We start from the raw sequence: 72,089 nt of genomic DNA on the forward strand, positions 1-72,089 counted from the left end.
ATGAAACTTTAATGGTAAACGAGTAAAACTTTAATTCTTGCGAGTCAAAACTTTAATACGAGTCCTTTTATATATAGGCAATAACCACCACCATCCCCAACATCCTCACCTCCACCAACGACCCGCCCATGACCACCAGCCACCCCACCTCCGACCACTAGTCACCACCAATTTGAACAAAAAAACAAGGAGAAGGCCACATCACCGCCACAGTCCCCATCCCCAAAAATGACCCACCACCAACAACAAACACTAGATCTGAAAAAGAAAAAAAAAAGAATGGAGAAGGGAAAGTGGCGGCAGCCAAAAACCGCCACCAACACCTCCTTTGTCGCCGCCAACAACAAAAAAACTAGCTTAAAAAAAACCGCAACTCCTTCAACAATATATTCCACCTTTTGTTTATTTTTTATAGATCTGAAAAAGAAAAAAAAAATGGAGAAGGGAAAGAGGCGGCAGCCAAAACCGCCACCAACACCTCCTTTGTCGCTGCCACTAACAACAACAAACTAACTTCAAAAAAAAAAAAAATGAAAAAACCCGCCTAATACGAAATGGAGAAGACGAAACAACCAACACTTTTTTTCAGATCTTGGACTCGTGATGTAGTGACGGCGTGGTGGTTGTGTAGCAGTGGTGGGTGTGGGGTTCAGGCGACTCGATGGTGGTGGAGGCGTGGGAGGCTGCAAAAGGAGGCGTGGTGAGTGGTGGCGGTCGTGTTTGGTGCGGGCTGTTGTAGTTGTCGGTTGTGGCAGTGAAGTTGTAGAGAGAAGGTGGGGAGGAAGAGAGAGAAGTGAGAAGTGTGTTTGTGAGGCAGAGAAATGAAAAAAATTTAGGGTTTGGTTGTTTTTATATGGAGCCTTTATTTTGAGATTTAATCTTAGCCCTTAATTTTATTATAATCTAATGGCCAGAATTAGGACTTATGGACTCACCTAAGGAAGGTGGACTCATTTGATCCTAATTCTATATATATATATATATATATATATATATATATATATATATATATATATATATATATATATATATATATATATATATATATATATATATATATAGTGTCAAGTTCTTCTAAGTCCCTTTTTTTTTTGAGTCCATAAGTCCCTCCCACAACCCTTGGATCATGCATGGTGGAAGGTTGAGATTGAAAGCAAAAAACACACTTAACACTAATTAATTCACTTCTCTCTCTAGTTTTAATAATACATTCACTAATTCATTATCATATACAATTAACACCATATTTTGTCTTATACTTCAAAGTTTATGAAAATTTTGTTAACATTTTTCCTGTTTCGGTTTTTTTCGTTTTTTTTTTCGAGACAAGTTTTCGACTATTTCGTTTTTTTTTTTTTTTTTTTTTTTTCGAGACAAGTTTTCGACATTTTAGGATTTTACGAGTGTAATTCTAACAGCAAAAAGTGTAATTTTAAGGAATATTTTCGAGAATTTAGCGTTTTACAAGTTTAACTTCAATCTTTTTCGAGTGATTTTAACGAATAATATTTTGAATTTTTGTAATTTTATCACAAGTTATTGTAATTTAGCATTTTACGAGTGTTATTTTAATGACAAAAAGTGTTATTTTAGTCCAGGTAAGTGTAATTTCAGTCCAATGAGATTGTTATTTTTAGTCAAGGAGAATGTAATTTTAGTCCAAAAAAGTGTAATTTAAGTCCAGAAAAGTGTAATTTCAGTCCACTGAGAATGTAATTTTAGTCCATTGAGAATGTAACATTAGTCCAATGAGAATATAACCAAGTCCATTGAGAGTGTAACATTAGTCCAATAGAGGTAAGTGTAATTCTAACAACAAAAACTGTAATTCTAACAACAAAAAGTGTAATTCTAACAACAAAAAGTGTAATTTTAGCCAAAAAAAAGTGTTATTCTAGCAAAAGAAAGTGTAATTTTAACAGAAAAAGTGTAATTCTAATAACAAAAAGTGTAATTTTAGCCGAAAAAAGTGTTATTCTAGCAAAAAAAAGTATAATTTTAACAGAAAAAAGTGTAATTTTAATGGAGAAAAGTGTGATTTTAACAGAAAAAGGTGTAATTCTAACAACAAAAAAAGTAATTTTAGCAGAAAAAGTGTAATTTTAGTCGAAAAAAGTGTTATTCTAGCAAAAAAAAGTATAATTTTAACAGAAAAAAGTGTAATTTTAATGGAGAAAAGTGTGATTTTAACAGAAAAAGGTGTAATTCTAACAAAAAAAAAAATGTAATTTTAGCAGAAAAAGTGTAATTTTAGTCGAAAAAAGTGTTATTCTAGCAGAAAAAAGTGTTATTTTAGCCGAAAAAAGTGTTATTCTAGCAAAAAAAAGTGTAATTTTAATAAAAAAAAGTGTAATACCTTAAAAATAAGACTATATTTTAAATATATCTAAGATTAAAATCAAAAAATAATCTTAGATCTATTTAGTACATCTAAAACTAAAATAAAAATATCTCACAAAATAAAAATAAGAACTAAGAAAAAAATATAAAGAAAATATTTCATATTTAGTAGATTTAATATTAAAATCAAAATATTATAGATCTAACATTAAAATAAAAGTAACATTGAAACTAGCGCGCACACACCATCGACATCCAACAATAACACCGTCACAATTTTAAAAAAAAAAAAAAAAAACGTCAGATCTGCCAGTTTTGAAAAAAAAAAAAAAAAAAAAAAAAAAAAAAAAAAAAAAAGGTTAGATCTGCCGGTTTTTGAGAGAGGAAAAAAAAGAGATGGACATAATAGGAAATCGTGAGTTTAGAAGAAGAAAAAAAAAAAGAAAAATTAGATTTGAATAACTGAAAAAAAAAAAAAAATATAGAACAAAGAACACGGTAGAGGAGGGAGAAGAGGAGTGTGGTGTTGTTCGTTGAGGGAGGCGGCAGAAAGAGGACGACGGAGGGAGGTGGTGGGCTGGTGGGCTGGTGGACTGGTGGAGGCGGTACTGGTGGTGCGGGTGGACTGGTTGAAGAGGTGACGGGGGTGGTGCGAGGTAGTGGTGGTGCGGGTTCTGGTGTGTGCAGGGTGGTTGAGGGAGGGTGGCAGATCTGGGGTGGGGAAGAGGGTGGTTTTGGTGTGCGGTGGTTCCGGTGTGGGGGTGAGGGTGTGGGTCGTGAGTGGTGGGGGTGGGTGGTGGGCGAACTGCCGTGAGGAGGTGACCGTGAGGAGGTGGCCGCAGGGTAGGAAGGGAGGAGTTTTTTGTTTTGGGGATTTTTAAGTATTAGAGAGAGGGGAGGAAAAATGAAAGTGTGGGAGATAGAGAGAGAAATGGTTGAAAGAAACTATATATATTAAATTAGTGATTGATTACGTGGGTTAGTAATTAATTAGGGTGAGTAGAGAGATAGAGGATTAATTAGGTTAATAACCACCAATTTTAGCTTCCAATCTCAGCCCTCCATCTCCCCCATCCAAGGGCCCTAAGGAGGACTTATGGACTCAAAGGTAAGAGGAGGACTCACTTGATCTTATTACTATATATATATATATATATATATATATATATATATATATATATATATATATATATATATATATATATATATATATATATTGTTCAGGTGTAATTCCGGAGCAGCATTTGTTACCACGTAAGCTTGTAGAATGATGACTTTGCTTGACTCTTCCTTTCGGCCTCTCCCGAAACAATGAACAAACTGAGGGCTCGGCTTGGTACCGAGCGAACTCACTCCGACGCTCAAGTCAGTAAACTTAAAAGGGATTAAGTTGTGTGTTACTTGGCACAAAGTATATTGTAGAGAGATAAGGGAGTTTATACCAGTTAGTGTGTTTAATTGATTATTTTCGATCCTTTCCTCAATGAGGGTTGAGGAGTATTTATAGACTTTCACCTTTTGTCACGTAGTGGCCAAGTGGCTAGCAGTGGAAAGACCGTTCGCCCTCGGCCGAGGGACCCATGGCAGGCCGGCGGGCCCCGTTGACTCCATGCCGAGGGGACTTGGATGTGAGTACGCGGTTTTGTCTCCCGGTGGCTAGCTTGCTGGCCGAGACCCAAGTGACGGGCCGACAGTCGTCGGTTAAAACTGTCTAATACGTTGACTTTTTGTGGATATCTTTGACCTTGCTCAATATGTTGACTCGGTCGGCGGGTGCGAGAATATACCCCATCAATATATATATATATATATATATATATATATATATATATATATATATATATATATATATATATATATATATATATATATTTTCCAACTACTTGACCCGTCTTAAGCTTAACACGGATATAGCCGTTGTAAATAAGAACTTGTGAAATGGGGGAGTTGATTCAATATTGTGTTCACTGATTGAAATAAACGGGAGCTTTAATTTGATTATTTAAAGTGGCCACTCTGTTATTCTTTTTAGTTTAATTGAAATAATTTGTACGTTGTTGCCTAACATGTCTTAAAAGAACACAAGCCTGATTGTCATTTATGATTGAGGTTTTGTGTACGTTTTCAAATAATAACCATGAATACTCAACTAATGTAAGCGTATCTAATAAACTAATTCAAACAAAATAGGACAATGAGAAGCGCCCAACTGCCCAAGATTTTCTAATTGTCAATATTATTCAAGAAAAATCTTGGTTACTTTCACCAGTTTACAGAACACAGGCTTTATAGAACATTGCAAATTAGCCTATAGTCAATCTAATTTCTAAAACGACTTTCTTGTGTTAATTTAAGTGAAATCATTGGTTGCTTGAATCCTTGATGTAATTGGGGTTTGGTAGGCGAAGTCGAGATTGTTATATCGTAGGTTTAATTTTTGGGGGTGTGTGGAGTGCACACTCAGACAAGTGATCCCGAGGTTACAATTTTATGTACTAAAATTCTATTAGCAGTCTCGCGTTAGTAAAACAAGAGGGGGGTTGTAATCTTATCCCGCAAAAATATTCCTATACCTGGAGCATGTGAATAGGGTCGAATATTTTTGAAAGAAAGTGAGTATGTGCAAGATTTTACTACAACACAGAACAGCGTAATTTTAATTTTTTGTTTATTGCGTTTTTTCCACATCATTTACTCTTAATCTAACATTTTGTCCTATTGGGAACTTCCGGAAAATTCGTTGTAAAAATAGAACATATATCAACATTGTGATGATGAAATATTACTTCTATTACAATTCCTTTGAAAGTGGATAATTTCTTTCTTGCTATTTTAAACAAGATATTTATTAAGGGAGTTGAGCTTTTAAGTGATAGATGAAACATTTCAACCAAAATCATATGGTAATGATTGAGGCTAACACAATTATATTTATTTCCTATTACGTCCCCTTACTCGAATGTCTATAAGTCCATTGGGTTCGAAAAGTGGTTAGTGCACAGGTTCCCCCAAATCATGTGTTGACATTCCACTTCGTGAGTTATTAAAGACTGCCAGAATTTGAACCCGTGACCTTCGGTCACACTGATTCTAATACCATGATAGATAAACCATATCAACCAAAACCATAAGGTAATGATTGAGACCCAACAATTATATTTATTTCCTAGTACTAAGTATATATCTAGTTGAAGTCAGGTAAGTCAGAAATCAAGTTAGGAAAAGAGTAAATTATTAATTATTTTATGTCGAAATATACTTTTTCAATTATCTTAAAAGAAATTTAAAATTACATTCAAATATTGCCATTTTAGAAATTGCTCTCAAACTTTTATTTTTGTGTTTTTATGACCCCTCATTTTCACGTGTTTTTGTGATTAATTGTAATCTTTGTAATAATATAGGAGCTGAGATTCAATAAACATAAACAAAACATACTTAGGCCCTATTCTTTCAGCTGACTTTTTAGAGTTGAACTTAATTAAGCTGGACTGAATGGAGCTGAGCTGAGCTGAACTAAACTGAATGGAGCTGAGCTTAACTGAAGTGAACTGAGTTGATTGGAGCTGAATTGAATTGAAATAATAACAATAAAAATATTAATATTAATACTAAATATAATAATAATAATAATAATAATAATAATAATAATATATAATATGATATTAATATTAATAACTATAATAATAATAATAATAATAATAATAATAATAATAATATTAGTATTAATATATAATTTTAATAATAATAATAATAGTAATAATAATAAGGGTAAATTGATTATTACTGTAATACTACGGATTTTATAGGGTGGTACTCGACCGAGTATGGCCTACTCGGTCGAGTAGTGTGTGTCGTGGAGTCAGTTTGGCTACTGCCGAGGAACACTCAGCCGAGTATGATGAATACTCGACCGAGTAGAGGATACTCGGCCGAGTATAGTTTATACTCGACCGAGTATTCGGTATGACGGGTGTTATTTTCCGTGCTATGGTTAAGGTGATTAGAAATTATATAAATTATGTTTATAGTTTCTAAATTATTTTTACCAAAACCTAAGACGTTCATCTCTCCCTCTCTAATCACCCTAATCACTCTCAAGGCTATTTGGTCGATCGCAAATCCACACTTCCGTCTTTTGTCTCGATTTCGTTGGTGAGTCTCTGGTGCTTTGTAATCAGTTAATAGATTGTGTTTAGGGTTTTGCCCTAATTATTGATTTTGGGTTAATTTGGGGATTATTGATTATAATTGTTGTAGGTGACGATGTGTTATTTGTTATGCATGTTGTATGATTGATTGCAGTATAGCGGATGGCAAAAAGGTAGGGTTTCCCCTACTTAGTACTGTTAATTGATTAAGGTTGTATTGTTTCATAATTGTTGTTATCTGCTGATCATCGGAGGATGGATGTTGTGGTGACGGTGTGGATGTGGTTGTGTTGTGACGGTTGTGGTGTTGTGACAGCTGTGATGGTGTGGTGTGTGTGATTGTTGATGCGTGTCTAATATATGATGTTTTGCACCTCATTTCACACGCATTTCAGAGCTCAATTGAGTAGTTTATGCTACTATTTTCCTTGTTTCGTGTATTTCTTCCTTTTCTTGTGATTTTGTAGGAATATGAAGATTTCAGTGGAAAGCAAGCCAAATCCGTCCCTAAGTACTTAGCATTGCATTTGACATGGAGTATTGACTCGAGGAATGAGCTTGGTGCGCGTTTCAAGGGCTAAAGATAGCAAAAGCAAGGGTGCGTACGAGTTTAACAAGCAAGGAAGCATTTCACGATATTGCAGCCTCGTTCAGATGGCTATTTCTCGAGTTCTAGAGCAGATAATCGAGTGATTCTAATTGGAGGTGAAATCTTATCCTCTTAGATTTCCAACGCCGCATAGAACGCCTGATTTGACCAAGTAACGAAGAAATGGCAGCTGTTTTAAGATCGGTGCGCGCTGCAGGAATCGTCAGAATGCAATTCTGTACAACACCTTTGGTCGATCGACTGGCCTCAGTGGTCGATCGGCCACCACGCGAGCTGATGCGCAAATTAAAAGATCGAGAATTAGAAAGCCCAATGTGTTCTTAGGTTTAGGAATAAGAGTGAGTGATATCCCTATATAGCTAACCCTATGTTTCAGAATAAGGGGGATTCATTAGCTTGGTATCATACAGTTCCTTTCATACATTCATATCTTTAGTTTAGAATTTTCAATAAAGTTTGCATCTTTGCTTTCGGATTCATCTTGTTCCTTTGTATCGGTAATTTTAATCTTTAAATTTCAGTACTGCTTTATTCGTTTTGTAGTTTTAATTCTTGCTAGATAGAATCCCAAAGCCAATTTCTCGTTTTATGTTAGTAATTTGTTTAGTTAATTTAATTATGAAATCAATCGCTTTAGTTGTTAATCTTGCTGTTATTATTATCATCGTTATGAGTAGCTAAACACCCTTTGCTAAGATGTAGGGGATCTATGGCGTAGATGGCAGTAGAATAGGTAACCCCGCATTAGGGCTTGGTCGATCGACTGGCTTAACTAGTCAATCGACTGAGCCGGTTTGTCGATCAACTGGGGTAGCTGGTCGATCGACTGTCTTCGTGTTTGATTAGCATTGTTTGATTCGTTAAGTGCAATATCTAGCAATGAGATCGAGAGGAGACTTGTTAGATGCTTAGTTTTGACCAACCCATAGATCGAAAGATAGGGAAGGGCATTAATTAACGAGTTGAGACGACTAAATTGCTGAGATCGAGAGATAATGTAATTTAGGCTTTAGGAATCACTTTTCAGGGCGAGAGCTAGCATTAGTGAGACTTAGGGACTGGTAGCATAGGTCGAAAGGAGCTACAAGTTAACTTGGACCGAGATGACTTGTTTTACCCATCCTACACGACTGTATTTCGGACTTACCTAGGATTATGTGCCATCGCAGCTATAGTGAACCGACCGTCTTAGCATTTCTTTTATCATTGTTTACCGTCCTTATTTACTTTTATTTGTTTATTTAGTTTATGTCATTAGATTTAGTTATAATTCTCGTCAAAACCCCCTCACTGTTACCCGATAGACTGAAATATAAAGCGACTATTATCTCCCTACCTCCCTGCGGATCGACCCTTACTACCACTTGCTAGTTGTAGTTTGGTATTATAAATATTATTTTTGATACTCACTTCGACAGGTATCAAATTTTGGCGCCGTTGCCGGGGAGGCAGCGCTAGTTTTAGTTGTTTTTCATTTTAGTCTGTTTTTCGCCTCAAGGGAAGACTGAGTACCTTGAGGCAGTTCTTATCTTCTTATTTAGTGTTGTTTATTTGCAGTACTTCAGGAGAGTCCACTCATGTTCCATTCTCAGGAGCAGCAGGTGCTATTTTGTGGGAGATGCGGCGGAGCGGGACACACATCTGAGGCATGCAGGCACCCTAATGAGAAGATGTTTGCTTTTCATCAACTTCAGCTCGACAATTCTTATAATTGTGCGCCTACTTCACCGCATCAACCATATGTGTCTCCTTATGAAGCCCCACCACCATCCACTCCGTCACAGCAAGATTTGAAAAACGAAGTTGCAGAGTTGACGAGTCTAGTGCAGCTGCTTATGGTGGAGGTACAGAAAAGCAATGCGGCGAATCGGGCCTTAATCACGGGCGATATCTCAAATTGCTACATTAGACAAGAACGCAAATTGAGATACCAAGTCAATTTCACTCTCGAATCGCGTATTGAGACCGTACATGCAATGACGCCGAGGAGCGGGTCTGCTCTTGATGGACCCGAGAAAGTCTTTGAAAAAGGGAAGAAGAAAAGGGCGAGAAAAAGACGATCGCGATAATCACGGTCGATCGACCACATCACCCGATCGATCGACCATCCGCGCAACACCTGCAGCCTTCCGGTCCTGAAGAAGCCGGTCGATCGACCGACCCCACTGGTCGATCGATTGAGGAAGCGGTGATGACGAACCATTTTGCCCTCCAATGCCAGATAATTTGAGGGACTACTTATTTCGGGGTATGACGGCTCCGAAATTATCGAGGCAAGATCCAGATGTTGATGGGTCCGTTCCGATTCCAAAGTATGACCCTACGTCGGTCAATGGTTCATTCCTGAGGCGGACTGAAGAAGGTTCGAGCTATAGCAAGGATAAAGTGGTGGATTTTCAGCCTAAGTCCACCGATGCCGGTATGAGAGACCTAGAGGAGAGGGCTAAGTTACTTTTGCAAGCCCCATATCCAGAGAGGCTGGTACCAACGAAAGATGAGGTATACTTTGAAAAATTTAAAAATGTCATTCATGGTCTTAATGTGCAAGTACCTTTTCTTGATTTGGTAAATCAAGTTCCCGCTTACATGAAATTCATGAAACAGCTTTTAAATAAGAAGCGGAAACTTGATAGGGTCGAGTCTGTTAATTTAACTGAAGAATCTAGCTCTTATTTGACTCGCACTGCTCCACACAAGTTAGCTGACCCGGGTAGCTTTTCAGTCCCTTGTAATATTGGTACCTTCTCAATTGAGAAGGCATTATGTGACCTAGGAGCCAGCATTAGCGTTATGCCTTTGAGTCTAGCTAGAAAATTGAAATTGACTAGGTTTGCAGTTACTAGCATGACGATGTCTGAGATGGCGATCGTTCTGCGGTCCAGCCTATAGGAGTCTTAGAAGGCATTCCTGTGCAAATAGAAAAGTTTTTCTTACCTGTTGACTTCGTTGTACTGGATATACCCGAGGATGCTCATATTCCTATCATTTTGGGTAGACCATTTCTGCACACTACTGGTGCAGTTATAGATGTTGGCTCAGGGACACTGACCTTTAAGGTGGGGAAGCAGTCCATTAGTTTTGCCCAGACTTATAGGAAGAAAGATGCTATGTGTCATGTGACTTGTAATGCGATTTCTACTCGTAAGTCTTATGTTGTCATTACTGACACTCCTACTTCATTACCTGTGCCTATTCCTGTTATGACACCTCCGCCCCAGAATGGGAGCAAATTGGAGGACAATTCTTCTGTTTTGGATGTTGCAGGAACCGGTTTGGGAAAGAAAGAACTGCTAATCGCTCCAGCTGTGAAGGAGCCCATTGTTCAGAGAGGCGGTCTAGGATGTCTTAGCTATGCAACTGATGAGGAGCCAGATGAAGGAGCCAGTAAAAATTTCGGAGTCGGATCTTGAGTGTGAAGAGCTAGAAGATGATGGCCATGCTTGGGAAGATGCTAGAGATGATCCATTGAGCATCCCAGTGGGAGTAGAGTGGAGTCCAGCTTCTGAGATGAGCACTGTGGAAGCTACTTCATGTAGACAGAAGCCTTGGTCGGAGATTTTCCGCAGTTTTCGTTGATCTATTCGTTTCTAAGATCTTTTTAAGACAATTTATTGCTTTTTAGACTATTTATCGTTTTTCGTGTGCGCGAGACTTCGCTTAGTTTGGTTTGCTTAGGATTTTTATAAACTTTCGACTGTGTTTTTGGGTTTGCACAATTTTTGGGCACGTTATTATATGCATTCGCAGCTTTATAGACCATATTAGCTCAATTTATTGAGCTAATTCGAAGAAATCAGAACTTACAGCAGGATTTTCAGTCGATCGACTGGCCTTCTTGGTCGATCGACTGACTGCTACAGTTACAGGAGCTTCTGTTCGTGTCAACTTGGTCGATCGACTGCCTGCTATGGTCGATCGACCGCCTTACGTTGTTGTACCTGTTATCGATCATTCCCCTGCTGTGTTTGATCGATTTGCGGAGTTAAGGGAGTTTTCCCTTCACTTTATTCTCCGCTTAATTTCTGATTTCTTCCGTTTTCTCATTTTTGCACATAATTTTGCGTTTTATAATTGTTTTCTCGTTTTACGCGTGGTATTGGTTGTCTTTTCAGGTACCTTTGGTAGCACTGCTGACTACTGAAACCTCCTAGCTCACGCTGGTTTGGGGAGGTTTCCTTTTGCTGCGCTTAAAGTCTTGTGAGTTTCCAAGTCTTTCTTTATGTCAAATTTAGTTAATTTATCGCAAAATTCCCATTTCTCCTTTTATCTCATTACATGATTTTGCACAATGGGGACATTGTGTGATTTGGTTTGGAGAAGGGTTTTGCGTTGCATTTCATTTGCTTGCATTCACGTTTACATTTTGTCTTGCATTGTTGTTTATTTCTTTATATATATACAAAATTCAAAAAAAATTGAAAATTTTCAAAAATTTCAATAAAATGCACGTTTATTTTAGCATATAGGTTGAGTCGAAACGGTAGTATTTCCATGATGACATTGCATTTGCAGCTGTTTTATGCCTAAGCCTTGCTAATTAACATGTTATTAGTAGAATCATATATGCATAGTCTACGAGTTTTCGTTAAATTTCTTGCTGAACTTGAGACTTGACTTAGATTTTTGGCAAACTACTTATATTTTCTGAGATTTAGAGCCTATAACTGGTGACATTTGTGACCAGTTTATCTAGGAATGTGAGTAGTTACTCCTTATGAGACATGTTACATCAAAATGCATAAATATGAACTTAATCTGCTTAATACCTGTATGCATTGGTTTGTGGTTTGTTGACACATGTGGAAGAGGTCCCTTTTTCTCATTTTACCCATAAGCCTCACATAGCCAAATTTGCCTTTTCGTCCCATAAGCTACATACCATTATTTAGCCTACCTTGTCCGAGCTAGTATTGGTAGTTGTGGGAATGTGTTTATTGCATCTTGGTTATATCGCTCTGTATGAGAAGGTTGGTGGAATGTTGAAAGGAGGAAAGAAAGGAAGAGAAAATAGAATTGAAAAAGAAAAAAATGAAAAGAATGAAAAGAAAAAAATGAAAAGAAGGAAGAAAAGAAAAGAAAAGAAAAAAAAAATCAAAATCGCATAATTCAAAGTCTTTATCAAATGGCGATTTTTGCTCCCATGCTTTATTATTATCATTTGGGGAGTTGACTTTTTGTGGAGATTGTGAGATTAGTGCTACTCATTAGCACCGTTTTGTATTGATTTATCTGGAGCAAGAAGTTAGATGTAGTTATAATTTGGACATGTAGTTAATAGCTTGGCTTTAACTCCTCTTATCCAAATTCATTTTTGCCTCTTCTTACCCATTACCTCACATATCCCATATTTACCTTGGCATGTGTCATGGTCATCTGTTTGGTTGGAATGCATATGTGCGGTTGTAGAGATCACCTTCATATTAGATTGCAGGCATGTTCTTATAGGTCGTAGTTAGGTGAGTGTCGTTACAAAATTACTTCTTTCTATCTTTACATATATTCACCTGTGCTTAATTGAGTGATTTGAGCGACCCGTGAGAGTCCAATTTGATAAGTCTTTATAGTTGACAGTTCAGCAGTTTTTTTTTACGACTTCATAACTCGTTTGCATGATTCATATGCTAATTGATTGTTAGTTGTGCATTAAATTGGTTTAGGCTTTACTTATTGCATTTCGCTCTGAGATTGAACTCGTTCCATTAGGTTTTAGGATCGAGTCTAGTTCTTGCTTGGGGACACGCAAGGGTTTGGTTTGGGGAAGTTTGATGCGTGTCTAATATATGATGTTTTACACCTCATTTTACACGCATTTCAGAGCTCAATTGAGTAGTTTATGCTACTATTTCCCTTGTTTCGTATATTTCTTCCTTTTCTTGTGATTTTGTAGGAATATGAAGATTTCAGTGGAAAACAAGCTGAATCCGTCCCTAAGTACTTAGCATTGCATTTGACATGGAGTATTGACTCGAGGAATGAGCTTGGTGTGCGTTTCAAGGCCTAAAGATAGCAAAAGAAGGGTGCGTACGAGTTTAACAAGCAAGGAAGCATTTCACGATATTGCAGCCTCGTTCAGATGGCTATATCTCGAGTTCTAGAGCAGATAATCGAGTGATTCCAATTGGAGGTGAAATCTTATCCTCTTAGCTTTCCAACACCGCATATAACGCCTGATTTGACCAAGTAACGAAGAAATGGCAGCTGTTTTAAGATCGGTGCGCGCTGCAGGAATCGTCAGAATGCAATTCTGTACAACACCTTTGGTCGATCGACTGGCCTCAGTGGTCGATCGGCCACCACGCGAGCTGATGCGCAAATTAAAAGATCGAGAATTAGAAAGCCCAATGTGTTCTTAGGTTTAGGAATAAGAGTGCGTGATATCCCTATATAACTAACCCTATGTTTCAGAATAAGGGGGATTCATTAGCTTGGTATCATACAGTTCCTTTCATACATTCATATCTTTAGTTTAGAATTTTCAATAAAGTTTGCATCTTTGCTTTCGGATTCATCTTGTTCCTTTGTATCGGTAATTTTAATCTTTAAATTTCAGTACTGCTTTATTCGTTTTGTAGTGTTAATTCTTGCTAGATAGAATCCCAAAGCCAATTTCTCGTTTTATGTTAGTAATTTGTTTAGTTAATTTAATTATGAAATCAATCGCTTTAGTTGTTAATCTTGCTGTTATTATTATCATCGTTATGAGTAGCTAAACACCCTTTGCTAAGATGTAGGGGATCTATGGCGTAGATGGCAGTAGAATAGGTAACCCCGCATTAGGGCTTGGTCAATCGACTGGCTTAACTAGTCGATCGACTGAGCCGGTTTGTCGATCGACTGGGGTAGCTGGTCGATCGACTGTCTTCGTGTTTGATTAGCATTGTTTGATTCGTTAAGTGCAATATCTAGCAATGAGACCGAGAGGAGACTTGTTAGATGCTTAGTTTTGACCAACCCATAGATCGAAAGATAGGGAAGGGCATTAATTAACGAGTTGAGACGACTAAATTGCTGAGATCGAGAGATAATGTAATTTAGGCTTTAGGAATCACTTTTCAGGGCGAGAGCTAGTATTAGTGAGACTTAGGGACTGGTAGCATAGGCCGAAAGGAGCTACAAGTTAACTTGGACCGAGAGGACTTGTTTTACCCATCCTACACGACTGTATTTCGGACTTACCTAGGATTATGTGCCATCGCAGCTATAGTGAACCGACCGTATTAGCATTTCTTTTATCATTGTTTACCGTCCTTATTTACTTTTATTTGTTTATGTAGTTTATGTCATTAGATTTAGTTATAATTCTCATCAAACCCCCTCACTGTTACCCGATAGACTGAAATATAAAGCGACTATTATCTCCCTACCTCCTTGCGGATCGACCCTTACTACCACTTGCTAGTTGTAGTTAGGTATTATAAATATCATTTTTGATACTCACTTCGACATGTATCAATTGTGGTGGAGTCACTTGCGGGAGTGGCTTCACACCCTAGTTCGCCCTCCGTGGAACCCGTCACGGGAGGGGATGTGCACATTAAGGGACAGGGATTGATAGTCGCTCGTTGATGAGCTGGACTTGGTGGGGATAGGCTGCGGTCCCCCACCGGCGGAGTGGATTACCTGTTGCGATGGGTAATCCGGCACGGCTACACACTTCGGTGTGTAGTCAGTTACTGTGGAGGATGATCAGCCGGTTACATTATTTGTTTGTCTTATCTTGATTAAACGGTACTGATCCCGTGTTGTTGTTTTGTAAAACCTGCGGTGATCTATTCGGGGATGGTTAGCAGATTATGATAGGTAATGCAGATGTTTAGCTATGGGACAGTCATGGGGAGTCATCACTCGAGTCTAGCTTCCGCCGTCGAGAAACTTAGCTTGCATTCTTTGTAGTTGTTAGACCTTTTACAGCTATACTTTGGTTTGGTGTTGGAAACATGTAATCACTAAATCTTTATACTTTAATAAAGGTTGTTTGGATTTGGTAACTTTGATATACTAACCTCGGGAAACCGAGATGGTAACAGCCTTTCATGCTAGGGTAGTCCTTGGTAAGATACCTTGGTATGAGGGGGTGTTACAAAGTGGTATCAGAGCCGAAGATTCTGGCACCTAAAAATAACCAATCCAATGAACTTAGGGAGTCTAAATAAAATGAACCCGGGGAGAGTTGTTTGGAGCAACCGCAAAGACTTGGGAGACGTCCCGAAGTCGCATTAAGGCCCTTATGATCTCAAGCCGGTCACATAGGGGAAACTGTTGTATGTTAGAGTCATGTATGTTTGATACCTATAACGTGAATCTTGTGAAGTTGTTGGAGGAATGGTGAAAGTGTTGGAACGTGGTAATATATGAAGGATGAATTATGAATTTGTATACGATAGATCTTGAGCATGATATATGTCGAGCATGTTACCTGTTTAATACATGGCTGTCAAAATAGTAGTGGTTCATGTGTATATGATCATGATGATGTTAATGTTTGGTTTGTTGGTAGTAGCATGTGATTAAGGGCATGCATCTACATATATGAATGTCGTATTTAATTTTTATGTGGGTATGATAAAGTTCACTTATGTACTGGTTTTTAGAAGTATCGAGTTGTTAATGTTTGCTTTATTCATGTTCAAGTTATTTTGTTTAGAAAATTTGATTTGTATGAAGATCGATTACAGAAGGGTTGTCTTAAAACTGTCATAAGTTGAGTTGTAGAAATGAGTGCTGTAATTCCAATTGGATGTGATAGCTTGTCTTCTTAAGATTCTAACGATAGGTCACACGCCCATATTGACCAAGTAACGAGTGAGATATGACTGTTTTACGAAAATTGGACGGTGCTGAGAACTGCGCCGATACTCGACCGAGTAGTCCCTACTCGGCCGAGTATCTTTTATACTCGACCGAGTATTCCGTATTCGGCCGAGTAATCTCTCTATGATAATGTTGTTTAGCTTATGGAGTCGTTAACTCGGTCGAGTAGTCTCATTACTCGACCGAGTACCCTGTACTCGGCCTAGTATGCCACGTACTCGACCGAGTACTTCAGTGGGCGACCATTTTGAGTCGGTGGCTATATTTTCACCTTAATTTTGAGTCGGTGGCTATGTTCTTACATTTTTTTTGAGTCGTGGGGTATGTGCACACATATGTTTTGAGTCTTAACGCATTCTTTTATATATGTGACGGTCTTAATACGTAAGTTACCAAATGCTATGATAGGGAGAATGCCGGCTTATGAGGGATATGTTTTGGATAAGGAAGACATGTGTTAATGTGGTTGTGAGAGATAGTGGAAAAAGGAAAGGGAGGAATGATGAGCTAATCGAGGTAAAGAGCATGTTTTGTGAGATTTGGTGAGTGATATAGTCGTGTGTTGAGTAATATAAAAGTAAGTATATATGGGCAAGGATGATGTAAGTGTAAAGAAACGTGAGAACGGAAGATTGAGATGAGGGATATTAGTCGGACTTACTACTAAATCTTTTCGGTAACTTGTCGTTAGGAGCACCTAGACCAAAACACAATTTATAACTTCACAAACAACTCTACAATTAGTAAAGAGGCAAGTAAAGGTCGGATCCCAAGGGACGGGAATTGAGATGAGATTTCTATTGAAACTAGTGGTGTCTTAGGGGTGTCACAATTTGGGTTGATGTAGAAAGTCACTAAACTAAATAGCAAAGAAAGTAAATAAGCAAGATGAATTGAAAGGGTTGTAAACAATTGATAAAAAGCACTAGGGTATCATGGGGTCATAGGGGATTCATGAGAATTGATCATACAAACATGTTCTCAAATTATAAGCAAGCAATTATTGTTGTGATGGATTGAGTTGGGTTATATCTTACAATCCTAGGAAAGTTTGGGTCCCGGAGCCGAATCGATTAGATTGTACAACACCTACAAGTCGACTTAGTCTTCCCTACTCAACAACATGCATGGTCTAATGAGACTCGAGTTGGTTTATGTCTTACAAGTCTCATTGAAAAGATAGGTGATGGGTAAAAAATGCAAGGATTCATAGGCTCGCATTTCATCAAACATAACATGTGCATGAGTTGAGATCAAAACAAGCAAGCAAATAAACCATGAAAGCATATTAATTTAAGCATGAATCATTCCCCATGTTGGTTTCCCCTAATTACCCATTAACCCTAGCTAGGTCACTACTCACTCATTATCATGTTGATCATGCTAGCAAGGTTGTCAATCATACCAACAAAATGAAACATGATGAACAAATGAAAGTAATTAACAATAATTAAAAAGGGATTAAGAGAATTATACCTACTAATGATTCCAATAATAAAGCAAAGAATAAAAGAAGTACTTGATGCTTGATTGAGAGGTTGTCAATCTCCCAATAATAACCCAACTAATCTTCAATTACCCAAAATAAAGGATGAATAAAAGAGACATTAAGGAAATAAAACTTGTATTAAAACTTGATTAATTGTTGATTACAAAACTAAAGAGAGATTTGATTGATATTAACTACTCTAAGAATTGATAAGAAGAACATGCTCTTCTAATTAGACTAATGGGGTATTTATAGTGGAAATTAGGTGGATGCATTAGGGTTAACTAAGGGCTAAACTAGTAATTACACTTTTGAGATTTGAGCAGGGAGACGCCGATATTTTTCGAAGGAAGGGCTTCTTTCTTTGAAGCTTGAAGAAACGGATTTGTGCTGGACTGGAATCCGTGCGTCTTAGGCACGGGGCGGCCGGATTCGTGAGTCTCTGCCCGGGCGTCTTTGGGAGAAGACGCACGTCTTCGTAGCGGGTAGTCCGCTGCTTTGCCGAGCGTCTTTGAAGGAAGACGCACGGATTGTCGTGCTGGGGACGGCCGGATTCAGGACAATCCGCACGGATTGCTCCTCAGTCTTGTTTCTTCTTCTTTTCTTCCATTTTCTTCATAAAATACTTGGGGATTTCCTTGGGGATGCAAGGATCTTTCCTCAACAGTGCTTATCTACTATAATATGTACCAAGGCCTTCTAATCTTGTCTCTCCTTGATGCTTGGTCATTGAATTCAATCAATTTAGTCTCATTTTGCCATGAAAATGCAAGGTTTGCACTCCTTTCCTACCAAGGACACAAAACCTCAAAGAATATGCAAAACAAAGAACTAAAGACAATAAATGACCCAAATATGCACTAAAAAGCATGGGAACAAGGCTAATTCGGGGAATAAATATGCGCTAATTATAGTCACATCAAATATCCCCAAACCGAACCTTTGCTCGTCCCGAGTAAAGAGGTGACAAAGATTAGGACCATTATTTAAACTAACCTAATAACATAGCCGATATGAGACAATTAGCGGGTCTCACTCCGCCCCTTCAACTCACAACAAGACAACCATGAGGTAGGATGCCTTCTTGCAAGGCAAGGTGGGTCTTGCCAAAATGGCGACACATCCAAACATTAAGCACACAAAATCAAATAATGGATGCATCTACAAAAGGAATAGCCACTTCCTCATCAAGTGGCGGAGGCAACTAAAAGAGAACAAATTTAAGAGCATATAATCCCTCACAAATACTAGTTCAACAAATTACTAAGGCTAAGAGGATGACACTAAATCACCTCCAAATGGTGTTAAACTAGACTACTTTCGTCCTCAATTCCCAAATGCTTTCGTCAAGAGCGATCGGATGGTATGGAATGATGATCCCTATGATGCTAGTAGCATATGACATGACAAGTCTCGAATTCTCTACAAAAGTAAAGGTCATGGATCGTCCCAAGCTCGACAAAGTGGCTTGACAAAAAGGCTTTTTGGGAATGAAATGCTCAAATCGTTATAAACAAAGGGTGGATATGACTAGTATTCAAAAATTGACCTCATTCAACTTTCACATTTCAAAAATTAGAGATGGGGTTTGTCCCTTCCGGGCTAGTGTCCTTTGCTTTCGCCAATCGCTTATTAGGCAACCGGTTAACCTCTAGACAATAGCTTTTCGGGGTGATAGTCACTCTGTCTCTGGGCGGTTGAATTCACAACCGTGTGGGGGCCCAATTCAATGGATCCCTCTCCAAAGCACATCGAAGTGGTACGCCTCCATCAAAACAACTAAATTCTCAACATTTCAACATTTCATAACATTTGAGGTTTCCTTAGCAATAAATTACTTCCACATACAAAATCTTTGAAATGAGCACTTCAAACTTATTGGTAGAAAGTATTTTTGGGTTGCCTTACCACAAGGTCAATCAAGGTCACCTAGACAAGTTAAGCAAGTCCACATCGCATCACGGGGTTGGAATAGGTGACTCATATGCAAACTCTTGACTAGGCTTTGGGTCATGGGTCAAAAGACACTAGTATGACACAATCTAGGGTGTTTTACAACCATTCTATTAGGCGAAGTCTTAAGTTGAAAAAGTATTTGTAATGGCTTAGTTGCTCTTATCAAAGTTCTCAATTAGGCACTTTTCAAAAAATTTTATCTAAATGCAACTATATGCCATGATGCAACTAATATATATATCCTAATGCAAGTGATTCTACCAACTAATATGACATATAAACTAAATGCAAGTCCTAAGTTCACATTGTTATACCGCATCAATCAAAATAAAGCCACATAGTCATTAACATAAAGAGGAAAAAGGAGATTGGAAAGATCATACCATGCGGTCTTCATGATCCTCATGTCTCGGATGTGGCGTAGTCGATCAATGTGAACAAGGATAGAACAAACACAATATATACAAACAATATATACAAAACTACACTACAAAAAGAAATGAACTTGTTTTTGGTTTTTTCAATTTTCAAATTTTTATGGTTTTTCGAAATTTTTCAATTTTTTTGGATTTTTGAATAAAAGTTAAGTTAGAATTCCCCATCCCCACACTAATATGGGCATTGTCCTCAATGGCCAAAATGATGGGAAATTATGCAAACATGATGCATGATTTCTACACTAAATGCAAGCTACACTAATCTACACTACATGATGCATGGTTTTTGTTTATGACGGAGAGGATAATTTAGATTACCTCCCGTTGTGTATGCATGTACTTCCCCAAACCGAGTTAGACATTATTGCTAATGTCCTAAGGTTGGGTGTAGTTCATGCACACACTATGCAATGCATGAAGCTAAATTTTGTCATTTTGGATTTTGAAAAGGTGGGAACAATAAAATGAGAACACCTCAATGGGGCCGAGGTGTTAGTCCTCTATGGTTCTAGGACTACTCCAACAATGATCAAGATAAATAAATAAAACAAAGAGAGAAATAGACAAACCTCAAGAGGGTAGGAGCATCTAAAGCTTGCTAATCTTCTATCATATCATCACTATCATCATCTTCCTCACTAGAAGTGGATTTATCACCACTTTCTTCTTCACTTTCTTGTTCACCTTGCTCATCATCCTCTTCTCCTTCTTCACTAGCTTCTTCATCAATGTTATCATCAACCTCTTCATTACCGACAACCTCATTATCACCCGGAACAACCCTAGATGCACTCGGAAAGAAGACTTCACTATCCGCCCAACTAGGCAAAGGACATGAAGGGTCAAGTAGTCCTTGCCTAGCTAAGTGAAGGAGGGGTGGATATTGGGCTAAGTAAGCATCTTTCCGATCCTCGAAGGCTTGCTTGTGCATCTCTTGCATAAGAAGAGTCAAATAATCATTTCTTGCTTCAACACCTTCGGGCTTGAACTCTTGGTACTCGAAAGGATAGGGTGGTGTGACAATGGAAGAGGAGGGCATTTCAATTTCACCCTTTTGTTGTCGGATAATGTACTCGGCCTATTTTGATAGGGGAAGTAGATAGTTGGTCCGATGGACACTCAATCGACAAATCTTTGAAGGCAAAGTGAAAGATCTAGCCTCACTAGTGAGCCATCCATACTTGGTGTCAAGAGGGTTATGGGTAACCCACTTGTACTTGTATATCATAGTATTAATATCAATGAGATGACCACCCTCTTTCGCCTCATACTTGCTATCCTTGTTGAAGTTTGGATCAAAGTATTTAGCTAGAAGAGTGACTAGGCCTCCATTCACAATAACGGTAGTGCCTTTATTCCCACAATTAATATTTAGCCATCTATCCACCAAAAGCCTTAGAGAGTTGAAAGGCTTGGTGAATTCCCTTCCAATGTTCAAGGCCGACTCAAGAAGAACAAAATCGAGTTTGGTGAAATGGTTGGTGTCTTTTCTTGCAATAATGGTGTTCCCTATGACCTTGTGCCACACTCTAATGCCCGGATGGTGGACTAATAGAGCGCGACTAGCATGAAAGTCCTCAAATTTACTTCCGGAAATCGCCTCCCAAAGAGGGTCGGGGTCATATTTGCCAACATTCTTAAAATAACTCGGTGAATCACTAAGACCCAAAGCTTTACCCATTTCCTCAAAGGAGATGCGCCTACTAACATTAGCTAGACGGAACTCGATGGTCTCCATAGTCTCAACCTTGTTAACTTTCAAAGAACTCAAAAATTCTAAGGTAAGGGAGGGGTATGTCAATTCTTTTGATTCAAACAATTTCTCCAACCCCATGGCTCTAAAGAAGGCTCTAGTTTGCTCAAGGACACCCAGCTTATCTAAGGTATCTTCACAAATAAACTTGGTGGATAGAAATGATTTTCTAGCAAACTTAGCAAAAGTGTCCCTATGGGATTTGGAAATGAAAATTACCTCCGGATAATTCGAAAGTTGAGCAATTTCCGGAGTAGAGGATGTTGTTGCTTCCATGGGAGGTTGTTCTTGTTGCACTTCCAAGTTTGGGTTAGCTACCACCATAGCCAATGCTTTCTTTGCTTGAAGACTCTTTTGTCTTGATGAGAGTGCCTTTGCCTTTGGTGCCTTTGCCTTTGTTGCTTTTCTTGCTCCCTTAGTCCTTGCCAATGATGAATAAACCAAGAGAAGAGTGAAAAATCTTCAATTTCTAGTGCACCCAAATCGATTTAAAGATGAAAGGCTTTGCCTTTATGAATTCAAAAATCGACTCAAAGGTTGAAGATTTTGTGCTTGGTTTTGATTTTTGTTGAAAGAGGAGTGATTGATTTGTTGTTAAAAGGATGTTTTGATTTGATTTTGGTGAATGTTGTTGAGGAATCTTGTTTTTGTAATGGAGAGGATGAGGGTTTTGAAGTTATGGGGTTTATGAGTAGTGTTTTGAATGAAGGAATGAATGTGGGAGGGGGTTTATAAAACCCAAAAAATTTGAAATGAAGGGGCAAGACGGGCGGTTTTTGCTCGGGACGCCCGGATTCGGCCTGTTCTGGGTTGGGAAATTCTCGCCTAAACACAGGCGGATTCGAACAAAGACGGGCGGATTTGAAAATGCGGGACGGGCGTCTTTCATAGAAGACGGGCGGATTCCTTTACAGGGATTTTTCTTGTTTTCCTCAGCCAAAAAGACGGGCGTATTTCAGTGAAGACGGGTAACTTTTTGAAGACGGGCGGATTTGAATGCAGGACGCCCGGATTCGTTGACAGTCATAAATTTCAAAAATTCAGCTCATGATGGATGGGCGTCTTCTGCCCAATATGCCCGGATTGCCTGAAGACGGGTGGATTCTCCTGAAACCGCTCACGTTCGACCCCTTTTACCCGGATTCAGTTCCATCCGTGTACTTTGCATATTCCTTGTCATTTTTCCATTCTTCTTCATATCTCGTGTTGTTCATTGCGGGGGCACTACTAAGGCATGGATAGCCTAGGCAATTGCCATCCCCACACTAAGCTAAAGCACTACACAACAATTGAAATTATTAGTCCCTCCCTCACTTCTCTCAAACATGATAATTATCTTGATCAAAGTATAAAAATCCAAAAATGACAAAAATGCAATATAAGAATTGAAATGCAAGTTAGGGAGTTAGAAATATTTACAAATGGTGGTTTAGGGAGGACTCCACCAAACTCTCATTCTTGATGAGATGTCAAGGGGGCATGTTCAAGGTGTTGTTGATGTTGCTCAACACCTTGAAAAAGTAATCAAAAGCTTGTTCATTGTCATGATAAAGGTCTTCAATAGACCTTGGCCCTTGTTGTGGGTCTTGATCGATGGCATTACCAATGTAGGGGTTAAAAATCCCTTCAAATTCGTCGTCCCAAAGACCACAAACTTCATTAAGTTGATCATTGAAAATCTCTTGATTTGATGGGGACAACTCTCCCATTTCCTTTTCTTGGCCAATAAGGCCATCTTCTTCATTGCTTGACTTTGGTGAGCTTTGCAAGCTCTCTTTGCTACAATTCTCTTGCTCTTTGAATGGAGCATCTTCAATTTCTTCTTCCATTGGAGTTCCGACTTCTTCCTTTCATCCTTCCGACTATAATGATCAATCATGAAACATGGTTCATGTAAACGGGGAGCTCTCATAGTCTTGTCAAGGTTGAAAGTTATCCTCTCATCTCCCACTTCTAGAGTGAGCTCTCCATGTTTTACATCAATCACCGCACCTGCGGTGTGTAAGAAAGGTCTTCCTAGGATGATTGGAAAGTTAGAATCTACCTCCATATCAACAATGACAAAGTCCACCGGGATGAAAAACTTCCCAATTCGTACGGGAACATCTTCCCATATCCCTAATGGTGTCTTCGTCGATCTATCGGCCATTTGGAGTGTGATATTGGTGCATTTAAGCTCTCCCATCCCTAACCTTTTACTCACCGAGTACGGCATAACACTCACACTAGCCCCTAGATCACATAAGGCTTTGTTGATCGTGGTGTCGCCAATGGTACACGGTATTGAGAAGCTTCCCGGATCCTTGAGTTTTGAAGGTGAACTCCCTTGAAGTATTGCACTACTCACCTTAGTGAAGGCGATAGTCTCAAGCTTCCGGATCGACTTCTTCTTTGTGAGGATGTCTTTCATGTATTTCGCATAGGCCGGCACGTGATTGATTAATTCCATGAAAGGAATTGATACTTCCAAATTCTTCACAATTTCCATAAACTTTCCAAGTTGGTCATCAAATTTGGGCTTGGCTTGACGACTTGGAAAAGGAAGTCTAATCACAATGGGCTCCTTCTCCTTGACCTTGTCTTCATTTTTCTTTGAAATTTCTTCTTTTGATGATTCTCCATCTTTGGAGTTTTGCACAATTTCTTCCTTATCACTAGCTTCCACAACTTCATCCTCAACTTGCTTCTTCGGTGCTTCATACCTTGTACCACTTCTCAAGTGAATGACACTAACCGTTTCATGTCTAGGGGGATTACTTTGAGGTGGTAATTGCCCCTTTTGTCTTTGTGAGTTTGAAGATGCTAGTTGAGTCAATTGGGTTTCCAACATCTTGGTGTGAGCTAGAATGTTGTTGATGGTGGTTTCCTTTTCTTGACTATCTTTTTGCATTAGAGTGAAAAATTCTTGTTGATTCTTTTGCATTTGGAGGACCGCTTTTTGAACATCAAAACCCTGGTCATTTTGTTGATTGTATGGATTTTGATTTTGGTAACCTTGGTTTTGGTTGTAAAAGGGTCTTTGATTTTGGTTTCTCATGGGAGGTGGGGTGTATGTTGTTTGAGGGTTTTGAACATTTTGGCTTTTGTATGAGAGATTTGGATGGAATTTGGTGTTTTCATTGTAATAGTTGGAATAAGGGGTACCACTCTTTTATGCTTGGAAAGCATTCACTTGTTCATTTGTTCCCCTACATTCACTTTGGTCATGTCCCAAAGTTCCACAATTCTCACATATCCCACTTGGGATTGATGAAGATGCCGTCATGGCATTAACATGATGCTTTGGTGATTTTGAGGCTTCTTCAAGTCTAGCCATAGCTTTTTCAAACTTCAAATTGATTGTGTCGATGTGAGCACTAAGTTGAGCACCCAATTGAGTAACGGAGTCCACTTCATGCTTTCCTCCTCTAGTAGCCTTGCGAGGTCTACTATATTGTGAGTTATGGACCGCCATTTCCTCAATTTTGTTCCAAGTTTGATTGTCATCAACTTCGGTGAACATTCCATTTGATCCCATATTGAGAATGTTCCTTGAATCTTCATATAAACCGTTCCAAAATTGTTGTACCAAGAACCACTCGCTAAGTCCATGGTGAGGACATGAGCGACAAATTCCCTTGAACCGCTCCCAAGATTCATACAAAGATTCTTCATCCCTTTGCTTAAAACCCGTAATTTGAGCTCTTAGCATGTTAGTCTTTTCCGGTGGGTAGAATTTTTTGTAGAAAGCTAGAGCCAACTTTTTCCAAGAATCAATTCCGAGAGTGGCCTTATCAAGGCCCTTCAACCATTGTTTCGCGGTGCCAATTAGAGAAAAAGGAAATAAGACCTATTGAATTTGGTCTTGAGTTACACCGGTTTGAGAAATCGCATCACAATAGTCACAAAAGGTCTCCATATGAGAATGAGGGTCTTCACTAGGCATCCCCCCAAATTGGCTCCTTTCGACTAATTGGATAAAGGCGGATTTGGCAATAAAATTTCCGGTCAAATGTTGTGGTGTGGGAGTACCCTTGGGTAGGTTCTCCTCGGTGGGTACGAAATGTGATGAAAACTTAGGCATTGTGGGTTGATTTTGTGTGGTATTTTGTGTTGGGTTCTCCTCACCTTCTCTTGCAAAAGGATTGATGAACTCAATAGTTGGTTGAGTATCTACAACCTCACTAATACCTCTCAAATTTTTCCTAGCAAGTCTTCTATTGGTTGTCAAAGTTCTTTCAATTTCACGATCAAAAGGTAACAAATCACCTTGTGACCTTCTAGACATGCAAAATATCAAACAACTCGAAAATAATTAGAACAAACCTTGAGGAGTTTTACTTCCTCAAGGCGAAGAAAGACACAACTAATAACAATATAAGAAAATCTAAATCAAGTTAACACCGTCCCCGGCAACAGCGCCATTTTTGGTCGGACTTACTACTAAATCTTTTCGGTAACTTGTCGTTAGGAGCACCTAGACCAAAACACAATTTATAACTTCACAAATAACTCTACAATTAGTAAAGAGGCAAGTAAAGGTCGGATCCCAAGGGACGGGAATTGAGATGATATTTCTATTGAAACTAGTGGTGTCTTAGGGGTGTCACAATTTGGGTTGATGTAGAAGGTCACTAAACTAAATAGCAATGAAAGTAAATAAGCAAGATGAATTGAAAGGGTTGTAAACAATTGATAAAAAGCACTAGGGTATCATGGGGTCATAGGGGATTCATGGAAATTGATCATACAAACATGTTCTCAAATTATAAGCAAGCAATTATTGTTGTGATGGATTGAGTTGGGTTATATCTTACAATCCTAGGAAAGTTTGGGTCCCGGTGCCGAATCGATTAGATTGTACAACACCTACAAGTCGACTTAGTCTTCCCTACTCAACAACATGCATGGTCTAATGAGACTCGAGTTGGTTTATGTCTTACAAGTCTCATTGAAAAGATAGGTGATGGGTAAAAAATGCAAGGATTCATAGGCTCGCATTTCATCAAACATAACATGTGCATGAGTTGAGATCAAAACAAGCAAGCAAATAAACCATGAAAGCATATTAATTTAAGCATGAATCATTCCCCATGTTGGTTTCCCCTAATTACCCATTAACCCTAGCTAGGTCACTACTCACTCATTATCATGTTGATCATGCTAGCAAGGTTGTCAATCATACCAACAAAATGAAACATGATGAACAAATGAAAGTAATTAACAATAATTAAAAAGGGATTAAGAGAATTATACCTACTAATGATTCCAATAATAAAGCAAAGAATAAAAGAAGTACTTGATGCTTGATTGAGAGGTTGTCAATCTCCCAATAATAACCCAAATAATCTTCAATTACCCAAAATAAAGGATGAACAAAAGGGAGATTAAGGAAATAAAACTTGTATTAAAACTTGATTAATTGTTGATTACAAAACTAAAGAGAGATTTGATTGATATTAACTACTCTAAGAATTGATAAGAAGAACATGCTCTTCTAATTAGACTAATGGGGTATTTATAGTGGAAATTAGGTGGATGCATTAGGGTTAACTAAGGGCTAAACTAGTAATTACACTTTTGAGATTTGAGCGAGGAGACGCCGTATTTTTCGAAGGAAGGGCTTCTTTCTTTGAAGCTTGAAGAAACGGATTTGTCTTTGGACTGAATCCGTGCGTCTTAGGCACGGGACGGCCGGATTCGTGAGTCTCTGCCCAGTGTCTTTGGGAGAAGACGCACGTCTTCCGTAGTAGTAACTTTGCCGGGCGTCTTTGAAGGAAGACGCACGGATTGTCGTCTTTGGGACGGTCGGATTCGGGACAATCCGCACGGATTGCTCCTCGATCTTGTTTCTTCTTCTTTTCTTCCCTTTTCTTCATAAAATCCTTGGGGATTTCCTTGGGGATGCAAGGATCTTTCCTCAACATTGCTCATCTACTATAATATGTACAAAGGCCTTCTAATCTTGTCTCTCCTTGATGCTTGGTCATTGAATTCAATCAATTTAGTCTCATTTTGCCATGAAAATGCAAAGTTTGCACTTCTTTCCTACCAAGGACACAAAACCTCAAAGAATATGCAAAACAGAGAACTAAAGACAATAAATGACCCAAATATGCACTAAAAAGCATGGGAACAAGGCTAATTCGGGGACTAAATATGCGCTAATTATGGTCACATCAGATATGAATAGTGACATAGTGGTATGTGTAAGGATTTATGGAGAGAGACGGTTAGGATTGAGTTGGCTAAGGATGCGTGTGATAAAAGGTCGCTATAGAGAGATGAAAACAAATGGTGTATAGTGAGATCGAGTTATGCCGCGATGGGTAGATAGTGGTCGAGTTTGGGAATTTGGAATATCTAGAGGTGAGCATAGTATGTAATTCCTTTGGAAATTATCGGTATGAGGTAAATTTTTGGTTTTCTAGAGATACGAAAGGGAGATACGACTAATTGAAGAGTAACCATTAGTGTGTAGACTTGATAGAGACAAGGGTGAGAGAGAAGCAAGATGAGAGAGGATAAATGATAAGAAAGAATGATAGGATATTGATATGAATTAATGGAATTAGGGCTGTGGAGCTACGAGGAAATAAACAAATTACTAAAGAGTTAGGTAGAAAGAGGAAGGAGATGAATTATTACTTGGTATTTCTGCGTGAAAAGGGGGAAAGAGGGATGGAAGTAAGTAGGAAATTACGGAAATGTACGATAGCCTCATTAGAGGGTGTGAGTTAATGGTTATATAGGAGTACATGACGACGTGTTAGCCTTGAGTTTCGGGATATTAAGGAAATAAGAAGCTTGTAGAGTGTTTGCACGGTCTGAGATTTTGGTGGAGAGTTAGGTGACGATACGATAAAAGATAGAATTGGGAATAGTGTTGAGGTAAATTTTGTTGATGGATATGATGCTCGTTATATGGGATGACAACCAAAAGAGGAAATAAACTGTTGTATAAGGAAGTGATAGTGAGAGAGCGGTCACATGAAAGGGTGTTGGTGTCGTATTGTTGTCACTAGTGGTTGAGGATGATGTTACATTAAGAAAGTTAGTTGTCCTAATGGGGTTGATTTTGTGGAGACTGATCAGTATGTATGGTTGTGAGGGAGTATAAGAGGTGGATATATGAGGTGTTCGCTAGAAGTTGGGTACTGATGATATGACTACGTCCGCCGGGTGGTGATAATTGTATGTATGAGAGGATATGTTATGAAGGGCACCTGAGTTAAGTCCGGATGAGAGGTATTCATTATCAAAGAGTAACTTACGTGATCAGGATTGGCTAGTTAGATTCGATTATGGGTCCATGAGGTGTGTAAAACTTTGTGTGAGGTCCTGGCCTCACGAGTAATGGTGTGGCGTGATAGATACGAGTCGTTATATGTGTGTTCTACGTCATATGTTATACGTATATGTGTATGTATGATATCTGTAAGTAATGGTGTGAGGTTCCAGCCTCAAGAGTCATGGTATGGATAATATTCATAAGGTTGGTATTTGTGATTCCGTCTAATATGCCGCGTCGTGATCTGGTAGAGTAGTTTTAAGAAAGTCTTGTGGTCAAGGAATTTGTACCGAGTCAGTGTTATGAGATTGTAAAAGTGGTGATGACTATTGATATGGTTGTTGTGCCTCGAGTGGCGATCTGCGCACGGTTATAATAACTGCTGTTTATTTACTGATGAGACTAATTTTCGAAAGTATATATATCAGTTATATAGTTTGTTGTTTGTTTGCTGCGGTTTCCTGTCAGTGTCGGTTGGGGTGTATAGACCATTGTGTTGTTTCTCGATATTTCTTACTAGTGTCGGTATGGGTATGGCCCTATTGGTTTTTATAGAGTACGATATGAAAGAGAGTTGGGTATGGTTATGTTGTTGTCATAGTAAAGTAATATTCTGTTAATGGGACACAGTTGTGAGAGGTTGTTGGAGCACTTTTAATCTTGTGTTAGATGAGGCATTGGTGGACATAGTTGTGGAAAGAAATAGTGGAACATGTGTGGTATTGAACTCGAAACTACATGTAGTTTGGCACCTTTTCTTCGGACATGGAGTACGGAGTTTTAGGACTTAGTATCATGTCAAGTCAAGGGTGAGTTTTGTGGAAATAGAAGAGATGAACTTGAGAACCTAATGGGAGTATGTGTAACGCTTGAGGGTTGTGAGATAAGATTGTGGAGATGAGTGTATATGTATATAGAAGTGTGTCGTTTTATGGTAATGTAGAAGAGATGGAGTAGTGGTTATACTGAGAATTTTATGATATATGTATGGGAGTACAGAATAATTGGAGGCACGAGAACTGTTACAGAAAGAGAGTCCTAGATATAGGAATGGTTGTAGGTGTTGAGGTTATAGTGGGTTATCGTTGTCATGCGGTTGTAATGAGGATTATGGATGGTATAGCAAAGGACCTAGTATTAGTGAGTTACGAGGATGTAACATTTATCTTAAGAGGAGTAGGATGCGACAAGAGAGTTTGATGGTCATACAGGTGGCAATTGGAAGTTTGAGTGTTGGTGTAGAATAAGGATGGATTTGTGTGATGGCCGATTTTATTACAGGTAATGGCAGTGCTCGTACTAGTATGATGTTTAGGAGTGTGAGTAACGGATTGTGCAAGGATGTTTATTTGTCCGAGTAAACTTCGAGGACGAAATTCGTTTTAAGGATGGTAGAATGTAATATTCAGTCTTGATGGTTGATCTTGTCCGGTGGATTGTCTTGGTAATTGAGTTGCTAGTGAGTGTTATAGAAGTGAGGCAGAGTTGGCAACATTATAATATGGTTATTCTGTGATATTATGGAGTCAGTATTAAAAGGCTATGTTGTAGTTGAGATGTTATCGTGAGCCGTGTTGTGAAAGTAAGCGTGGTTGGTGGACTTAGTGTTAAGTGTCCAGGTTTTATAGGTTGGGTTGGAACTTCGGGGACGAAATTCTTTTTAAGGAGGGAAGACTGTAATACTACGGATTTTATAGGGTGGTACTCGACCAAGTATGGCCTACTCGGTCGAGTAGTGTGTGTCGTGGAGTCAGTTTGGCTACTGCCGAGGAACACTCGGCCGAGTATGATGAATACTCGACCGAGTAGAGGATACTCGGCCGAGTATGATGAATACTCGACCGAGTAGAGGATACTCGGCCGAGTATGATGAATACTCGACCGAGTAGAGGATACTCGGCCGAGTATAGTTTATACTCGACCGAGTATCCGGTCTGACGGGTGTTATTTTCCGTGGTTTGGTTAAGGTGATTAGAAATTACATAAATTATGTTTACAGTTTCTAAATTATTTTTACCAAAACCTAACGACGTTTATCTCTCCCTCTCTAATCACCCTAATCACTCTCAAGGCTATTTGGTCGATCGCAAGTCTACACTTTCGTCTTTTGTCTCGATTTCGTTGGTGAGTCTCTAGTGCTTTGTAATCAGTTAATAGATTGTGTTTAGAGTTTTGCCCTAATTATTGATTTGGGTTAATTTGGGGATTATTGATTATAATTGTTGTAGGTGACGATGTGGTATTTGTAATGCATGTTGTATGATTGATTGCAGCATAGCGGATGGCGAAAAGGTAGGGTTTCCCCTACTCAGTACTGTTAATTGATTAAGATTGTATTGTTTCATAATTGTTGTTATCTGTTGATCATCGGAGGATGGATGTTGTGGTGACGGTGTGGATGTGGTTGTGTTGTGACGGTTGTGGTGTTGTGACAGCTGTGATGCTGTGGTGTGTGTGATTGTGGTGGAGTCACTTGCGGGAGTGGCTTCACACCCTAATTCGCCCTCCGTGGAACCCGTCACGGGAGGGGATGTGCAAATTAAGGGACAAGGATTGATAGTCGCTCGTTGATGAGCTGGACTTGGTGGGGATGGGCTGCGGTCCCCCACCGGCGGAGTGGATTACCTGTTGCGATGGGTAATCCGGCACGGCTACACACTTCGGTGTGTAGTCAGTTACTGTGGAGGATGATCAGCCGGTTACATTATTTGTTTGTCTTATCTTGATTAAACGGTACTGATCCCGTGTTGTTGTTTTGTAAAACCTGCGGTGATCCATTCGGGGATGGTTAGCAGATTATGATAGGTAATGCAGATGTTTAGCTATGGGACAGTCATGGGGAGTCATCACTCGAGTCTAGCTTCCGCCGTGTAGAAACTTAGCTTGCATTCTTTGTAGTTGTTAGACCTTTTACAGCTATACTTTGGTTTGGTGTTGGAAACATGTAATCACTAAATCTTTATACTTTAATAAAGGTTGTTTGGAATTGGTAACTTTGATATACTAACCTCGGGAAACCGAGATGGTAACAGCCTTTCATGCTAGGGTAGTCCCTGGTAAGGTACCTTGGTATGAGGGGGTGTTACAATTACTCCCTTATATAATTCACTTTTTGAAACTTACTCCCTTATATAATTTATTTCGAAAATTACTCCCATAAAATGTCACATTTATCAAATATTGCTCCCATTTAACGACTCCAGTCAATAAATGAAAATATTCAATTCAAAATTTGAAATTTGGTACTAACTTTTGCTGTTTATGACTAGATTGTCTTTAACCTTATTATATTGAAGACTTCAACTGCACCGAGAGGGAGAAAGAGATTTAACAAATTTGGGAGGAAGAAGGTAAATTTGACAAATTTAGGAGGAAGAGTTGATTTAAATTAAGCATATAATAAGGCTAAGGGTAATATATCATATGCAAGAAAAATTAGTACCAAATTTCAAAATTTGGAGGAAATATTTTTCTTTTGTTTGACTGAAATCACTGAATGGGAGCAATATTTGAAAAGAGTTACTCCCTCCTATTCTAGATAAACCTTCCTATTCATGGGGGGCACTAGAATTAAGGAGAGAGATTAAAATAAGGTAAAGTATTGTAGTGGGGTTTGGTAATTGGAGAGAGGAAAGGTATTGTGGGGTATTGTTGTGGGTGTGGTGATTAAAATAAGTATTGTTGTGGGGTAAGTTGATTAAAATAAGTATTGTTGTGGGGTGAGGTGAGGTATTGTTGTGGGGTAAGATGATTAAAATAAGTATAAAAGTTTGCTCCCTCCATTCAACTCCACTTTACATGTTTCTCTTTTGCACACTATTCACAAGCGGATATTCAACTTCAATTTTCTCTCGATACATAAGTTAAAATATATTCATGTGGGATCTTATTTAATTCGTCTTTAAGAGTACATTAAAAATATCGAACTTTTATAATTTTTGCAAATAAGTAACTAAAGATATTTACCGCGTAAAAGTCGCGTTGACAAACGTGATAAAGCAAACATGTAAAGTGGAGTTGAATGGAGGGAGTATTAAATAAGGAAATAGGAAAGGTATTGTGAATAGATGAAAAAGGAAAGAGGGAAGTTTATGTAGAATATGAGGGAGTATATTTTATGGGAGTAAGTTACGAAAACAATTATATAAGAGAGTAAGTTTCAAAAAGTGAATTATATAAGGGAGTAATAATCAATTTATCGAAATAATAATAATAATAAAAATAAATAAATAAATAAATAATATTAATAATATTAATAAAAATTATTAAGTTTAAGATGGGCAAAATTGAAATGAGCTGAATTTTGTGGAGCTGAACTGAGCTGAGCCGAACTGAATGGAGCTGAGCTGAGCTGAACTGAATTGAATAATTAAATTAAGTTTTAGAGAAAATATTGATTTAAGAGTTCATTTGATTCAGTTTTAGATGAAAAGAGTACAAATAGAACGTTTATGAAAAAAAGTATGTGAAAGAGTAAAGTTCGTATATGAAAAAATAATTAGGTATTAATAATAGTAATATTAAAATTAACAATGTTAATAATAATATTATTATTAATTAATATTCATATTCATATTAATAATAATATTATTAATAGTATTAATTATATTAATATGAATATTATTGATTTTAATAACCATAATATTCATAATAATAACAATAATGAGGACGATTAATTAATAATAACTTAATGATAATAATATTAGTAATAGTATTAATTATATTAATATGAATATTATTGATTTTAATAACCATAATATTTATAATAATAACAATAATGAGGATGATTAATTAATAATAATTAATCATGATAATAATAATAATAATAATAATAATAATAATAATAATAATAATAATAATAATAATAATAATAATAATTTTAATAGTAATAATAAATAATAATAATAATAATAATAAATAAATAAATAATATTAACAATATTAATAAAAATTATTAAGTTTAAGATGGGTAAAATTGAAATGAAATTTGAATCTAGTGGAGTGAACCGAATTGTTGAGCCGAATCGAATGGAGTGAATCAATTGAATAGAATAGAGTGAAATTTAACTAAACTGAAATGAAATTTGAATCAATAGAGTTGAGCCAAATTAAAGCGAACGTAAAATAAGTCGGAAAGAACAGAGCCTTAATGATTGTAGGGTAGATTGGGCCTTAGCTAGCAAGTGTTAATCTTAATTATAGTGTAGTACGGAGTATTGTTTAAGCATTTCGTCTCATTGGTGTGTGCTTGGGATCTCACGAGGAGAACTAGGTGTCACATGCAGTACGTGTCCCGAGTTAATTCTACATGTCTACAACTACTTTGCACGTTATTGTAGCCTTCTAGCAGTTTATATAAAAAAGGGCAATTTTGACTTAACTAGTAAAGAAAACTACTAGTACTTCAAGTCTGAGCTAAGGGGTAGAGGTTGTAGGCGGTAATCATTACAATAACAATCAATTATAAACATTTTACAGAATATAGAAGGTGTAACTCCTTTAATGTTGAATTTGTCCCGTTCAATACACACGGCATCTTGACAATCAACCTTCACGGATATACGACCTTTGAGTATAAGGTGCACGACAATGACTCAGAATGAGAACTATTTGCAAAACATTACCCAATATCAGCTTAAGAACATAAGGAAATATTTTAGAGAAAAATGAGAGTGATTTTGCGTGCTTTAAAATAGAAAAGGAAGACACTATTAATAGGGAAGCAAGAAGGATCCATAACCGAATTTATTGTCTCGAAAATCGTTTTTTAGAGGACTGGATAGTCAGTATGGAAAAAGCACAAATCAATTTTAGTAGAATGTAAAAATCAGTATGGAAAAATCACAACAGTCAGTTGTTTGGGCTAAAATCTACATCTTAACCTAATGGGAGTAAGCCCATTTAATCCCTATTGAAGAGTTGGGCCGTGAAGGAAGAGCGAGCAAAGGAAGCCCAAGTGCAAGTAGAGTCGGTTTGAAGAATTGCGCCAAGGATCTAGGCGGCAAGTGGAAGGCCCGCTGGTAGAGAAATAACGTGCTTGGCAAGTCTTCAGGGAGAAGTCAGGGAGATCAGGGAGAATGGAGGGAGATGGTTCGTTATGGAAAGAGTTCCAATAGAAGTAATATTCCTTTCCATAAACGAGTTAGGACATATCTAGGGTTCCTACCCTATAAATAGCCAAAGGAGCAATCAAGAAAGGACATTAAGATCTCACACATACACACAACACATTGTGCTAGCTAGATTTATATATCGTCTCCGTTGTACTCATCCTCTCATTAACAGGCTAGTGCAATACTTGGTAGGGTACCGTCCCTTCCGCGGTTGTTCCCACATTGGGTTTTCCGCGTCACCAAATCTTGCGTGCCACCTTTAATTACGTTCTTTATTTCCTTATTTAGTATTGATATAAACGACCAACCAACATACAGCGAGTAAGACCACATTAACCTAATAAAACCTAAATACGGTAAAAATTACCTAAACAGTTTGGCGCCCACCGCGGGGCATTGTGGCCGTCAATCGTTGATTACTCGGACATATAATTGACAAACAAACATCAGCAGCTGTGTAAGGGAGCGGTCAGTCGTCAATACCACCAAACCCAATTCAGAATCCGGCATCGGCGGCGCAAACTCAGGCCCCCGGGCACACTCCAAAAACCTCACATGTGGCAAAAACCTGTTTACCTCCCAAATCCCGTGCTGTCACGGCTCAACCCAGATCAGAGAGAAGTGAAACAAGCTCAGGCCTTACTTCACCACCCAGCCCAACAAAAATCTTGCTCGCTGGCGTGGAGAATATGCAAAAGGTCATGGAAGATATGCGAGAAGACCAGAGGAAAGCTGAAGCTGAAGCAACAAAAAGAAACAGGGAACTCTGGGCGCAGATAGATATTCGGAAGCAGCAGACTGGCACACCAGCAAGCACGGAGGGTGAAGGTCGAGCTCCGGTAGTAGATTTAACACATGGGGCATAAGGCAGCAGGAGTCAACTTCGTCAGATACCAGCCGAGCTGGTAACAAGACTAGATCTGACAGAAGTATCATTATAAGAATGAATAACCCCACGAGGATTGGGATACCTCACACCAGATAGCTGGCAACCAGCCAGCCACGTGGAAGCACAGTCAGGTAACCTCCTAGTTGGTAACTTTGTAGTAACTAATCAGACACCTGGTGTAAGATCCGCAGGCAACCCGCAGATAAACTGGCATCAGGGAATACTCGTGACTTCAACCCCATTAGCTGCCACGGCACATAAGAACCTTCAAGAGTTTGGGCCTGGAGGCAGTACACAGAATCAGCCAGTAGCAGACAAACGAGCTCCAGACTCAGGAAGCCTAACCAACCAGCAATACTTGGAGCTAAGGGAGATGCTGAGCAGGGTCCCAGGATTGCCACCCACACTTGAAAAGGCGGCACCCGATATCTATGCTGACTCACCATTTGTGGACGCCATATCTGTTATTGCCATGCCAAAAGGATTCACAAATCCAAACATGCCTCTCTTTGATGGCACGACAGATCCCTTTGACCACATGAGCCAGTACAAATAGAAGATGATGATAATAACGACTGTAGGACAAGTAAAAGAAGCCTGCAAGTGTAAAGGGTTTGGATCCACATTGTCGGGGCCAGCACTCCGACGGTTCGTAAGCTTGCCCAACAGGTCGATCTCCACGTTTGCTGACCTAGTAAATGCGTTCACCCAGCAGTTCGCAAGCAGCCGGAAGCCACATAATCATGCAAGACACTTTTACATAATTGTTCAGGGAGCAGGGGAGACCATTGGAGAATACAACACCAGATTCAACAATGAGAATGTGGCAGTATAAGAGTGTGATGTGTCGACAGCATTGGAAGCGTTCAAGAGGGGCCTCCACCATGAATCCGACCTGTATAAGCAGCTAACTATGCACCCTTGTCATAGCTTTGAAGCAGTGCAAGAAAAAGCGGCGGCTGCAATCAGATTGGAAGAAGATATCCTAGCCAAAGCCAGCCTGCCTAATACGCCAAGCGTATCCAACACCTTAGCCATAGAGAAGTCAGGAAGAAAGTAGCCCACCAGCAAGAGGGACGAAAGATATAGGCCATATGGAAGGGGAGTTTACAGAGTCGACAACAGAGAAGAAAACCAGCAACTCCCCACTCTGGCAGAATATGGGTTCACCACTGGCGTCGGAGGAATCCCGAAAGCACTCAGAGAGATGGGGGATGGAGTAAGGTGGCCTAGGCCACCAGTAGAAGGGCAATCATGGAGAAAAGACAGCAAGAAGAAGTGCGAATTCCACCATGACATTGGGCATAACACTGAAGATTGTTAGACAATACGAAGGGAGATCAAGCGCCTGTACGAGCAGGGAGAATTGAGCCACCTATTACCACATGGGGCAAACAGCAGGATAAGGTAGGCTCCACAAAGCCTGCAACTCCACCTACATGTACCAAGATAATAAACGTGATAACAGGCGGCTCAGATCTGAGTGGATTGACATATTCAGCAGCGAAAAGGAGTGCCACTGAGGCTAAGGGAGATAGACCAGCAACTTCTTGCAGAATTTCTCATAGTGATCTACCTGCCGTTGCTTTTGATGAAGGAGACATACGCGACGAACAAGAACATCATGATGCACTCATTATCACTCTATCAATGGCTAACTGCACAGTCAGAAAGGTCCTGGTAGATACTGGTAGCTCGGTCAACTTGATCATGTTGAAAACCATAGAAAACATGGAGTTCAGCGAGAAAGATTTGCAGAAGAAAACCATCCCGTTAGTAGGATTCAGTGGAGAGACAGCCAACTAATTGGGTGAGATAGTGATCCCAACCTATGTGGGTGGAGTCAACAAACAGGCCAGGTATTTAGTCATAGATAGACCCTCTACCTACAACGTCATTCTGGGAAGACCATGGCTGCACCTGATGAAGGCAGTTCCCTCAATATACCATCAATGCATAAAGTTCCCCACACCATGGGGAGTAGAAACAATATGAGAAGACCAGGAGGAAGCTAGAGGTTGCTATAAGAAAGCACTGAAGTGCACTGCCAGTCCCCCAGCATAGCAATTACAGAAGCAGCACGTCCAAGACGAATACATTGAGCCTCCAGCTGAGGAGCTAGATCAGATCAACCTGGACAAGCTGCACCCAGAGAGGACCGTGCTAATTGGAGCTGGATGTACAGGAAGCCTAAGGCAGCATTTAATCGAATTCTTGTAGGCTAATATGGATTGCTTTGCATGGTCACATGACGACATGATAGGAATAGATCCGTCCATCATAATGATACGTGCATATTATATAGTCTTTTTAGCCTATTTCAGCACGTATTTCTATGCATTTTTGTACTGTTTATATAGTATTATGCCCTGAATTGGCTACTTTGGTTCGTTTTGTCCATTTTTAAGAATTGAGCGCGAAAGTAGTGGAATCGTACCCTTTTTTGTCCTTTTTGCATGCATTTAGAGGAGACGGGATTTTCCTGAGTGAGATACTGCATTGGGAAGCGTGAAGGCACGGATTACGAGGCAGTCGGGCGTGGATTTGAGCTGAATTGAAGACAGAAGACTCGATCGAGTAGTTTTACCACTCGATCGAGTGGTTTTCATGGCCCCAGTTGGTCGATCGAGTGCTTTTCTACTCGATCCAGAAGTGTTATAAAGAGGGGTTACTCGATCGAGTGATTATTCTACTCGATCGAGTAGATTATGCTGAGTTTTGCTCGATCGAGTGGTTTTATTCCACTCAATCGAGAGGTTTCTGTTTTCATGGGCTTTAATTAGCCCGTGAGTTGTTTTATTTCGATAAACTTAGTTATTTTCTTATTTAAGCATGCATTAGCTAGGTCATTAGGATCAATTGATTACTTAGCTTTTATCTAATTTTCATACTATCAGTTTATCTTTCATTCAAGACTACGTACTACTTTCTCCTTCACTCTAACTTTACTTTGGGATTTATTTCGCTCGGATTTGATTGTTCTTTACGCCGGATTCGCACGATTGTAATCTCTTTCTCTTCTCTTAATAATAATCAATCGTTTGTTTGCTTTAATCCTTTGTTTTACTTCGTTTATTCCTTTGCCATAATTTACTTTTTATGCGATTCAATCATTGTTTTAGTATGTTGAATGCTGGTTATTTACCTGCTGTTAGTTTTGATAGTATTAATTGCAATATGAGTAGCTAAACTTCTTTCATGTTGGGATTAGGGGATCTACGGTAGAAATGTGACGATGTAGTAAATAGGTTAGACGAATTAATTGTGAGATTCTGTCACCATAGCAATTTAATTATATTTTACCGACTTAGTTGAGTGCACGCTTCTGAGTCACCCTTTTAATCTGGCTAAAACTAATCCTAGATCGAAAGATTGGACTAAATAGGCCTGCTATGAACAGTAGACTACCCTGACGAGGATGAAAGTTATGTTAGTGGTAATTTAGGATAGAAAGTGGACCGAAAGGACCTTTCCATATCCGTCTCGCATTAATCTGTCTAAGTTGTTTGCAGTTGAGTCACTAGACTACCGTAGTGAACCGAAATCCTGACATGACCTCTCTCTATTTGATAGTTTAAATCTATTTTCCTGCTTTTACTGCTCTTTTCTCTATTTCTCTTCCTTTAAACCTTTTAGTTTAGAAAACAATTTAAACAACCCCTCCATTTGTGACCAAATAGACGGACTTCTACAGATATCTTGCCTCCCTGAGGAGATCGACCTGACTTCCCTAGCTATATAGTTAGTTTAGTTAGTTTATTTTTGATAGGTATACGATAGACATATCACATAACACATAAACTTAGCGTGGACCCAAAGTGTAAGCCCATCCAGCAGAGACGGAGGAAGTTTGCAGCTAAGAGAAATAAAGTGATCAACCAGGAGGTGGACAGCCTGCTGGCAGCAAACAAAATAAGAGAAGTAAAATACCCAGAGTGGCTGTCAAACGTAGTAGTGGTACCTAAGAAGAATGGAAAATGGAGAGTGTGCGTGGACTTCACTGACCTCAACAAGGCATGTCCCAAGGATCCCTTTCCGCTACCACACATCGATGCAATGGTGGACGCGACAGCTGGACATGAAATGCTAACATTCCTGGACGCATGAAGTGGTTACAATCAAATCAAGATGGATCCATCAGATCAAGAAAAGACAACATTCATGTCTGAGAGAGGAATATATTGTTACAATGTCCTGCTATTCGGCCTGAAGAACGCAAGATCCACATACCAAAGACCAGTCAACCGTATGTTCAAAGAACAGATATGAAGAACCATGGAGGTATATATCGATGATATGGTGGTGAAATCAGAAAAAGCAACAGATCACATGCAGCATCTGGCAGAAACATTCAATACCCTCAGAGAATACAAAATGAAGCTAAATCCGTCCAAATGCGCCTTTGGAGTGTCCTCCGGCAAGTTCTTAAGTTACATTGTAACCCAGAGGGGGATATAAGCCAGCATCGAGCAGATCAAGGCCGTATTACAGCTGGAGTCATCTGAAAAGCCAAAGGACGTGCAGAGACTAGCGGGCAAGGTAGCAGCTTTGAGCAGGTTCATCTCGAGGTCCTCGAACAAATGCAGATTATTCTACGACATACTAAGAAAGAGCCAGAAGTTCGAGTGGACTGCAGACCACGAGCAGGCATTTAGGGACCTAAAGCACTACCTCAGCAACCCACCATTATTATCAAAGCCGGAGCCAGGAGAACCATTATTCCTCTACTTAGCTGTCACAGAGGTAGCAGTAAGCGCAGTTCTAGTCAGAGAGCAGGATAAGGAGCAAAAGCCAGTCTATTACGTAAGCAAGTCTCTGCTGCCAGCAGAGACTAAGTACACATCTCTTGAAAAAATTAGTATTGGCACTGGTAGTTGCATATTATAAAATGCGCCCCTACTTTTGAGTCCCACACTATACATGTCAGGACTAATTACCCATTGAAATCCATAACGAGCAAACCTGAGCTATCAGGTAGAATGTCAAAGTGGTCCGTGCACCTTAGTGGATATGACATCAGGTATGAATCTAGGACAGCAATCAAGTCACAGGCACTGACAAACTTTGTGTCAGACTTCAGCCCAGCTATCCAGAATCTGGCAGACGAGGAGATCCTGACCCTTAAAGGGAGCATGGAATTAGAGATCTGGCAGATGCACATCGATGGAGCCTCCAACTAGAGGGGGGCAGGTGCAGGATTAATCTTACGATCACCACAGGGGGATCTGATAGGGCAGGCATTAAGATGTGAATTCAAGGCAACCAATAATGAAACAGAATACGAGGCCTTGATACTGGGAATGTGGCTAGCTCTGGAACTGGGAGTCAGGAACCTGCAAATATTCAGTGACTCTTTGCTAATAGTGAACCATGTGAATGATGAATTCATAGCTAGGGACTCAAAGATGATCGCCTACTTGAAAGTGGCAAAGGAGCTAATGTGGAAATTCAAAGATTGCAAGCTCAAGCAGACCCCCAGGGATCAGAATGTGGAGGCAGATGCCCTAGCAACCCTGGGGGCAACATTCAAACCAACAGAACTATCCAACATCCCCATCGCACACAAGCCAGAACCATCTATCCAAAAATTAGAAGAAGTAGACAAAGGAGAATTGAAGGACTAACAAGATGAGCTGGCAGTTCAGACAATAAAATAAGGCCAGACAACTTCCCAGCCAGACAACCAGACGGCTGACCAGGCAGCTGACCAATCACCTGATCAGCCAGCTACCCAGGCAGATAACTGGGATTAGCGGACACCTTACTTAGATTGGCTACGGCAAGCAAGCTGCCAGATGACAAGAAGGAGATAAGAGGCTTCAAAATGAAAGCCTCCAGATTTATATTGATCGATGATGTACTTTTCAGAAAATCATTGGCAGGCCCCTACTTACGGTGCCTGAATAAGCAAGAAGCACAGACTGTGTTGCATGCCCTCCACAGTGGCGAATGTGGAAACCATGCAGGGGGCAGAAGTCTGTCAAACAAAGCCCTCAGACAAGGCTACTTTTGGCCCACGATGAGGGCGGTTCAAGAGACTATGCTCGCAAATGTGATTCCTGCCAGCGCGCCAATGATCCATCAGCCGGCAGAGCCCTTACACCCCATCATTTCTCCTTGGCCATTTATGACGTGGGGAATGGACATAGTGGGTCCTCTGCCTAGAGCCACAGGAAAAAGAATATGGATGCTAGCAATGAAAGATTATTTCTCCAAGTGGATAGAAGCAGAAGCATTCACAGAAGTAAAAGACAAACAGGTCATCTCTTTTATTAAACGAAATATCATCTGCAGGTTTGGTATCCTATCAGAAATCATATGTGACAATGACTCACAATTCATCTCCAACGATGCCGAGGGATACTGTGCCAGATGGAACATCACTCTAAAGAAGTCAGCACCCAGGACTCCAAAGTCCAACGGGCAAGCTGAGTCCAGCAACAAAATAATTATGGATAACTTGAGAAGGAGGTTACAGGAGTTAGGAGGAAAGTGGGCAGATGAGTTGCCACTAGTGTTATGGTCAGACAGAACGACGCCAAAGATAGCAACAGGCTAAACACCCTTCAGCCTGGTGTTTGGCGCGGAAGTAGTGATTCCATCAGAAGTTCTAGTGCCAACCCACAGGTATGGATGTATGACAGGGGAACTGAACAATGCAGAGATGATCAGGAGCCTGGACACGATAGACGAGCTGCGAGCAAGTGCAAAAATACGTCTAGCTGCCTACAAGCAGTCAGTCGTAAGAAACTACAACAAGAATGTAAAAGTCAGACTCCTGGAGGTAGGAGACCTGGTTCTCCGTGAAGTGTTTCAGAACACCAAAAATCGAAAGGCAGGAAAACTCGCCTACAAATGGGAAGGACCATACCAGGTAGAAGGAGTTGTTGGCCATGGCGCATACAGATTAATTACCATGGACGGTCAAATCATACAAAAGCCATGGAACATACTTCACCTGAAGAGGTATTACTTTTGATAATAAGTAGAGTTTAGTGTACATAGTAGTGTGTTAAGAAAAGCCAAAAAAAAAACGGTAGTAGGCATACTACCAATTTCTTGTCGTTTTCTTTTGTTTCTTTCAACTTTCAAAAGCTACCACTAGAGTTCTGTGGTCTGAAAGCTTCCTGGGGACCACAATTGCTCTGGCACCCCATGAGATGGCATCAGGTACTTCACATCGCTCTGGTATAATTTTCTATTTTCAGGCTACTCTAGATGCATCACTCTGAACTCTAACATTTATGGTACGTTGAAAGTGTATCTAGCAGGACTATCAACTGCAAACGCGGGGTGACAAGGCACATGGCACTCCAACATGACTCACCTACATTTCTCCATTAAGAGCACCCTCACCAGGCGGACTGTGGAACATACGAAAGGGAGCCTGGCTGACAGCTGAACGCTTACCCAGCTACCCCTGATACCACCCCTGGACGTAGCTCGCACTCATCACAATTAATCAAGGCTCCAGCATGCATGCACATACATATGGAACGCAATGATCTCTGAGCTACCAGAATCATGCAACGTCCCATTGGTCCTAGAATGATGATAAACTTGCCTATGGTACGCCCCTGTTGGCTTTAAACGTGATGAAAACACCTTGCGTCATGAACAAGGTTAAATAGTCAAATTGCGGCATACGCCTAAATCAGTCATCAGACTGACACGATTGCTAGCTGAGTCTAAGTCAGCCTTCTCAGGCTGACACTACTGGTCTAAATCAACCTCCAAGGTTGACACGACCACTCCCCCTACAATGCGACATACGCATAAATCAGTCGTCAGACTGACACGACAGCTAGCTAAGTCTAAATCAGCCTTCTTAGGCTGATACGACTTGCCTAAATCGGCCAGCAGGCTAACACGACAGCTTCCTAAAGTAAGGATACTAACAAGAAGCAAAACACACAAAACTTGCCAAGCTAGGGCAAGGCGCATTTTGAAATTTGGCCAAAATACGGCCCCAAGTTCAAATCGCCACCATGGCGAGCAAACAGAAACAGAAATTATTTAAAAATTTTTACAAGTCTGCCAACGCATGGTCAGAATGCCGTCCCAAAAGTTCACAAAAATAAAAGAAAAAACTTTTAACTTTAGGTCACATTAATGACCTCCACCTCCGGCACCTCCACTGCCTCCTTATGCTGACTCCCTGTTTCAGGTACAGAACCAGCTTGTATGCCCTCAACAATAGTGGCCTCTTGAGCTCCCTCAGTTGCAACAGCCTCCTGAAATGAGCCAGCATCCCCAACAGCAGCCTGCTCCGCCAGAGCAGGAGAATTCACCTCCCCAACCTCAGGCATCAGAATGCTGAGATCAGGCTGGACTGAGTACAGAATCTCCAACTGCCTTTCTTCTTCCTCAACGGCTTACAGGGTTAGAGGCTCATCAAGTGCAGCATGCATCCCGCTAATCTTTCCCCGTCAGGTAGCATAGGCAATAATATTGGTGGCCAGGGTGATCAACTCGCTGATTCTCTCCTCAGAGCGCTTGAGGGAGTCCGAGAAGGTGGTGCAGACTTCCTGTGTGCGCGCTAGCTGGTCAGCTCCCTCCTTTATCTTCTTCTTGGCTTCAGCAAGCTCGGCTTTCAGTTCCACCACCCGTCCTCTCAGGTCAGCACGCTGCTGCTCCAGCTCAGCAATAGTTCCAATTAGCTCCTGATTTCTAGCACTGGTGGCCCTACTGGTAGTCTGGACCACATTGATCATTTTCTTATTATATAAGGCTGACTCCAAAACCTTCAAGCAGAAAAACGGAGAGCCAGTAGGCTTGTCATTTGAAAAAAAAAGTGTGGTTGGGAGCGAGCAACAGATAAGGGACACCTACCATGAAGGCGTTGTGCACGTCGTTCTCATCCATCTCCTCTAGGCAGAACTCTGAGAAAGCCTTCACCAAGGAGGAGAAGAGAAGCTGGTTGATCTCAGGCCAGTATGGCACCTTATCAATATTTCCAAAGGCCTCTGGAAAGTGGACGATCATGCCACCACTTGCGGCAGTAGGAGGACTAGCAGGTAGGGTAGGAGGATGTCGGGACAGCGAGCTAACCTCTAGAGGCTCAGGACGAACGGTGCTGGAATGGGTAGGAGGATTCTGGAAGGAAGCAGCAGGGGCAATCCTCTTGGAGGTAAAAGCTACGTCGGGACTCGCAGGAGATCTCTTTCTTTTAGAACTTTGAAGGATGGCCTCCAAGGGGTCAACTTTTGAACCTGTAGGCAGCCAAGAATTCAGATGTCAAAAGCACCAGACAGGCAGCAAGAGTACATATAACCAAAGATAACATGAAGTGACTTACCGGAAGACATGCTATGAGCTGATTGTTGTGGATTGGAAGAAGAGGCGGGTGAAAAGCCGGGTAACAGGTGAGGGAACTTTCTCTCAGACAGGGGGATGCAGAACAACTTGTTGCGAGCAGCTATCGGGTCGCCCAGACGAGTCAGGTAGCAGGGACCTGCACGAAAGCAACAAAGTAAGCTAGTAAACATTGAGATGAACAAGTCAGTCGTCAGGAGAGCCACTTACTCGAAGTAATGACCCATTTCTCAAAGATGTAGTTAGCAGGTGGCTGGATAGAAGCCTTCCTCACATAGAAGAAGTCCTCAAACCCCTTCTCGTCCCTGGATTTTGACACATGCCTGAAGGGAGTCTCCCCAGAGCCTCGGAAGGAGAACTGGCCTCTTCCCAGAGACCTGATGTCATACATATGGGCCAGATCGCCCAAGGAAATGGAGCTGCCGGTGTTCTGGCTAGCTGTCAGTGAGTAGAGGAGAACCCTCCAAATATTGGCGGAAATTTGTGCCATGGCGAAGTTATTGGTGCAAAGAAAGTCTTGCATAAGCTTTGGGAAAGGAAAACGAAGGCCGTATCTAAACGGATAGAGATAAAAGCAGACCCACCCCGGCCGGATGGCATCCGCCTTCTGACCCGGCTCCGGGATAGCAATATCAACCCTGTTACCAAGCCGAGCAAACCCTTAATCAAGGGGATGTCAGCAGTAGTCAAAGCAGAGTTGCAATCGTGGGGGTGAAAGAAAAGATTCTGGGAAGGGAAGACGGGGTCTGGGTTTTGGTCGGTTGAGGCGGAAGTTGAAGCGGTGTGACGGGTTTTACCCATGGTCGGAGGAGAGATAAAAGAAAAGGTTAAAGAGAATGTTCAAGAAAATACCTGAAGGGGAGTGGTGAAGACGGCGGCAGCGGAGACTGAGTCCGGCGAAGGAATAGAGAGAAGGAGAAAGGTTTTGGGGAGATGAGGGGGTTTTTAATTTTTGGATTTAATGAAGAAAAGGGGGGGGGGAGGTTAAGATTATAAAGGAGGAGAGAGAGGGAGGGCGCGAAAAATGAGGGAGAGAAGGGGTAGGTCCAATGATGAGTACACTCGAAGGAGTGCAAAAGACGGCGCATGGTTTTTTCCGAAAATGTGTACGTAATTCCTTATTCGACGCCTCGAGACGTATCTCACAAGAATTAGGGGCAAACTATTTGGGCTAAAATCTGCATCTTAACCTAATGGGAGTAAGCCCATTTAGTCCCTATTGAAGAGTTGGGCCGTGAAGGAAGAGCGAGCAAAGGAAGCCCAAGTGCAAGTAGAGTCGGTCTGAAGAATTGGGCCAAGGATCTAGGCGGCAAGTGGAAGGCCCGCTGGTAGAGAAATAACGCGCTTGTCAAGTCTTCAGGGAGAATTTAGGGAGATCAGGGAGAATGGAGGGAGATGGTTCGTTATGGAAAGAGTTTCAATAGAAGTAATATTCCTTTCCATAAACGAGGTAGGACATATCTAGGGTTCCTACCCTATAAATTGCCAAAGGAGCAATCAAGAAAGGACATTAAGATCTCACACATATACACAATACATTGTGCTAGCTAGATTTATATATCGTCTCCGTTGTACTCATCCTCTCATTAACATGCTAGTGCAATACTTGGTAGGATACCTTCCCTCCCGCGGTTGTTCCCACATTGGGTATTCCGCATCACCAAATCTTGCGTGTCACCTTTAATTACGTTCTTTATTTCCTTATTTAGTATTGATATAGACGACCAACCAACATACAGCAAGTAAGATCACATTGACCTAATAAAACCTAAATACGGTAAAAATTAGCTAAACATCAGTATTTATAGGAGATTGAATTATTCGACTCAGAAATTGTGCAAAAAAAGATATGGAAAATAAGTGATCTCAATTCCAAAAGGAGTTGATGTCCCGCACCGCATGTGCTCTACCAGAGCCCTTGTCTGAGCCCAGTGTGGCACGAGCGCACGTGTGGTGGTAGCCTCCCTTCATTACTACACATATCAGTAGTATTACACAAGTGATCACTAATAAACCATAACTCCGTTGCATATTCTTCCTATGTGGGCAAAAAGATTTTTTTTTTGAAACAACACTTTAAAAAATTAGGGGTGTACAGTGGGCTGATCTGGGCTAGGCTGGAGGCGGACTGGGCTGTCAATTTGTGGCCCAGGCCCGACACTAAAAAAGGGTCGAGCAGGGCTATGCTGGGCTGGGCTCCATAATGTCTAGCCCTGGCCCGACCCTTATAATGTTTTTTTAGTGTTTTTAGCGGGCCAAGCCAGGCTAGGCCGGCAATTTAGGGCACTGGCCGGCCCGGGTAGAGGGGTGGGCTGGGCTGGTACGCGAGCTGGCTAGGCTAGAAAAAACCGGCCCACTGATGCGGGCTGGGCCGAGTTGGCCCGCATAGTTGAACAACTCTATCAACAATCCCTCACATGATTAAAAAGAAGAAAGAAAATAGTTTATATATGGCAACATAATATAAGTCTTAAGATGGCAATGTCTTATGGACTTCAATTGTCACCCAGTGCATACAATTACCCGCTAATAGCGCTTTTGGTTTGAACTCTCCACGGTGTTTAGTAACGGATGACTGTCTGGATTCTCGTGAATGCTCTAGAGGTCCTAAAGCCTAAGGACCTCAAAGGGGGTTGGGCATTTCTCCCATATTCACATAGGTAAGTCCATCAGGTTTGACTGTCACAAATCACACTTAAGAAAAGACTATGGACTTATTAAAAGCTTAACTCAGCCTTCCTCACATGACAAATATAACACAATATAAAAAAAATACTACATCTTGTTTTATTATAAATAGGAATGGTAGTAGTATTAAAATATGAGATCCCCATGACTTCGATTTAACCTTTAAACTTAGTTAAACCTAAGGTGGGGATCCCCGTCACAATTCACCCCCAATAGGCTTTAAACCCATTTCATGTGCTGACTCCAACACTAATTTTCTGCAAAGACTGACTCCGTTAGTTTCAATGCACTGTGAGTCTCAAGCAACAATTGTTTTGGCAGGCAATCAAATTTAGTTAAACCTAAGTAGGGGATCCCCGTCACAATTCACCCTCAATAGGTTTTAAACCCATTTTATGTGCTGACTCCAACACTAATTTTCTGCAAAGGCCCTTCATTAAAGGATCCACAATATTTCTCTTCGATTTTACATATTCCAGTGATATCACATTATTTCTGATCAGATCCCTCACAATAGTATGTCTCAAGCGTATATTTCTCGTTTTTCCATTGTAAGCTTGTTTGCCCGCCACACCAATTGTTGCTTGAGACTTACAATGCATTAAAACTGATGGAGTCTGTCCCCCCTACAATTGAATGTCTACTAGTAGGTTCATTAGCCATTCAGGTTCTTAGCCTACCAATTCTAAAGGAATAAACTCAAATTCCATTATTGATCTAGAAATATAACTTTGTTTAGAAGATTTACATGAAATAACAGCACTAACCAAAGTAAACACATATCCACTAGTAGAATGAATATCATCATTAACAGACACCCAATTAGCATCACAATATCCTTCTAAAACACATGGAGTATTGGAATAATGTAAACTCATGTAACACTTCCTTCTTACCCGACCAACGTAATCGGGAGATGTTGCAATCTCGGTTTTTCGAGGCAGTGAATCAGAACTACAATTAAGCAACATTTTATATAAATGGCATGTTTAATGAATTGCGTACATAAATAAATGAATAATACAAGTCATGACTACTAAATCCTTTCTAATACAACTATGTCGACTAGCATGTGATGACTCGAATGAACTCCAGTGCTCGTGGCTCGGTTCGTCCCGCTAGTCACTAAAACCAACCTGTGCTCAAATTACTCCCCCTATGATCAGAAATATCATATGGATCAACACAGGTCGCTCTAATTAAAGCAGGTGACAATTTACACACAACCAACACACGTCACTTTCAATAATATAAATACTTAAGACACGACACGAGTATATGAATATGCAACATGTCAATGGAATGCACAAGACACGACTCTCCATCGACTAGGACTCCGCAACCACCTCATCAGTATCAGGAACACATCCACGATACCAACAACCCGGTGACGGCATCGCAGTACCCCTCATCAAACAGTCGGAACCCAGCCCGTAAAATAGGTACTCAGAACACATCCATGCGTGATCCCGAGCTCGGCACTAACCGGACTCCTGCCAGGCGTCGTGACACCACACAAGCCCCTCCGTACTCAAGTAAAAAACATGCACGTCCCTCTTGGAGTGGGAAGCTCCAAGAGGCGATCCAAGCGTAAGACGGTCTCCCGATCCGTCATACGTCTCCTCAACAGCCAAGTATCACAATCACATCTACACCATATCCTCAAACATCCATAATGATCACATGTATGCAATATGGAACACAACCAATCAAATATGTGACTCCTCATGAAATACGATCCCAAATATGTCATGACAACAATTCCACCAAGATTCCGATTCTTTAAGTCGACACAACTCATTATCTATAATGTAACTGTGACATTGATATGAGACTCACGACAATCCTCAATATCATAATAAGATGCAATGCTACATTAACCATGGAATGACAAATGACACAGAAATAAGCATCCATATTAGCAAAACCAAGTAGGAAAATTTCACCTTTTAGCATACTCTAAAAGCAACTCAAAACAAGTAAGATCCGCCTCATAAAATCGTCTCATCCTACACAATTCATATATTAACTATCATAACATATCTTATCCTATTTTATGATACAAAACCGATAATTATTACCCATCGATTACCCGTAAAACTAATTATAATTACGAATTAATACTACTCATAAAAACCTCAAAATTATAGGGTTTGGGTCAATATAAAATTGAAAGAGAAGGATGAATGTTAACTTACAAATGGAAAGGAAATAGAAAGAATCAAATTTGGTGAAAAGTCCCTCCAAATCTTGGTTGGTTTTCTTGCTAGTGTGTATGGACAAGGTTCGAGAGAGTTATGAGTGGTTGAGAGAGGGTAGAGAGTTTAGAGAGAGTTTAGGGTTTGTAAAAATGAAGGAACAAACTGAAATGAAAGCTTATATAGAAAGGCCAAAACACGGAGCCCAACACGTGAGAACTGGGCTTGAACCCGTACACTCGGTCGAGTGCACCGCCACTCAGACAAGTGACGCACAAACAAAACTTGGTTTGAGCCCAGAAGGCAATTGGTCCACTCACTGGGTCGAGTGAGGACCACTCGGCCGAGTGCACAACTAAGAAAGTCAGGTATTACAACCCCAGTCCATTGTGTTCCCCTAAGATATTTTAGAAGTCTAAGTAATGCATTCCTATGTGTCTGATTAGGGCTACGTGTATACCTGCTAAGTCGATTCACCACATAAGCAATGTTCTAGTCTAGAATAACTCATGAGAAACATAACACCGCCAACGATCTTAACATATTCTTCCTGGTTCATGTTATCACCTTTATTCTTATTTAGGTGAATACTAGAGTCATATGGAGTTTTAATCGGTGCACAATCATAACAGTCAAATTTCTATAGAATTTTCTTAACATAATGTGCCTGATCCAAACTCCAACCTTTTTTAGTCCTAGTTATTTTTATTACAAGAATAACATCTTCTTCACCTAAATTTTTCATGTCAAAACGTGAACTTAGAAATGACTTAGTGTCATTAATAACATCCATATTAGTCCCAAAATGAGCATATCATCAACGTACAAACACACGATTACACATCCTTCTTTATTATTTTTAGCATAATGACAAGCATCCGAATCATTTACATGAAAACCATGAGAAAGAATGGTGAAATTTGGCGTACCATTGCTTTGGAGTTTGCTTTAGACCATACAATGATCTAACCAGTTTACATACCTTATCTTCTTGTCTAGAAATTGCACAACCTTTTGGTTGCTTCATATATATTTCTTCGTTCAAACTCTATTAAAAAATGTTGTATATATCCATTTGATCACAAAAAAATCATGTATAGAAGCTAACGAAATCAAAGCTCTAATAGTTACAAATTGAGTAACGAGTTTGGTTTGTCGATTACTGCAAACAACCAATCTAGCTTTGTACTTATCAATAGATCCATCTGGTTTTAACTTTTTTTATTAAAAACTCATTTGTTGCTTAGAGGTTTACACCCTCTACGAATATTGGTGAGAATCCAAGTATTATTACTTTTGATAAAATCTATCTCACTGTTTATAACTTCCAGCCAAAATATAGAATCAATAGAACTCACGGCCTTCCTATAAGTTATAGGATAATTTTCTAGAACATAAGCAAATATATCTTCCTCATCAAGATTTTTTTTTTTTTTTTTTTTTTTTTTTTTTATCAAATAAGTCTCAAAGTCGAGGCTAAAATCGTTTAAAATTCTAGCCCTTTACTTCTTCTAGGTTCAATAACTACACTAGTAGAAGTATTATAGATATTATTGGAAACATATGGCAAACGAGGCTCGGGGTTAGTTTTCATAGGAAAAATATTCTCAAAAACACATCTCTTGATTCTTCAGCTAATTTTGTAGTTATAGGACTTTCTGATCATTCACTTGTGGTGGTTCAGGTTTCAGCTACTCATATGACTTTCAAAAGGTTTAATTTTCTTAATAGTTGGATTACACATCTAGACTATGAGATTACTTTGAAAGAAGTAGGGAAGACTAATAAAGATGGTAGTCCCATCTTTAGTTTCTTAGAGAAATTAAAGAATGTTAAGCATGCCCTTACACTTACATCATAGTAACTTTAGCAACATCTCTATTATAGTAAAGGAGGCAGAGCAGAGACTTAAAACTTGTCAAGAGAGTCTTATGAAAGAACCTTTTTCTCCTAGTCTTATTAAAAAAAAAGGAATTGTACTTCTGAATACACCACTTTCAAGAAAGCTGAAATGTCTAATATGCTACACCTACTAGCTAAACTCACCCATGTTCAAAGTTCTGATACAAGTTCAAAATATTTCTTTGCCAAAATTGTTGAGAGGAAGCATCAACAATACATTGGGGTTATCAAAGACAAACCGGGTAATATTCATCAAGGAATGGACAATGTTAATTCAGGTTTCCAATATTATTATTACAATCTACTTGGCAAATAGGCTAATGTTCAGGACTAAGATATTTCCTTCATCAGGAAAGGCAGTTGTGTGACAAGTTCGAACTAGTAGGATCTCATTAAGGAAATCTCTTAAAAGGAGATTAAGAATGCTATTTTCTGTATTGACTTTAATAGTAGCCCAGAAATTGATGATTTTTCTTCTGGGTTCTTTAAATCTACCAAGAACATCATTGGTGCAGATTTTTGTGCTATTGTTTTCATTTTTTATAAGACTGGTAATAAGACTGGTAATATGGCTAAACATGCCAATTTAACTCTCGTTTCTCTTGTCCCTAAAAAGAAAATTGCAAAAATTGTCTTGGACTATAGGCCTATTTCTTACTGTGCAATTTTCTATAAAACTGTTAGCAAAATCTTAGCTAATAGACTTCGAGAAATCCTGTCTTTTATCATTAATGAAGAACAGGCTGCATTTGTCAAGGAAAGTATACAAAAACCTTATGCGACCATCTCCTACCCCCTGTTTGGGCTAAAAATAGCATAATAAGGAAGGCCCACTTAATAAAATAAAAGGCTATGGGAGGAGTGATAAGGAGGAAGGAAGCCCATGATTAGGAAAAGGGGGAACGGGCTGAAAGAAGACTAGGGGCCCAACAAAGGAGACGTCCGGATTAAGGAAAGACAAGTTAGGGAGAAGTTAGGGAGATCAGGGAGAATTGGGGAAGGCGGCTAAGTATGGAAAGAGTTCTTATGGAAATTATATCCCCTTTCCATAATCAAAGTAGGACATATCTAGGGTTCTCACCCTATAAATAGCCAAGGAAGCAAATCAAGAAGGACATTCAACAACGCATTCAACAACACATTAACACCACGGCATTAGCATCCGTCCAAGATCTTGCAGGCTTGACACCACGCGCCAGCAGGATTAGCTTTACGTTTCAATTGTAATCATCCTCCTATTCAAGTATAGTGCGATATTTGGCAGGGTACCGTCCCTCCCGCGGTTGTTCCCACATTGGGTTTTCCGCGTCACCAAATCTTACGTGTCAATTTACATTACGTATTTTATTTTTCTATTTACTTATAACCATACGAACAATCATACGATCAACCAACGAGTAAGACCGCATTGACCCTAATCAATCAATTCGGTAAAAAATACCTAAACAGTTTGGCGCCCACCGTGGGGCATTGTGGTCGTCAATCATTGATACTCTAGATACACAATGGATACGCAAGCATCGGACGCCGTGTCAGGGAGCAGACAACCATCGCCACCACCGCCCTCTACTCAAAATCCAACATCAACAGTGGCTACACAGGCTCCCGGACACACCTCAAGAATCATACCTACAACAAAAACCTCTCTACCTCCTAGGACTCCTGCTGTCGCGACCCAAGCCAGATCAGATAAGGGAGCAGCAAGTTCAGACCTCACCCCGCCACCTAGTCCCACACAAATCTTACTCACTGGCGTAGAAAATCTTCAGAAAGCCATGGAAAACATGAGAGAAGACCGGAAGAAAGTCAAGTCAAAGCAAGAAAGAGGGACAGAGAGCTCTGGGCACAGATAAACATCCTGGAACAGCAGTCTGCCACCCCAGCGAGCAGGGCAGACGTGGGAAGGTCTCCACTAGTAGATCTGACGCAGAGGGCATCAGGCAGCAGGAATTAACTTCGACAGATACCGGCTGAACTGATAACCATATTGGATCTGTTCATAATACCATCAGATGGAAGGTTAACCCCACAAGGGCTGGGATACCTCACGCCGGGTAACTGGCCTGCGGCCAGCTGTGTGGAAGCACGAGGAGGTGGCATCCACGTCAGCAGCCCCGCCACGATCGATCAGACACCTGGAGCAGGATCCGAGTCAAACCAATAAGTGAACTGACAGCAGGGGACAGTCGTTACAACAACTCCTCTAGCAGCTGGAACACATCAGAACCTTCAAGAGCTCGGATCAGGAGGCAACATATTAAATCAGCAGGCAGCTGATAGACGGACCCCGACTCGAGCGGATAACAAATCAAAGTATTGGAGTTAAAGGAAATACTGAGCAGGGTCCCAGGGTTGCCACCCCCACTCGAGAAAGCAGCACTAGACAGCTATGTCGACTCACCATTCGTGGACACCATATCCATCACAACCATGCCAAAGGGATTCACAAATCCAAATATGCTCCTCTTCGATGACACGACAGATCCTTTTGATCATATAAGCCAGTACAAGTAGAATATGATGACAATAACAACTATAGGGCAAGTCAAGGAGGCTTGCATGTGCAAAGGATTTGGGTCCACCCTAGCAGGGCCGGCACTACGATGGTTTGTGAGCCTGCCCAACAGGTCGATATCTATATTTGCTGAATTAGTGAACGCATTTACTCAACAGTTCGTAAGCAGCATAAAACCATAGAAGCACGTAGGAGACCTGTACAGGATCGTCCAAGGGGTAGGAGAGACCATTGGAGAGTACAATACTAGATTCAACAATGAGAAGGTAGCAGTACGAGAGTGCGATGTTTCAACAAAGAGAAGCCTTCGAAAGAGGCCTCCACCACGACTCCGACCTATACAAGCAAAAACTATGCATCCCCGCCATAGTTTCGAGGCGATCTAAGAGAAGAAGCATTGCCGAATCGAGTTGGAGGAAGATATCCTAGCCATAGCCAGCTTACTAAGCACGCCAAGTATTTCTAGTACTTCAGCCGTGGAGAAATTGGGAAGAAAGCAAACCACCAGCAAGAAGGACGAGAGGTACAAGCCATATGGAAGGGGAGTCAACAGAATCGAGGAAAATCAGCAACTCCCTACTCTGGCAGAATATGGATTCACTACAGGTATCGGAGGAATCTTGAAGGCCCTCAGGGAGATGGGAGATGGAGTCAGGTAGCCCAACCCACCAGTAGGAGAGCAAGCATGGAGAAAGGATAGCAAGAAGAAGTGTGAGTTCCACCGTCATATTGGGCACAACACTGAGGATTGTTACACATTACAAAGAGAGATCAAGCGCCTGTATGAGCAAGGAAAACTGAGCCACCTATTACCACGTGGGGACAAGCAGTAGGATAAGGTAGGCTCCGCCAAGCTTGCAAACCCACCCACGTGCACCAAAATCATAAACGTGATAACAGGCGGCTCAGACTTAAGCGGGCTGACATACTCAGCAGCCAAGAGACGTGCCACCGAGACCAAAGGAGACTGGCCACCAATTCTTGCGAGAATTTCTCACGGCGACCTACCGGCGACGGCTTTGATGAAGGAGATACATAAGACGAACGAGAACATTATGACGCACTTATTATCACCTTATCAATGGCCAATTGCACAGTTAAGAAGGTCTTGGTAGATACAGGAAGCTCGGTAAACCTAATCATGCTGAAAACCATAGAAAACATGGGATTCAGCGAGAGGGATTTGCAGAAGAAGTCTATTCCGCTAGTAGGCTTTAGTGGGGAAACAGCCAACTCATTGAGCGAGATAGTCAACCCAACCTATGTGGGAGGAGTCAACAAGCAAGTCAGGTACCTGGTTATAGACGGCCCCTCCACCTACAATGTCATCTTGGGAAGACCATGGCTGCACCAGATGAAAGCAGTCCCCTAACCATATCACCAGTGCATAAAGTTCCCCACACCATGAGGAGTAGAAACAATAAGAGGAGATCGGGAGGAAGCTAGAGGCTGCTATAAGAAGGCACTTAAGTGCACTGCCAGCCCTCCCGCATAGCAATTACAGAAGCAGCCTGTCCAGAACGAATACATCGAACCCCCAGCAGAAGAGCTGGATCAAATCAACCCGGACAAGCTGCACCCAGAAAGAACTATGCTCATTGGAGCAGGATGCACAGGAAGCTTGAGACAACAATTAATCAAGTTCCTACAGGATAACATGGATTGTTTTGCATGGTCACACGATGACATGATAGGAATAGACACGTCCATCATAACGCATAAGCTTAGTGTGGACCCAAAGTGTAAACCTATCCAGCAGAGAAGAAGAAAGTTTGCAGCGAAAAGAAACAAGGTGATCAATCAAGAGGTAGATAGTCTGTTGGCAGCAAAGAAAATAAGAGAAGTAAAATATCCAGAATGGCTGTCTAACGTAGTGGTGGTGCCTAAGAAGAATGGGAAGTGGAGAGTATGTGTGGACTTCACCGACCTCAACAAGGCATGCCCTAAAGATCCCTTCCCGCTGCCTCATATCGACGCCATGGTAGATGCGACTGCTGGACATGAGATGTTAACATTCCTGGACGCATGGAGTGGATACAATCAGATTAAGATGGATCCTGCAGATCAAGAGAAGACGACATTCATGTCCGAAAGAGGAATATATTGCTACAACGTCATGCCATTCGGCCTAAAGAACGCAGGGTCCACGTATCAAAGGCTGGTTAACCGCATGTTCAAAGAGCAGATAGGAAGAACTATGGATGTGTATATTGATGACATGGTGGTGAAATCAGAAAAAGCCAAAGATCACATGCGGCACTGGCGAAAACATTCAAAGACCCTCGGGGAATACAAAATGAAGCTAAACCCATCTAAATGCACCTTCGGAGTATCTTCTGGCAAATTCTTATGCTATATTGTAACTCAATGAGGGATAGAGGCCAAAGATCGAGCGGATCAAAGTCATCTTACAACTAGAGTCACCCGAGAAGCCTAAAGATGTTCAAAGACTAGCTGGAAAGGTAGCGACCCCAAACGTTTCATTTCAAGATCTTCAGATAAATGCAGTCTGTTTTACGACGTACTAAGGAAAAGCCAGAAGTTTGAATGGACCTCGAATCACGAGCAAGCCTTCTGAGAGCTGAAACACTACCTCAGCAGCCCGCCGCTGCTGTCGAAGCCGGAGTCAGGAGAACCACTATTCCTATACCGGCCGTCACGAGAGGTGGCGGTGAGTCTTTGTTTTGGTCGAGAGCAAAGAAAAGAAGCGAGAAGCCGATATACTACGTGAGCAAGTCTCTGCTTTGCCGCCGGCAGAGACCAGGTACACATCTCTTGAAAAGTTAGTACTAGCATTGGTAGTAGCATCTTGCAAATGCTAGCGCCCCTGTTTTGAGTCCCACATCATACATGTCGTGACCAACTACCCGCTAAAATCTATCATGAGGAAGCCCGAACTATCGGGCGAGAATGTCAAAATGGTCTCGTACACCTCGGTGGGTACGATATCCGATATGACCCCGAACAAAGAATCAAATCGCAAGCACTGGCCGACTTCGTGTCAGACTTCAGCCCAACCATCCAGAATCTGGCAGATGCGGAAATCCTCACTTTAGAGGGAGGCAAGAAGACAGAGGTTTGGCAGATGCAGATTGACGGAGCCTCCAACCAAAGGGGGGCAGGTGTGGGGTTAATCCTGCGATCACCACAGGGAGACCTAATAGCACAAGCAGTAAGATGTGAATTCAAAGCAACCAACAATGAAACACAATACGAGGCCTTGATATTGGGAATGAAGCTAGCTCTAGAGTTAGAAGTTAGACACCTGCGCATATCCAGTGACTCTCTACTAATAGTTAATCACTTTAATGATGAGTTTATAGCCAGAGACTCAAAGATGATTGCGTACTTGAAAATAGCGAAGGAATTAAAACAAAAATTCGCAACTTGCAAGCTTAAGCAGATCCCCAGAGATCAGAATGTAGAAGCAGATGCCTTGGCAACTCTGGGGGCAACATTTAAACCGACAGAACTATCCAGCATTCCAATAGCACACATGCTGGAGCCTTCTATCCAGAAGGCAGATGAAGTATATAAGGGAGAACTGGAGGATTCACAGAACGGGGAAGGAATCCAGGCAGTTACAGAGGAAGGTGAGAACTCTCAGCCAACCAGGCGTACCGACCGGACATCAACAACAAGCGGCGACAAGGATTGGCGCACACTTACCTAGACTGGATGCGTCATAACAAGCTGCCTGACAACAAGAAAGAAGTGAGAGCTTTCAGAATGAAGGCCTCCAGGTTCATACTTATTGACGATATACTATTCATAAAATCACTGGCAGGACCCTACTTACGGTGCCTGGAAAATGAAGAAGCATAAACTCTGTTGCATGCTCTCCACAGTGGTGAATGTGGAAACCATGCAGGAGGCAGGAGTCTGGAAAATAAAGCCCTCAGGCAGGGATACTACTGGCCTACAATGAAGGCAGATGCAGCAGAGTACGCACGCAAATGTGACGCCTGCCAACGCTCAGCACCAATGATTCATCAGCCGGCAGAACCCTAGCACTCTATAATTTCTCCCTGGCCATTCATGGCATGAGGCATGGACATAGTAGGACCTCTGCCACGAGCCACGGGAAACAGAACCTGGATGCTGGCAATGACAGATTACTTCTCCAAGTGGATAGAGGCAGAAGCATTCACAGAAGTAAAACATAAACAGGTCATTTCGTTTATAAAACGAAACATCATTTGCAGGTTTGGTATCCCATCAGAAATCATATGTGACAATGGCTCACAATTCATCTCCAACGACACCGAGGATACTTTGTGCCGGTGGAACATCACCCTAAAAAGACAAACACCCAGGACTCCAAATTCCAACGGGCAAGCCGAGTCCAAAGAACAAAATCATCATGGATAATCTAAGAAGGAGGTTACGGGAGTTAGGAGGAAAGTGGGCGGATGAATTGCCACTTGTATTATGGTCGAGACGAACGACACCAAAAGTAGCAACAGTCAAACACCCTTCACTGGTGTTTGGCGCGGAAACGATCATTCCGTCGAAGTTCTAGTTCCCACTCACAGGTATGAAAATATGACAGGGAACCGAACAGTGCGAGAGATGATCGAAGCCTGGACACAATTGACGAGCTGCGAGCAAGCGCAAAAATCCGTCTGGCCGCCTACAAACAATCGGTGGCCGGAGTTATAACAAGAATGTGAAAGTCAGGCTCCTGGAGGTAGGAGACCTGGTTCTCCGAGAGGTGTTTCAAAACACCAAGAATCGAAAAGCAGGCAAATTCGCCTACAAATGGGAAGGACCATACCAGGTAGAAGGAGTTGTTGGCCATGACTCATACAGACTGATGACTATGGACGGTCAAATAATACAACGCCCATGGAACATACTTCACCTGAAGAGATATTACTTTTAACAATAAGTAGACTTTAGCCTTCAGAATGATGTACTATGAAAAGCCAAATCATTTTTAACGTTAAAATAAAAATCCGGTAGTAGGCATACTGCCAATTTCACTTTCATTTCTGGCGTCTCTAGCTCTTTTTAAGACTTTAAACTACTATTAGATGGTGTGGTCTGGCAGCGTCCTGGGACCACAATTTCTCTGGTACCCCATGAGATGGCGACAGGTATTTCACATCATTTTAATAGGTTTTCCTATTTTCAGGCTTCTCTAGGTACATCACTCTAAATCCTAGTGTCTATGGTACTTTGAAAGGATATCTAGCAGGACTGTCAACTGCCAACGCGGGGTGACAAGGCACATGGCACTCCAACATGCCTAACCTATTTTCTCCACAAGGAGCACCCTCACCAAAGTGACGGTGGAACATACGAAAGGGAGCTTGGTTGACTAAACACGCTTACCCAGCTACCCCCGATACCACCCCCGGACGTAGCTCGCACTAATCACAATTAATCAGGGCCCCAGCATGCATGCACACGAACATGGAACGTAGGGATCTCTGCGCTACCAGAATCCTGCAGCGTCCCATTGGTCCTAGAATGACGATAAACTTGCCTAAATTACGCCCATGTTAGCTTTAAACGTGATGAACACGCCTTGCGTCATGAACAAGGTTAAGTAATCCAAAACTGTGGCATACGCCTAAATCAGCCATCAGGCTGACACGACAGCTAGCTTAGTCTTGATCAGCCTCTTCAGGATGACAAGACTGGCCTAAATCAGCCTCAGGTTGACACGGTCACTCCTCCTTACATTGCGGCATATGCCTAAATCAGCTATCAGGCTGACACGGCAGCTAGCTGAGTCATAAAGTCGGCCTTTTTAGGACGACAAGACTCGCTTAAATCAGCCAGAGAGGCTGACACGGCAGTTTCCTAAACTAAGGAAACCTAAGAAATAAAGCACAAGATATAAATTAAACCTTGCCAAAACCGCGGCAAGGATATTCCAAAATATGGCTAAAATACGGCCCCTGAGTTTTAACCGCCACCTTGGCGGGACAGCCAGAAAAAGTTTAAAACTTACAAGTCTGCCACCTCTGGGCCAGACTGCCAAAACGTTCGTCTAAAAAAAAAACAACTTAATTATCGGTCACATTAATGACCTCCACCTCTGGCACCTCTTCTGCCTGCTGACCTTCTGTTTCAGGTACCGTGCCAGCTTGCACATCCTCAGCTACCATAGGTTCCTGAGCTCCGTCAACAGCATCCTGGGACATTCCAGCATCACCCCCAGCAGCTTGCTCGGCCAATGCAGGAGAATTCACCTCCCCAACTTCAGGCATCAGCGCACTTAGATCAGGTTGGGTGGGGTAAAGCATCTCCAGCTGTATCTCCTCTTCCTCTATAGCCTGCTGGGTGGGAGCCTCCTCAGGAGCAGTGCGCATCTCGCTGATTTTTCCCCGCCAGGTAGCATAGGCAACAACATTGGTGGCTTGGGAGATCAGCTCGCTGATCTTCTCATCAGAGCGCTTGAGGGAGTCAGAGAAAGTGCTGCACACCTCTTGAGTGCGAGCCAGCTGATCAGCCCCTTCCTTCAACTTCTTCTTGGTGACAGCAAGCTCAGCCTTCAACTCCACCACGCGTTCTTTCAGATCAGACCGCTGCTGCGCCAAGTCGGCAATTGTCCCCTTCGGCTCCTGGTTTTTGGCATTGGTGGCACGACTGGTGATCTGCACTATGTTGATCATCTTCCTATTATAGAGCGCAGACTGGAGGGTTTGGGGCAAGGAAGTCGGAAGTCAGCAAGGAAGTCAAAGGGCAGAATATAAAATAAAAATAAACAAACAGGTAGAAGATGAAGAGTATTCACCATGAAGGCATTGTGCACATCATTCTCAGCCATCTCCTCTGGGGAGAACTCTGAGAACGCCTCCTTTAGAGGAGGGAAGAGCAGTTGGTCGATCTCCGGCCAGTAGGGTACCTTGTCCGCATTCCCAAAACCCTTTGGGAAATAAGTAGTAATACCTCCGCTAGATGAAGCACGAGGACTGACAGGAGGAGTAGGCGGATGGCGAGACAATGGGTCAACCTCTAAGGGCTCAAGTACAGCAGAACTGGAGTACGTAGGAGGAGTCTGGAAAGAGGCAGCAGGAGCGTTCCTCTTAGAGGCGGATGCCATGTCAGGACTGGCAGAAGACCTCTTCCTTTTGGCACTTTGGAGGATGATTTCTAAAGGATCAACTTTGGAGCCTGCAAGCAGACATCATCTCAGGCGTCAGGATACTTAAAACATCAGGAGAAACAGCATGCAAATTGAAACGGTTGTGGAAGTCTTACCAGAAGACATACAGTGAGCCGACTGAGGAGGGTTGGAGGAGGAAGCAGGAGAAAAACCAAGGAGCAGGTCTGGGAACTTTCTCTTAGATTCAGAGATACTGAACAATTTGCTGCAGGTAGGGATCTTGGCACCAATGCGGGTTAGGTCACAGGGGCCTGCACGAAGACGATGAAGTAAGCTAGTAAGCAGTGAGATAAAATAAATTAGGTGACAAGAAGGCTACTTACTCGAAGTTATAACCCATTTCTCGAAGATGTAATCGGCAGGAGGATGGATGGAGTCCTTCCTCACAAAGAAGAAGTCCTCAAACCATTTCTCATCACGAGATTTGGACACGTGTCTAAAGGGAGCCTCTCCACGGCCCCGGAATGAGAATTGGCCCCTACCCAGGGACTTGATGTTGTACATATGGGCTAGATCGCCCAGAGTGATAGAGTTATCAGTGTTCTGACCGGCGGCTAGGGAGTAAAGAAGAACCCTCCAGATGGCAGCAGAAATTTGTGCCATGGCAAAATTATTCGCAAAGATGAAGTCTTGGATGAGTTTGGGAAAAGGAAAACGGAGGCCATATTTAAACGGGTACAAATAAAAACAAACCCATCCGGGACAAAGGGCGTCGGCTTTCTGACCCGGTTCAGGGATGGGAATATCCACCCCGTCACCAAGACCAAGCAAACCCTTGATCGTGGGAATGTTAGCAGCAGTCAAAGAAGAGTCGCAGTCGTGGGGATACTTAAAGAGTCCCCAAGAAGGAAAGCTTGGGTCAAGGTTGCGGTCAGCGGGTGCGGAGGTTGATCGGGTTTTACCCATAGTGGAAAAGAGAAAATGGAAATTAAAGGAGAAAAGGGGAAGAATACTTGGTGAAAGAGACGGAGGGGAGTGGAACAGTGAAGCCGACAAGATGAAAGAAGAGGGAAGTTGAGAGTTTAGAGAGAGGGAGAGTTTTTGAAATAATTTGGGATTAATGGAAGTGGAAGGTGGAGGTTGAGATTATAAAGGAAGAGAGAGGGAGTAGGGTGCGAGTAAAGAGGAAATGGGCGGCTGAAATGATGGAGTTGCATGAAAAGAAGTGCAAATGACGGCTTCGGGTTTTTAGCATTCTATTACGTAAATTCCTTGCTCGACACCTTGAAGCGTACCTCACAAGAAATTTGGGGTAAACTGTTTGGGCTAAAAATAGCATAATAAGGAAGGCCCACTTAATAAAATAAAAAGCTATGGGAGGAGTGATAAGGAGGAAGGAAGCCCGTGATTAGGAAAAGGGGGAACGGGCTGAAAGAAGACCAGGGGCCCAACAGAGGAGACGTCAGGATTAAGAAAAGACAAGTTAGGGAGAAGTTAGGGAGATCAAGGAGAATTGAGGAAGGCGGTCAAGTATGGAAAGAGTTCTTATGGAAATTATATCCTCTTTCCATAATCAAAGTAGGACATATCTAGGGTTCTTACCCTATAAATAGCCAAGGAAGCAAATCAAGAAGGACATTCAACAACGCATTCAACAACACATTAACACCACGGCATTAGCATCCGTCCAAGATCTTGCAGGCTTGACACCACGCGCCAGCAGGATTAGCTTTACGTTTCTATTATAATCATCCTCTTATTCAAGTATAGTGCGATATTTGGCAGGGTACCGTCCCTCCCGCGGTTGTTCCCACATTGGGTTTTCCGCGTAACCAAATCTTACGTGTCAATTTACATTACGTATTTTATTTTTCTATTTACTTATCAACATACGAACAATCATACGATCAACCAACGAGTAAGACCGCATTGACCCTAATCAATAAATTCGGTAAAAAATACCTAAACACCCCCCTAAAAGAAACATGGTTATGTCCCCGTAACCACACATACCTGATCAAAAAGAGACGGATACCGCTCCCTCATAGACTCTTCCGCCTTCCAAGTAGGCTTCCTAAACCTCATGGTTAGACCAAAGAACCTTAGGCAACACTGTTTCCTCAGTCCTAGTATTCCGAACCTTGCGATCTAGAATCTTTTTTGGCATCTCAAGATAAGACAAGGAATCATCCAACTCTATGTTCTCTACCTCTAACACATGTTAAGGATCACTCACATACTTCCGTAACTGAGATACATGAAACACATTATGTACTCTATCCAAAGCTGCTGGCAACACAAACCGGTAAGCAACCTCACCCACACGATCCAATATATGATATGGCCCGATAAACTTCTGGCTCAGCTTCCCTTTCTTACCAAACCTCATGACCCTACGCATAGGAGACACTTTCAAAAGAACCTTGTCCCTAACCTGAAACTCTATGTCACGATGATGTAAATCTGCATAGCTCGTTTGTCGATCCTGGGCCGCTTTCATCTTTTTCCTGATCAGCTTAACATGTTCTATCATCTCATGTACCATCCGTGGTCCTAAAACCACAACCTCAGCTCTATCATCCCATCAAATCGGACTCCTACACTTCCTTCCATACAAAGCCTCAAACGGTGCCATCCCAATACTCGTGTGGTAGCTGTTGTTATAAGAAAACTCAATAAGATCCAATCTGTCCTCCCAGCTACCACCAAACTCCATCACACAAGCTCGCAGCATATCCTCCAAAGTCTTGATGGCCCTCTCTGTCTGTCCATCTGTCATAGGGTGAAATGCAGTGCTCATCTTCAAAGTAGTTCCCATCAACTTCTGCAACTCGTTCAAAACCGTGATATAAACCTCGCATCTCTATCTGACACTACATCCTTAGACACCTCATGCAAACGAACCACATGTTTCCAATAAGCCAAATCTAACTGTATCTTGGTCCAAGTATCTTTCATCGGAACAAAGTGAGCTGACTTGGTCAACCGATCAACTATTATGCATATCATGTTATTACCCTATTGCCTCCTCGGAAAACCCACTATAAAATCCATAGAGATAGACTCCCATTTCCACTCAGGTACCTCAAGAGACTGAATCTTACCTTATGGTCGTTGCTGCTCACCATTAACCTTCTGACATTTCAAACATCGAGCCACAAACTCAGCTGTTTCCTTTTTCATCCCAGGCCACCAGAAAGTCTTCTTTAAATCTTTATACAACTTCTCCGCCTGGATGTACCGAATATTGTGTGGAATGAGCCTTTGTCATGATCATCTTCCTCAATTCCTTATCATTAGGTACACACCACCTGCCATCAAATCTCACACTGCCATCTGCATAAATAGAGAACCTATACACTGTCCCTTTCTGTACTCTAGCTCTCCACTCCTCAATCTTAGGATCCAAAGCCTGTTACCTACGAATGTCATCATAAAGATCTGGCTCCACTGTCAAGTCCCCTCTAGCATCTCCTTTCTGTATTATATGTATCCCCATCTTCCCCACCTCATCTCTCAACCTCATCAAAAACATAGTCGTGCATAGAGAATGCACACTCTTCCTGCTCAGCGCATCAGTAACCACGTTTGCCTTCCCTTCATGGTATATAATATCCATGTCATAATCCCCAATCAGCTCCATCCACCTCCTTTGTCTCTTGTTCAGCTTCTTTTGAGTGAAGATGTACTTGAGACTCTTATGATCTGAAAACACCTTAAAGGTTGCCCCATAAAGATAGTGCCTCCAAATCTTGAGAGCAAACACAAATGCACCCAACTCCAGATCATGTGGGATAATTCTCCTCATAAGGCTTTAATTGCCTAGAAGCATAGCCAATTACTTTCTCGTTCTGCATCAACATACATCCCAAACCATTCTTTGAAGCATCTGTATATACCTTAAAGTTCTCACACCCTTCAGATAATGCTAAGACTGGAGCTGTGGTCAAACGCTCCTTTAATGTTTGGAACGCCGTCTCACAACTTTTATCCCAACGAAACCTGTTCTCTTTCCTCATCAACGCTGTCATAGGTCTGGCTATCTTGGAAAAATCTTTCACAAACCAACGATAGTACCCTGCGAAACCCAAGAAACTCCTGATCTCTGCCACATTCTTCAGTGCTTCCTACCGAGTGACTGCCTCAATCTTTGCCGGATCCACAGCTACACCCTTCTTTGAAATCACATGCCCCAGAAAGGCAACCTCCTCGAGCTAAAACTCATACTTAGACAACTTTGCATATAGCTGATTGTCACGCAAAGTTTGCAACACTAACCTCAAGTGCTCCTCATGCTCCTCCTTCGTCTTAGAATAGACTAAGATATCATCGATGAAGACCACCACAAACCGATCCAAAAACTGACTGAAGACCCGGTTCATCAAGTCCATAAACACAACATGTGCATTAGATAACCCAAACGGCATCACGACATACTCATAGTGACCATACCTCGATGTAAAATCTGGCTTCGGTATGTCCTCATCCCAAATCTTTACCTGATGATAACCCGACCTCAAATCAATCTTAGAAAAGACCGCTTCCTCGTTCAACTGATCAAACAAATCATCTATCCTTGGCAAAGGATACTTGTTCTTCACTGTAACCCTGTTCAGCTCTCTGTAATCGATGCATAGCCTCAAACTCCTATCTTTCTTTTTCAAAAACAGAACTGGTGCTCCGCACGGTGATACACTAGGTCTAATGTATCCCTTATCAATCAAATCATCCATCTGTTTCTTCAGTTCCTCCAACTCCTTAGGACCCATGCGGTACGGGGACTTAGAGATTGGTCCCGTCCCTAGTTTCAACTCCACGCTGAAATCTATCTCTCTCTTTGGTGGTAAGCCTGGTATCTCCTCCGAAAAGACATCTGGAAACTCTTCACCACCAGTATCTGATCAACTGTCGAACTCACCATACTATGGTATCTGACATGGCATAAGATCAAAGGACACCCCTTCCTCAAATAAGACTTCAATGTCACCGCTGCAATCAACTTGACTTTGGGTTTGACAACAAACCCACGATAAGCCACACTAACTCCCTTAGGACCTCTCAAAGAGACTCTCTTTTGGTCACAGTCTATCCTAGCCTTGTACTTACCCAACCAGTCCATGCTAACTATCATCTCAAAACCATCCATAAGAAACTCTAACAAGTCCACTGGTAGGTCAACCTGCCCAACTATCATAGACACACCCTTATACAACCTCCCACAAGATACAGACTCACCCGACGGTATGAAAACTTCCTCTTTTATAGACTCAAACTCCCTTAAACCCAAAAGCTTAGCATGACTCGATGATACAAAAGATTATGACGCCCCCGAATCAAACAAAACAAAGGTAAAGACTCCATTAACAAGAAAAGTACCAGTGATTACGTGAGCATCTTCCTCAGCTTATTTCTTCTCCATATTGAAGAGCTTACCACTGGTCTTCTGTCCACCTCCCTGGACAGTACTAGTAGACGTAGACGGCTTAGTAACCGACCCCGACCCCTGGTTGTTGTTCCCTGCTGGTCTTTGATATGAATTACCGCCATTGCGGTTAGCCCCATTGTTGTTGTTGTTCTGACCACCCTGATTGTTCCATGACCCCGCTGTCCTGTTACTCGCATAACTCTGAGACGGACCCTGAGAGAAACTCCCCTGTGACTGCCGCTGAAAACCCCTTCCCATAGCACTGGTACACTCATGTCTCTTGTGGCCCACACCGCCACAGTTAAAGCAAGATAACGCCCAGCTACTACTACCACCACCGCGGCCATGCCCATAAGAAGCTCCACCACTGAACCCCGATCCTGAAGAGTAAGCCCTCACCTGGTTATGATTACCCCTCTTGTAACTAGACTGACCACCACCCTCTCTCTCAGCCTTCCTATTCTCAGAAGCTCTCTCCCTATTCTCCTTGGCCATCTCTACCAACCTCTCAGCTCTCCCGGCACGCTCATATACCTCCTTAATATCAGTAAGGACTCCTACATGCAGCTTCTCCATGATCTTGGGTGTCAAACCTTTCTCAAACCTCAATGCCAAGTTCTCCTGATTCAGCCCCATATATCCTCTTCGTACCTAAACTTCTCATTGAACTTGTGATAATACTCAGCCATTGTCATATCAGAAATCATTTTGAAGTCATCAAACTCCTCCCTCAACTTACTATAGACATGTTACAGCACGAACTCTCGACGCATAGCTCTCTTGAACTCACTCCAAGGTATAGCTGACAACCCCTGTTTTACATATAGGTCCAAGTCACTCTCTCTAACCTTGTCCCACCACTCTCCGACCGCATCTCTCAAATAGAACGCAACTTGTTCCACTCTAAAGTCCTCAGGGCAATGAACCACGTTCAGAATGTTTTCCATCTCTCTATGCTAATTATCAAGCAAGATTGGCGCACCTGTACCCATGTAATCTTTCGGTTGAAATGAGCGATGTTAATACTCATTTTAGCGAAATCCACTCCAGCCTCTTTATCTTTCCCAAACTTCTTCAGAGCATCAGTGAGAGCATCTTGGTGCTCTAGCATCTTAACTATCTCATCAATGCTCATATTCTCAGCCATGGCATACAACGCATTTCTCTTTGGCGGCATCTTTGCACTATATAAGAGAAAGGTAAACAAAAACACACATCCCATATCTCAAACATGTATATGACCTGTGCAGAACCTACTCGATTGATTAACACAACCCACTCGATCGAGTTGAGGCCACTTGATCGAGTTGCCCATTTACTCGATCGAGTGCCTCGACTCCAGAACCTGACCAGAATGCATCCAAAACCTTACTCGATCGAGCTGACCCCACTCGATCGAGTGCCCCTGCCTACTCGATCGAGTGCCCAAAAACAGCTATCCAGAAACAAATAACACCCCACTCTATCGAGTCACTCACCTACTCGATCGAGTCATGCTGACTCGTATACTACCCGCATGCTTATCTCAACACTTTCCCAACCAACTTTATATATATATATAACATCAAACAAACGTTTATATATATAACAAACAACATCCTATTTCACATGTTTCTAATAGCCACATTAGAAATCATCTATCATGCAATTCCGTCATTCAATCAACATACATACTCATATTACTCATCATCTTTCACCACAACATCCCTTATCCTCCACATGCATTCATCCACCGATTCACGCAACACATTTCTATATAAAAATGCAATTTACATAAATAAACATATACCGATCCCAAGACACACCCCATAGTGACCGATTCAAAGTTGTAGGGCGAGATCACGACTTTAGGACGTCTCCCAAGTCTTTGCATTAGCTCCTAACAACTCCTACCCGGGTTCATTGGGTTCATTAGTTACTGGTTCCAAAATCATCGCTCTGATACCACTTTGTAATACCCCCATACTCCAAGTGCCTTACCAGGACCACTTAAAGCATGAGAATGCTACCATCTCAATTACCCGAGGCAATGTATATCAAATAGACAATAAAGAAACATACTTAAATAAATATGTTTAAAGCATTACAAGTTCCAAATCCAAACTGATAAAAATAAATGCAACTGTTCATCAAAACTGTCAAACCAACTAAGTAAAATAAGTTCATGACACAGTGGAAGACTCTAACGACTTATGTGGTAACACCATCCCAGCTATCCCTCGTGCCAGCCAACTCATACCTGCTCAATAACTGATCACCATCCCCGAATGGATCACCACAGTTTTTAAAACAATTAAACGGGGTCTGTACTGATTAGACAAAACAATACAGCTGAAACAATATACAATCCAAGTCAACCAACCAATCTCCACCATAACTCCACACACCTGACTACACACTAAAGTGTGTAGCCCTGCGAGAATAGTCATCGCAACAAGTATTCCACACCGCCAGTGGGGGACTGCAGCCACTCCCACCTAAGCCCCGCTCATCTTATCCGAGCGATAAACCCAAGTTCCTAAATGTGCACATTCCTTCTGTGGCGGGTTCCACAGAAGGCGAATCAAGGGCGTGAAGCCACTCCTGCAAGTGACTCCACTCAGCCGAGGATGCACCTCACAAACCACAGACAATTATACAACAACCACATTATACTATCAACAATCACTAATTCCAAATCCAATATGATATAAACCAACAACAACGAATCAATCATCAACAAAGCCATGTAAACAATATTGAGTAGGGAAACCCTACCTGGAATAGCAATCACAAGACCGTCCCAACAGCTAATCAATACCGTTCCTCTATGAATCCTCCTCCTATAACACATATGCAAACAATTATCACCTAAACAGTACAATCCTCCCAAAACCCCAAATCTACCCAATTAGGGTTTTAAACAAACTTATCAAAATATTATAAAAATTATACAAGAAGATTACCCTCGACACGACGATCACAACGGCGTAAAGAACAAGGCAATCCGACGATCCTAGCCTTGGGATTTGCTAATAACGCGATGAATGCGAACTACGTAACTTGTTTTCTTTTCTCTTGAAAGGTTTTAGAAAGCAAAAGTGATTGAAAATAATGACAGAAGCCTTTTATACTAATCAAGTGTTATTAACAAAACCCAGCTAAAACAACCTGTAAGACCGACTTACTCGATCGAGTAAGTAACTTACTCGATCGAGTGACCCTTACTCGATCGAGTGTCACATGTACTCGATCGAGTAACCATTAGGCAGACTACTGTTTTGTGTAAAAACACACTTACTCGACAGAGTAAGCCCCATTCGATAGAGTACCCATAGACATAGAAAACCGTAGTATTACAGAAAATCTCAAAGCTCGACGTTTTCAGCTTACAAAAAGGTGCGCCCTATGTGAAATGAGTGAGGTAGATCATGCTCACTCGTTCTTTTCTTGTCCCTATTCTACCGCAATTTGGGATGCTATTCTTATGTGGATAAGAATCCTTAGATCTTATTCGACTTTGGTTCAGGATTTGGATCATATATTGAGGGTGAATCGAATGCACATTTGGTGAAGGAATAAGTACTATGCTTGCTTGGCTGCTGATAGAAAAATTGCCGGTTGTCGTTAATACTAGAATTAACTATCAAATTAACAATTTATAGACCTAACTAGACTCTACTAACTACTAACAATAAGGTAGTAAAATGGCAAGCTAGAGATGAACCCAAGGGAATGACCTTTAACTAAGACTCGAATTGTAAACTATTGACCAACAATCACTAACTAAGACTCCTCTTAACTAATTAAGACACTAATGACAATTTAGACTCAACAAATTAAACTAATCACAAACAATGGATATTCACAATATTCAACTTGTAGGAAACATAAATGGAGAAAGCATTTGGTTGGAAACAAGCATGAAAAATAGTAAAATGGAGACTTTCCTATTGAGATAATTCAACAAACAAGTAGTGTGCAAGAATTCAATATGAGCGAGAAACTTGGTGTAACAAGGCTCAACAACTACTTCCTAAGCATAAAGATCCTCTCTTTTCTTCCCTCAACAATCACTCAACAACTTTCATAAGATGGTGATTACTTGCTCTTAAGCTAGAGTAGTTAATCCTACCTATATGATCATCCAATTGAAAACCACAAGAGGGTTTACACACAATAGAATTAAGATCAATTCCAAACAAAAGAAGTCAAGATTAATCCTTTAGGAGGCTTAATCCAACTAACCCAAGGATCAACATGCAAATTCCACTCACAAAGATACAAACTTTAAACAAAATTCATAAAGATGCAAGCTTGCTATAAGGATTGCAATAGTAATATGATTAGAATGCAAGGTTGATCATTCCTAACAGAATAACATCCAACATGAACAAGAATTTCAAGGAATATGCAATAATTATTGAGGAAAGATTGAGAGATTCTTACAAAACTTAAGGAAAGTAGTGTCTACCAAATTACACCAAGCAAAAGCTATAGCCTTCCATAACCATAGATGAATGTAAGATTAATGGAAAGATTGACATCAAAATCAAGCGAAAGATTACAACTTTTCTCCAAAATACCAAGTTCTTCCTTAACATACAAGTTGGTGATTATTCAATAATGATGTGATAAACTAGGTCTTCAAAACCATGAACTATATATATGGCTACACTCCCTCCTAGGTTAAACCTCATTTGGGCTTCCACGAAATGGTTTAAGATGGATGATCTATTCTCGAAGGCTGAGGAGAACGCAGGATGTGTCATCCACCGCAGGCCTGCGTCAACAGACGTAGGCTGCGTCCTGGACTGATATCCGCTCCAAAATTCTTCTTCTTGTTAAGCTTCTTTCACCATTTTGGCCTTCATGCTCGTTCACCAAGGGGGTGACAACTTCTATGATAGCTCGTTTGGAGTCCGTCTTCACTTGATTGCTTGTTTCGGGGTGTGGTTAGAGGTACTTGCTCGGGACTCCGAACTCTCTTCTCAACACCATCCTCTATATATGCATTAAAACACATTAAACACAAAAACCAATGGGACGGGATGACTAGTTCATTATTCCGACAAAAGACCCTTAAGTAAAACCAAATTAGGCCTAAGAAGGCCTTATTGACTCGACAAGTTTGACTCTATCAGCTGCTATGGTGAATCAGCTATGGTTTTAGAGGAATTAAAGGGTCT

The 72,089-nt window shown here is 41.1% G+C and overlaps 1 protein-coding gene and 1 non-coding gene across 2 annotated transcripts; both read left to right on the forward strand.

Annotated features, from left to right (window-relative positions):
• The first annotated feature begins 25,131 nt into the window (after positions 1-25,131).
• Positions 25,132-25,238, forward strand: LOC141618705 (small nucleolar RNA R71). Its single transcript, XR_012531466.1, has one exon. It is a non-coding gene; the product is annotated as a small nucleolar RNA R71 (small nucleolar RNA).
• Positions 25,239-37,728: 12,490 nt separating this feature from the next.
• Positions 37,729-40,998, forward strand: LOC141646491 (uncharacterized). Its single transcript, XM_074454368.1, has 4 exons — positions 37,729-37,779; positions 37,892-38,034; positions 40,405-40,629; positions 40,746-40,998. The coding sequence occupies exons 1-4, from the start codon at positions 37,729-37,731 to the stop codon at positions 40,996-40,998; spliced, it is 672 nt and encodes a 223-aa protein (XP_074310469.1).
• The last annotated feature ends 31,091 nt before the right edge of the window (positions 40,999-72,089 follow it).

Source organism: Silene latifolia, chromosome 1 (genome assembly GCF_048544455.1).
Source record: "Silene latifolia isolate original U9 population chromosome 1, ASM4854445v1, whole genome shotgun sequence".
Classification (NCBI taxonomy): domain Eukaryota; kingdom Viridiplantae; phylum Streptophyta; class Magnoliopsida; order Caryophyllales; family Caryophyllaceae; genus Silene; species Silene latifolia.

Excerpts from the sequence above, each read along its gene's own strand:
- LOC141646491 (XM_074454368.1), top strand. The coding sequence starts at position 37,729 with ATGGCTGCACCTGATGAAGGCAGTTCCCTCAATATACCATCAATGCAT. Across the intron at positions 37,780-37,891 it reads ATATACCATCAATGCATAAA|AAGCAGCACGTCCAAGACGA; the intron begins GTTCCCCACACC and ends TAGCAATTACAG. Across the intron at positions 40,630-40,745 it reads CCAGTCTATTACGTAAGCAA|GACTAATTACCCATTGAAAT; the intron begins GTCTCTGCTGCC and ends TATACATGTCAG.